This window comes from Eleutherodactylus coqui, chromosome 8 (genome assembly GCF_035609145.1).
Source record: "Eleutherodactylus coqui strain aEleCoq1 chromosome 8, aEleCoq1.hap1, whole genome shotgun sequence".
NCBI classification, from domain to species: domain Eukaryota; kingdom Metazoa; phylum Chordata; class Amphibia; order Anura; family Eleutherodactylidae; genus Eleutherodactylus; species Eleutherodactylus coqui.
This window is the reverse complement of record NC_089844.1, coordinates 172,170,752-172,242,840: the sequence shown is the minus strand read 5'-3', so window position 1 is coordinate 172,242,840 and position 72,089 is coordinate 172,170,752. Positions and strand designations below refer to the sequence as shown.

At 44.7% G+C, this 72,089-nt stretch overlaps 2 protein-coding genes and 1 pseudogene across 4 annotated transcripts in view; all 3 read right to left on the bottom strand.

Annotated features, from left to right (window-relative positions):
• Positions 1-5,545: 5,545 nt before the first annotated feature.
• LOC136578018 (up-regulator of cell proliferation-like) lies at positions 5,546-16,445 on the bottom strand (annotated as a pseudogene).
• Positions 16,446-20,894: 4,449 nt separating this feature from the next.
• On the bottom strand, positions 20,895-53,746 carry LOC136577189 (interferon-induced very large GTPase 1-like). The gene is made up of 2 exons (XM_066576985.1): positions 53,513-53,746; positions 20,895-25,899 (listed from the first exon to the last, which is right to left on the bottom strand). The coding sequence occupies exons 1-2, from the start codon at positions 53,703-53,705 to the stop codon at positions 21,197-21,199; spliced, it is 4,896 nt and encodes a 1,631-aa protein (XP_066433082.1). The 5' UTR covers positions 53,706-53,746; the 3' UTR covers positions 20,895-21,196.
• Positions 53,747-68,111: 14,365 nt separating this feature from the next.
• Positions 68,112-72,089, bottom strand: part of LOC136577190 (up-regulator of cell proliferation-like) — a 15,967-nt gene continuing 11,989 nt past the window's right edge. For all 3 annotated transcript variants that reach the window (XM_066576987.1, XM_066576986.1, XM_066576988.1), the window contains exon 2: positions 68,112-72,089. This exon is cut by the window's right edge. In XM_066576987.1, coding sequence (XP_066433084.1) covers positions 69,342-72,089 — 2,748 coding nt within the window. In that variant the 3' untranslated portion in view covers positions 68,112-69,341.

Genomic DNA, 72,089 nt, shown 5'->3' with positions numbered 1-72,089 from the left:
ACAAGAAGCGGAACTGAAGGCCCTCACTGAGGCGTGTAGAGTGACAGAAGGTAACCATTTACACTGACTCCTGGTATGTATTCGGCATAGATCATGGTTACGGCCCAATATGGAAGGCCAGACATTTTTAAACTTCTGTAGGACAACCCATTGAGAATGGTGTAGCAGTACAGAACCTTATGAAAGCCCTACTCCTACCAGACAAAGTAGCAATCCTGAAGGTGAAAGCTCATACTAAAGCCAACAGTGCAGAAGCAAAAGGCAACGCCCTAGCAGACTTCAACGCAGACAGCGGCCCTCAAGCCGTGGAAGAAAGAAGAAAAGAAGATACTGACCGCACAAGTCAGAGACTATGATTTGGACTTTGATAAAAATTTGAACATTGATGTACTAAAGACATTACAGTCACAAGCCAGCAAAGAAGAAAAAGATAAATGGACTAATATGGGAGCAGTAGAACAGGGTGGCGTATGGCAAACAGTCAGTAACTTGCCTACCACGATCCCTGTACCCCATGATGGCCCAGCTGATCCATGGAAAGACTCACCTATCGAAGGCAGCTATGTTACCTACGCTTGAGAGAGAAAGGGTTGCCCCCTGGGTTCTTTGTAGCTGCTACATCATTTGTCCAGTTTTGCATGAGCTATGCCGTAAGCAACAGGGTAGAAGTAAATTGACCACAAAGGCACTTGCCAGGACCACTCTACCCATTTCAGGGATTGCAAATTGACGACATTCAGCTCCCACGTGTTGGGAAGTATGAATATGTGCTTGTTGTTGATGTTTTTCAGGTTGGAGGCGTACCCTGTTACAAAAGTAAATGAGCAGGTAACCGAAAAGAAGCTCATGAATAAGGTAATCTGCAGATACGGGGTACCAGAGGTAATCGAGTCAGATAGAGGTACACATTTCACAGGTGAAATAATGCAACATTTCATGTCTGCCCTGGGTAACTCCCAGGCATTTGACACCCCTTATCATCCACAAAGAGCCAGAAAACCATATTGCATTATAATATTTCTCTTCAGGCAATGAAACCCTGCACCAGAGGAAAACGAAAATGGTATGATACCCTATTAGGGGGAATTGGTACAGGTGTAGGGGTTCTGAACTCTATAGATTTAGAGGTGATGAAGAATAAAATGGCTGGGGTAGGACAGGATGTTTCTAGATTGATAAATGTTCAGGCACAATGCATGCCTTCCTTGTTCCTCCCCCGATGTCTTGCATTAGGATATGATAAGGATGTATTAACGCTTTTTAATCTGGTTTTGCGGTTTAAAAGGATTTGTTTGTAAATATGAGTAAATTCATGAACTATACACAATGTAGCCTGCAATATGTATATATGATTCACGAGAGGGACAAAGCGGTCAGATGTGATGACAAAGAATGAAAAATTGTGGAGAAATATTCTCAATAATGTAATTCCAGTAGCATCTTGGATACGGCCCGGGGCTGATAGTATAGAATGCTCTGATGAGTATAGCACTGGGGAAATGATTTTATGATGTAAAGGACACAAGCCTGATGTGTAAGTCTGTAGTACTACCTGTGGTGTTCGGACCGCCTCTATATGCTTCACAATATTGGTTGCCCAAGTTCACAGGTATGATGATTTATAGTGAAAATAAAACCCATGGTATAGAGAACTGTGAAGAAACACTGGATGGCCTAGCATGCGGACGGAGTACAGCCGCATATGAGCCATGTTTCCAGCAGCCTTCAGTCAGCATATGTGATTGGACGGTGTTACCTGCTTCATCTATATGCTGATAGAAGTTGGCCCCCAATATATATTCTTTGTTGCCAACCGAACTGGAACCACCAGTATGTATAATCTCATCACTCCATTGTCTGGATGTATACAGAACATATCGGTGATACATTGGTTTACAGAAACTTACACATTTTTGCCAGATGCTGAAGCAACATTAAGGTACTACTGGTACCCAGATGCTATCCCTATGTCAACTCTGACAGTATCCTTGGGTAGAATTGTAAGACTAATGATAGATACTGAACACCTTTAAAAGCATTTGGATGTTACTAACCTCTCCCTTATGGAATTAGAAAAATGTATGGGTAGGAGATAAGCTAGTCAGCCTAGGTATTGAGATCCAGGTAGACACAGAGTATAACTGGTATGATATTTTTACTGAATGGTCACCTACAGCAGGAAAGATGATGGATTTTATGTTTCACCCATTATTAATACTGTTTCTTTTGTTCATTCTTTTGAGTGTTTGCAATTTATGGACATTCTGTGGGATACGGAGACAAGCAAATTATCTGGAATCGCCCCCTCTACGATATCGTTAAAACAGTCATACGTAAAAGAGCAACAACAGTGGGGATCCGGCGAAGAGGATAGAAAGACCGGCAGGGGTGGCTTAGCACCCTTGATAGTACCACTACAAAGGCTCTTTTCAAGATGGACTGTTTCAAAATGGGGGACTGTGAGGGTTATGAACATGAAAACTTATATATGTATACATTTCATCCATCTGTAATATACGTTTCCGGAGGCTGTAGGCCTAAATTGTATACTCTATTCTGTGTCCTATGAAAAGCTCTGCTAAATGAAGTGGAGGTGTAATCTTAAATGTCCATCATGTCTCCAAGATCTTGTTCAGCTTTTGTTTACAAAGGTTGTGAGGAATGCTTTGATCATTGTCTGCTGTCTAGGTAGGGCATGTGATTAATATGTAGAGTGTGATGATAATCAGGATACCAGACACGATGTCTACATACAAACAAATAAAGCATTGTTTATAGAGAAGACACAATCACTTACCAGAAAAACAGGTCGACCTCTGTAAAGCAGTTCAACCTCTGATACGCCTACTATTTTTCTGTATAAGAATAAGTCAATGTACGAAATAAACTCAGATTGCTCTAAGACACGACCGTGATGCCTGTGTCTATTGCTTTCTCAGGGTGGCCGGCATAACCAGCTCTGATTTGGAGCCCCACAGCATATTAACGTAACATGGATTTTATCCCTAACATAAGTCTCTTGCCATTTATCTTGTAACATCATTTGTGTATTTTTCTGTAAATAAGCACTGCTCTTTTCTTTGAGAATTAAACGTTAGGTTAATTAGTGAACCTTGCCCGTGTAACACGAAATCATATTCTCCGAAGATTGTATTCACAAGTCATAAATCGGGTTCCAATTTACCGTAACAAAATTGGTGGTGGCAGCGTTTTGTATGCATATTGTAGAGCTTGGAGTGCGTTAGAACGGATCAGGTGGGTGATTTGAGCTTTCGCTTCGCATGCGTGCCGAAGTGTGGGAAAGCTGGATACGAATCAGCCTGTATTCTAACGACTGCCAGCTTGCAATACTGCAAAGTGTTTGAGGACCAGAGGCGGGATCCATAGGTATCATCCCCTCCCCTCTCTCCTCTTGTCCAGTGAGGGACAAATTGTTGATAAGTGCAGGGCCAGGTGGGTTGCTGTAGAGTTGTGGCTGTGGCTCATGGTCGCTTTTCAGGAGTCTGTAAAGTTGGGTACCAGTCACTCCACAATCTACGAGCCTTTCCTTCCTCGCCCTCACCCTGCTAACCGTGACAGGAACAATTAAAGAAGAGTACCTCCACCCGGCGGTCCCAGACTTCAGGATGCTCGGGTGTGTGAATTAAAGATGAGTACCTCTGCACGTACCCTTGGGAAGAACACACTTATGGTTTGCTCAGGCTCACTCTCTTTAGGGCTCGCTCTTCTCTCCAACTAGACCAGTCAATCCAGGGAACCTTTTCTCCTCTTCCATTCTTCACTGCATGAGGGTTGAAGATACCCCCATGCAGCCGGCACTCTTGAGCAGGAACCCACAAGAATCACGACCTTGAAGAATGGACCTTTTCTCGCTCTCAAACACTCACATTTAAAGCCTCACTCATACCATGTGACAGGACATAAATTGATACAGTCACATGCAATCTCCAGGCTTTTGCAAACACTTATCCCCTCAAACGCTGCAGCTGTGCAATACATATAACAGAATGACTACACAGATTCGCACAGCGCACCAACATAAGACATGACATGTATGACATTATGGAGGGGGCCAGGAAAGCATGTACTGAGCCACTACAGTTGGTAACATCGAGGGCAGGATGGAAATAAGATTTTACACATGCTTTGGAGTCGGTCAGGGGTCAGATATGCTCGGTGTAGAATATATAACTGAATTAGCTTGTTGTTAGAAACTGGTATAACTAAGGTGTGTTACTTCAAGATCTCAGATTACAGTTATTTGGGTCTGCCACCTTCAGCGTGCAGACAAAGAGAACGAGGACATGCCAACATTGAGGAGGGTAAGATGCGGGTTATCACATGGCATCACACAATACTGTCAAACCAGTTCAGTTCTCTTGGTATTGCAAGAAAGTAAATAGTCCAGGAGAAAAGTTCACGTATTCTTTGAGTACAGGGACAGGATGTAAGGGCTGTGGATGTGGAACCACTGTGTCAACCTACCGGGTAGGTGAAGATCTGATCCAGCATGGCTGACAGCCAACCCCAGCATTGGAGGTAATATGCCAGATGAACAGCCCCGAATATGGATGGAAACTAGGGAAGGTATTAACCCTAGGAGTGCTGGAAGAGAGTGAATATAAGCTCAGGGAACAGAGAGAATGGGCCAACGCCCATACTTGCCAGACACAGAAGCAGAAGATTGTGTCTGATCAGTGCACCTAATACAGGATTGGTAGCTCCATCCTGGAGTGCAGAGCACTGATAACAGCAGGGATGTAGGATCTTCTTGCATCTTGATCGTACCATACTTACATATACTTTTCAAGTCAATCAGTCATTGATTATTACATAGGGACTGCTATATGTGGCATTTTGATAAAATATCAGTAAATGGGAATAAAGTGACTATGAAGATATACTTTCAATTAAGTGGATATAGCCAGCTTTGTAGTGCAAAAAAGTCTTGCTCCTTTATTAGAAGTTTTTCATAAAAGCTTGAGACAGTGCATTAAAATCTTAGAGTAGCATTTACATCACGGCAACGACGTGTTTCCACCAACTAGCGGTCTTTTTCAACTTTGACTCAACAGCCTCAAGTGAGTGCCGAGTCAGTGGTCAGGTGATTTGGAAATGGCATCACCTGACCACTGTGACAAGATGCAATGTATTGGAAAGTAAGGGGGAGCGTTATAGCTGCTGAAATCAGCTGCAGACTTTGACAGTTTTTTTTTTATACAGAAATTCTGTGGAATTTGCAGTGGAATTTTCCGCTGCATAAATTACACAGCATTTCTGCTATGTGTGAATGGACCCCAACTGCTGCCAGGACTAGTAGAATGAGCCTGCGAGTCCTGCTGACTCTGCCCACATATTGCAGATTGGTACCTCTTCTACAAGTATATATGTGGGCAGTATCAGCAGGACTCATAGGCTCATTCTAAGAGTCCTGACAGCAATCAAACACTTTTACATCATGAGGCATACATGAGAGAAGCTACTTGTATGTATAGATTTGTAGCTCTGGACATTTCATACACCTCTTCTGTTATTGCTGCCGACATTAGGTCACATTGAATACTTTCTTTAAGCTGCTGAGGGCAACATCTTTTGTTATTTTCTGCCAGTCTTCAGGCAGTTCAGCTGGTTCGGCTTTATACTCTTCAGCAAATTTCCAATTAAACTGAGCAAAAATGTATTTCCAGTAATCTAAGGACTCAATGCTGGGGTCGGGTTGGATGGCCCAGTCTGGATAGTAAGTGCAGTATTCTTTGTAAAAACGGGTTTCCCATTTTGTCTCCAGACTTCGAAACATAGCTATACCCACAACACTAGCGGTACAAATGTTTTTGGCTAAAATGCCACTGTGTAAATACCTACATCGTCCCAGACCTTCAGGTCTGTGGACAGATGCAAAGTGCATCTTATGGTCATCCCTTCCAGCCTCACAGGGAACTTTACAGAATGGACACTGATGTCCACATCCAATCACCTTCCTGAACAACTCATCCTGAGGCTTCATGGTCAACTTGGAAAGTAGGGATTCAAAGCTCATGGACCTCAGCTCTAACAGGACCTGCTGTTCTGTTGAAGCAAGAAAACTCTGAATATGAGATGAGAACTGACGAACGTTCACTTCATTATTGAAAGCAATTATCATTATTGCTATTTGGGAAAAAACTAACTTCTCATTTAACTTCTTCTGAACATTTTCTAAGAACTGAAGGATGTTTTCACTGTTGAGAAATGTATCTTCTCTAAGAATGTCTCTCACGTCTTTGCTAATAGATCTGATGAGATCTGCCTGTAATGGTTGGAGAGTTGCCGTCTTCCCATAGATTTCTGATAGCTTATTTATGATCCAGCGCGTTGAAAACATTTCATACCGGTTAATATATTCAACATATTTCTTGAAAGACATTTCATCCAGTAAGTTTTTCAGAAGATTATATTGGAAAAAGCTTCTTCTTTTGAATATCTGGTTATCTGAGCCATTTAAGATGCCATCAACCATCACTCTTCCCAGGTGATCGTAAATGTAATCGGTTATTGCTGGGGTCAGACACTTCTCACAGAACTGCCTTCCTCGGCTTTGGGATTCATCTTTTGCTTTAAAAACATCAAGAAATATTGCCCAATAATCAGGCTTCAGGTTGTCCATGCTGGTTCTGGGATCATTCATCTCAATAAACCGGTCATGGATCTGCTGAAACCTGCTGGATGCTTTTTCAAAAATGCAGAGTTTGAGCTCCAACTCAGACTGTACTGTGAAGTCAAGATTTTTATACAGCTCATCTTCAAGTTTCCTATTTATAATCTGCAGAATTTCCTGGCAGTAAGTGTCGTCATAGTCCTCATTGGTGTTCTCCTTCTCGGTGACATATCTGTCACACATCTCTAACAGTGAGGTAGCAAACATTTTACATGATTTGTTATTTTTTCCAATAACTTTATTATGTCTATTTGAGGCCCAATTCTGACCTTTTTTTTTTTTCCTTTACTAAAATCGGTGGCATATTCTGCTAACTTCTTCACAGCCAATAAGGTTTGATTTATTTCGGGTCCTTTGTTGCTCATGTCTTGTCTAAGTTGCTGGAGAATTGTATCACTCACATTACGCCTCTTCAATTTTTTAATTTGTAAATCTGATATTGTCTTCTCCCACATGGCAGTAAATTCCTCTTCTACTTCTGCATCACTAAGGTCGTTGTTTTTCTCTCTGCAGGTTTTCAAGAGTCCATCTGGTTTTCAAGAGTACATCTGGTATTTTTTCTTAATGCCTCGAATCTTTAGGTTTGCTTTTTGTATAGAAAGTGTTTTTTCATACTTGTCGATAGCATTTCTCCTGAGCGCTTTTCTTAGACTCGTAACACCATTTTTAAACTCTTCATGATACCTTTCTATCAAATGAGTGTTTTCAGATCCACTTTCAAAATATTTCTTGATCAGGTGTAACATTTTCTTCTCTTAATCATGCAGAAGATGATCAAGATCTTTGATTGTCTCATAAGTGCTTTCTTCAAACTTGTGAGTTGGTTGATTCTTAATGTTAGTTTTCTTCCTTACTACCCACTTATTGACCTCTTTGGTAAAGTTCCATTCCCATGAGCAGAACTGCTCCAACAACTTACTATAAGCTTCAGCCACTAGACTGTTTCTGAAACTGAAGATAAATTTCTCATGTTTGACAGCAGTCCACAAACTTCTTACCCATTCACAAAAATCAGATATTGTTGAAGCCCGGCTTTGACCTTTCTCTGTTTCTAGGAATTGTAATAGATATTTTTTAAGCTCAGAAACATGTTCACTGTATCCTGAGTTCACAGGAGCCATCGGTGGGACCCCCTGCCACAGTCCAGGAATGTACCAGTTGTGTTTGTCCAGGTCATAGTCCATGACATGACTGAATTTGTCAATGCCACTTTTCTTTTCCATTTTTGCAGCTACCTTTGTAATTTCATCTAATTGTTCTAGAAGTTTCTTCCTGTCTCTCATATTCTTGTCATGGGCAGACACATCATTCACGTTCTGATGGACAAACTGACAGTTGGTATCTTGCCAACTTCTTTCATCCTTAAAAATGCTTGGACCACAATCTGCAAAATATCTTTCATTTCTGTTGCATTTTCCATGGCCATATTCACTATGGTGATATCACTCAACCCAACCACTAATGTGGCCAATTCATTGTCATGTTCATAACTGTCATCAAGTGAAGACAATTCAGGAGCTTTCAACCCTTCAGTGTCAATAACCAGAATGAATTCACAGCCAAGTTCTTTCTGGAAATTCTTTTCAACAATAATAAGAGTCATGAAGGCTCCTCGTGTGCATCGTCCACTGGCCACCGGGAACTGTAGACCAAACATGGTGTTGAGTAGGGTGGACTTCCCCGTACTCTGCACTCCAAGCACAGTTATCACTCTCATCCTTCACTGTCCTCCAGTCCTCTTATCCAGCTCAGTCAGGACATCAGTTATCCACTGTAAAGGAATGTTGGAGAAATCTCCATCAATCAGCTCCAATGGGAACCCATCATGCAGGAGGTCAGCAGCAATTTTTGGCAATCCAGAAAACCGTATGCTGTTTGCAGGAAGTCGTTTTTGCTTTATTCAGCCCCATAGAACTGTCCCAGCTCGCGGAAAAAATGTTCAATTCCTAATCAACTCTCTGAAATGCTCTTATCAAGCTGCTTAAGTTCTTGGGGGTTGACTGATGCATCAGGTTTGTCACACTTCTCTTTATATTCAGTCTGTAATTTAGATAAATTCTTCCTTGCAATGGAATCGAGATCAAATTTCATCCACTAAAGAAAATGTTGTTTCTCATCTTTAGATAAATGAGTAAGTGCACTGATGAATAACGCCATGGCTTCTGGGAGAACATGCTCATTTTGTTTTTCATGAAGTAAGTTACGTTTCTTTATTAACTTCAACAGATACATTTGTTGATCTTCTCTGCCTTGTTTTGTCAATCTGCATAATTCCTTTTCCAATTGAGATAATTGTTTCCACAGATCTCCTTGTAAAGTCAAGCTTTGACTTTTAAACATTTCCACATTTTGAATCATTGAGCTGATCTTGAGTGCATAGTCACTTGCTTTCTTCAACTCAGGAGAAGCCTCATCTATGTTGACCTTAAGATTAGAAACATGTTTAGTGATATCCTTTAGTGCTATCAGTTTACAATTATGTTTTAATTGCCAATCTATGATTTTTTTAACCTTGTTCACAAAGTCTGCATCATTCATGGTGGCTGATTTTAGGTGTGTCATTAGCTCTTGCATGTATTTCCTTGTCTCCGAGTCAACGGCCTTGTCTTTACCTGGTGTGACAATGAAATAAAGCTTGGTTTCATTGGGATTGAAGGATGATAATAAATGGAGTTGTCTTTCACACATACTATCTATAAATATAAAGGTGGCCGATGAAAGTCTAGTAAGAAATGTAAATTGTTCCCAATTGGACTCCAGTTCTCCGCGTAGATTGGCCACAGCAATGGGCTCTGAGAAAACATCAGATTTCCCACAAGGAAAGTACCGGGACATTTCCACCAGCCCATCAGATATCTTCCGCTCAATATTCCCTCCTTCCATATTGTCATGTATGAAGAAGTCATGATGTTTTTGAGCTGGGATCAAAACTTGGTTTAGTAGTTTAGATTTAGATAACTTGCTTGGCCCAACCCTGACGAAAGAGAAGATCGGCATTTCAATATTCACCACATTGTCTTCCATGAACCCTTTACTGTCAGCTAGTGACTGAGGTCTCCATTTCTTCGCAATGTCTCTCATTGCCCAAAGCATGAAGGTACAATCTGAACCAGCAGGAAGCAAGAAAGGAACTGGAAACTGACACAGAGACATTTTTGATACAATCTCTTGCTGAAGACATTTATCGGAACAATTCAGGACGGCACACAGAACATCCAAAGGGTGAATGGATTTTAGCCTAGGATTTTCTGTTTTCGTGTTGAAGAAATCAAATGGATCATCATCTACACTCAATGCTGGGTCTGACAGATCATCCTCAAGTTCAGTTTTTCTTGCATTTCTATCCAAGGCTATAATATTCCTTAAGAAGTGTTTTGGAAGATCTGCTAGGGTATTTGGCTTAAAATGATTTAGATTCTCTTGACCAATGCTCAAAACATTCCTCAATGTCAGCTTAGAGTTTCTATACTTCTCCATTCCCAGTTCAACCAAGAAGTCTTCAAGGGTTTTACCTATAAAAATTTAAAAAATTCTATTAGAAAAATCAAATAGGGTATGAATACATTTAATTTAGTATGCAAAATATATTTTAGACTGCTTTTAAAGGGGCATCAAAAGACGTCTAGGGGCACATGATGAGAACATCGTTCTTCTCTTTACAAGTCACTGGTCAGACCACACGTGTGAATGGCTTTAAGAACGCCAATTATGATCCGAAGTTGTGCGTGTCAAATATTCAGTCATGCAAATATACGTTCCGTACGGGCAAACAAATTTACGCATACACTTGTCAGAATAAGCCCTAAGGGTGTGTTTACACAAGCATGCGCAATATCGGTCTGAGAAAATTGAATGGCTGCACGCGTGATTTTATCGTGCACAGAGAAAATCGCATGTTTTTCCTTATAGTGGGAAAAAATCAAATCGTACTCGCATGCATATTGAGTGGCATGTGATACGATTTTTTTTCATGCACCCATACATAAATAATAGCTGCAATTTTTCTATCCCGCACTATCACCGCAAGAGAAGAATTGCGAGTGTATATTACCTCACTCCCATGTGGGATTTCTGTATATCCCGCAGTGCATAGAAAGCGTATAAATACCGCCTCCGGGTGTTCGCATGTTGGATTTTACTCATGGAGAAAAAATTGATTGTGTAATTGCAGTAGGATCTGCGGCTGACCCTTTAGCAGTGTGCTGTGCTACAGATCTGCATGCGGATTATCCACATTCAATGGGGCGGCTCCACATGTGGCCCTGATGTGGTTTACACACAGAAACTGCATTAACAAGTGATGTTTAACAAAAATATATGTCTATGGAAGCGCAGGTGTCCGAGGACTCTGAAAAGAGTCAGATTTTCGTCCGGTGTACAGACTTCAGTGGTGGGCACCATGGGAACCGGGAAGCAGCCGAGTACAAAAAAAAAGACAGCACCCGGCTCCCCGTCACCTAACAGCACTATAAGTTAGTTTATGGCAGGTGACCGGTTCTCTTTGACCACTAAGGCACTCTAGACCCCCCGGGATAGTACAAGAAAACTAACACTAATCATTACTCCATCCTATTTAATAACGTGTGATGTGGAGAGTCAGAAGACTGACTATGGAGGAAGAGAATGTCCGTCGTAAACACTCGGAAACCCCCTGTTTAACCTATCCATTTTCTCCTGGTTCCCAACATCCGGACCCATGTACAGTGCACCCCAAGAGCCCTTCTTCAGTCTTCAGCAATCTTCTACAACAAGAGTCCCAGCTCTGATTGGTTAGAAGGCCTGTCCATCACAGGAGTTGCACCAATTAGCACTTGCATTTCTCTTATTCTATCACAAGGTGTCAAACTCATTTTCGTGGAAAGCCACATCAGCATTATGGTTGCCTTCAAAGGGCCAATTTCAAGACTGCATTTTAAGGGCTTAGTCAGACAAGCATTTTTTTGCACGCATGTTAGGTGCGTTTGCGATTCGCATCTATTAGAACCAATGCTTTCCAATGAAAGTGGTCACATGTCTGTTTTTTACATGTGAATAAAATTTGTACCTGCAAAAGATAGGACATGAAAGTGCATAGACACCCAGTCATGCAATTTTTTTCTACACATGTTGTGCAAATTTTTTCACGTGCCTAAATGCATAAAAAATTCGCTCGTCAGACTGAGCCCTAAAGGATAAATTTAAAAGGGGAGGTGGACAGACCAGAGCAGGTTTCTAGTCTTGGAAAATTTGGGCACAAGTTCCCTAACACAGACACCTGACTCTAAAATGACGGGTAGTCAGGAAAAAGGAAAAATTATGAGAGTTATTGTTGCAGCCGTTCTGAGGCCTGCACCCTGCTTGCAAGCTAGACCAGGTTTTGGGTGTGCCCTTGCTCCTCCCAGAGCTGAGGGGTGTGGTAGTGGCAAGAGTGATGTCATTCAGCACCTGGTGCTGACTAGCTCAGCTGCTATTTAAACTGTGCTAGCATTGACCCCTGTGCTGGTCAATCACTTCAGTCCTATGTTGGACAGCGTCAGAGCAACACAGTGTGGTGGAAGCTCTCGATTATAAGCTAAGTTCTTTGCTGTTTGGTTTGGTTTTGTTTCTCCCGTTGTTTTGTGCTAGGGCTCCCAGATAGGGACTGGTCAGGGGCCCAGGCACGAGTGCAGGCTCGCACTTATCAGCGCTGTCGGTCTGCCGAGCAGGCAGGGCCCCCTCCCAGGCTAGGGGAGTATAGGGAGAGAATTCCCCCATTTATTTTGTGTTTTCTTTGCATGGTTGTGCCTTTCATTTATGTTATTGAGGTTGCATGTTCATTGGACGCAACAGATTGACCAGCCCTTACCTACTCAGGGAGATTCTGTGCTGTTAACATGAATCCCCTTGAGGTTTTGTCACACCAGCTCGGCACGCTGGCTGCGGAGGTCGACAGCGACAACTTGCACTGCAGGTTCCCAGCAAGGAACCAAAAATTGAGCTACCGGACCGCTTTTCTGGTGATAGGCAGAAATTCGGATCCTTTCGAGAGCCCTGTAAGCTCTATTTCAGACTGCGTCCTAGCTCTTCGGGGGACAACGCCCAGAGGGTGGGCATTGTAATGTCCAGACTGCAGGGGGCGCCACAGGCATGGGCGTTTTCATTACCCCCGACGTCTGAGGCCCTGACCTCAGTGGATAACTTTTTTGCTGCTTTAGGTCTTATTTATGATGACCCCGATAAGATAGCGGTGGCTGAGGGAAATATCAGATGTTTACGACAGAGAGAGTCCACGGTTGAAGATTATTGCACTAATTTTCGACGTTGGGCAGCAGAAACTCAGTGGAATGACCCTGCTTTAAAGAGCCAGTTCCATTGTGGTCTGTCCAATAAGATCAAGGACGTACTGGTAGGACATCCAGTACCTCGCAGTCTAGATGAGGCCATGTCTCTGGCTATTAAAGTTGGGAGACGGATCAGGGAGAGGCATCAGGAACCGTCCACGGATCCCGACCTCCTACCGACAGGTATGGAAGAGCCCATGCAGCTGGGGTCTCTGGCTGGCAGGGTTAGGAGGAGAAGGACGGTACAGTTTAATGGCCGATGCTTTGTCTGTAATCATACAGGTCATATGGCTCAGTTTTGCCCACGTCGTAATGCTCAGTGGAAAAAATTAGATGGCCTGGAGGTTAGAGGGAAGGTTCCTCTAGGTCATCAGATTGCTTGGGTATCCTCTTCCAGGCTGGTACTTCCCGCTGAAATTTGTTGTAGCAGTGTTAACAGCCCCATACGAGTCTTTTTGGATTGGGGAGCTAGTATTAATTTAATACATCAGGAGACTGTCAAACGTTTAGGCTTAGAGATGAGTGTTTTGGATTCTCCTATCCCTGTGTCCGCCATTGATGCTTCTCCACTATCTCAGAGAAATCTGAGTTTTTGTGTACCTAATGTCCATTTAAGGATTGGGCTGTTCCACACGGAATGTATAACACTATATGTCATGGAATCCCTCCCTACACAAGTAGTTCTGGGGTTGCCCTGGCTGCGCCTACACAACCCAGTAGTAGACTGGGAAAAGGGAGACATTGTCAAATGGAGCCCTGGTTGTCTGTCCGGTTGCATTTCTGCTGATATAGCCTCCATTCAGGCAGAGGAGTTGCCTGAATTTATCGCTGACTTCTCTGATGTGTTTTCCCAAGAGGGGGCAGACAAATTACCACCGCACAGACAGGGGGATTGTGCCATTGAACTTCTCCCTGACTGCAAGTACCCCAAGACTCGCATGTTCAACATATCTGCCCCTGAGAGACACGCGCTCAAAGATTATATCCAGGACAGCTTGAGAAGGAATCATATACAACCATCTAATTCCCCACTAGCAGCTGGTTTCTTTTTTGTAAAGAAAAAAGATGGCGGGTTACGTCCCTGTGTTGACTTTAGGGAATTGAACAAAATCACAAAACGCAATCCATATTCTCTCCCCCTTATTCCGGATCTGTTTTCGCAGTTGAATGGCTCCCACTGGTTTTCCAAACTAGACTTGCGCGGGGCATATAATTTGATCCAGATTAGGGAGGGGGACGAGTGGAAGACTGCGTTTAATACCCCAGAGGGGCATTTTGAGAGTCTGGTGATGCCTTTTGGTCTTACTAATGCCCCTGCTGTATTCCAGTCCTTGATCAATGAGGTTCTCTCTCAATTTGTGGGCAGATTTGTATTAGTATACTTGGATGATATTTTGATCTTTTCTCCGGATTTCGAGTCCCATGTTTCTCATGTTTGTCAGGTCCTCAAAGCTGTGCGTGAGAATTGTTTGTTCGCCAAAAGAGAAAAGTGTGTGTTTGCTGTACAAGAGATCACATTTTTGAGGCATATAATTACCCATGAAGGGTTCATGATGGATCCTGAGAAGGTCCGAGCGGTACAGGATTGGGTCCTACCAGAAAATGTGAAAGCCTTACAAAGGTTCTTGGGGTTCGCCAACTATTACCGTAGATTCATTAGGAATTTTTCGGTGATAGTTAAACCTCTTACTGATATGACTAAAAAAGGGTGCTTTCCTACTAAATGGTCGACGGAAGCTATGCAGTCATTTCAGAGATTGAAGAGGTGTTTTACGACTGCTCCGGTGCTGGTGCAGCCAGATTCTTCCAGGCCCTTTATTGTTGAGGTCGATGCTTCAGAGGTGGGGGTTGGAGCAGTTCTATCTCAGGGAACAGAGACATTGCAAGATCTCCACCCGTGTGCATTCTTCTCCCGTAAATTTTCGTCTTCGGAGCGAAATTATGACATTGGGGACAGGGAATTGCTGGCAATTAAATGGGCGTTCGAGGAGTGGCGTCATTTTCTAGAGGGGGCGCGACACAAAGTAACGGTTTTCACGGATCACAAAAACCTCATATATCTGGAATCTGCCAAGAGACTTAATTCCAGACAGGCACGCTGGTCGCTTTTCTTTTCCCGTTTTAATTTTTTAGTTACATATCATCCAGGCAAGAATGTGAAGGCCGATGCTCTTTCCAGAAGTTTTCTTCCAGTAGTTTCTTAGAAACCTCCTGCCCCTATCCTGTCTGAAGGGGTGGTGGTGTCGGCAGTGTCATTAGAGTTAGAGGAGCAAGTCCGTAAAGCACAAAATTCGGCCCCGTCAAAGCTTCCGGCTGGGAAGCTTTTTATTCCCGTTCATCTACGGTTACAGGTGCTGGCCGAGATTCACAGTTCGGTGTTGGCCGGGCATCCGGGGATTATTAATACCCATAAGTTACTCTCTAGAACATATTGGTGGCCGTCATTACGACGGGATACGTTCAGTTTTGTTTCGTCATGTGAGGTGTGTGCCAGAACCAAGTCATCCCGCAGTCGGCCAGCCGGTGTGTTATTGCCGCTGCCTATTCCTAAGAGACCATGGATGCATTTGTCCATGGACTTCATCACGGATTTACCACCTTCCAATGGCAACACTGTTGTGTGGGTGGTAGTGGACTGGTTTAGTAAAATGTGCCATTTTGTGGCACTCCCCGGTTTACCTAATGCCAAGACGTTGGCGAGTTTGTTCATTTGCCACATCATTAGACTACATGGTTTGCCAGAAAATATAGTCTCCGATCGCGGCGTACAATTTGTTTCTAGCTTTTGGCGAGTAGCCTGCTCTCGTTTGGGTGTCCAGCTTTCGTTTTCTTCGGCATACCATCCTGAGACCAATGGGCAAACAGAGGTGTAATCAGAACCAGGAGCAGTATTTACGTTGTTATGCCTCGGAAAATCAGGAGGACTGGTCGAAGTTCTTACCACTAGCAGAGTTTGCTCTAAACGATAGACCACTGGAGGCTACGGGGACTTCACCGTTCTTCTGTAACTACGGATTTCACCCATGTTTTGGCCCCCTTTCCAAGAGGGTTTCGGAGGTACCAGGAGCTAATGAGTTTTGTTCCGATATTGAGGCCGGGTGGGCGGAGGTCCAGAAAAATTTACAGAGATCCGTTCAGCGCAGCAAGCGAGTTGCAGACAGTCACCGCTCTGAGGGGGCGGGATTCGGTGTTGGAGACTTGGTGTGGTTGTCTACCAGAAATATAAAACTCAAACAACCATCCGCTAAACTGGACCCGCGATTTATCGGTCCGTTTAAAATAATTGAGAAGATTAACGCGGTGGCCTTCCGGTTAGAAATTCCCAGCACGATGAAGATTAACAATGTGTTCCATAAATCTCTGCTCAAAAGATTCATCGATTCGGGGAATGACTCACCACCCCCGGCTCCTGTGCTAGTGGATGGGGAGGAGCAGTTTGTAATAAGGCGCATTCTGGACTCCTGTCGAGTCAGGAATTCCCTGTAGTACCTGGTGCACTGGCGTGGTTATGGCCCAGAAGAGAGGCCTTGGGTTCCTGCAGCAGATGTTCATGCAGATCAGCTGCTAAAGAATTTTCACAGGTCAAACCCTGGTCGCCCTGGTCCTAAGGGTCCTGGGTCCCCTTCTAGAAGGGGGGGGTACTGTTGCAGCCATTCTGAGGCCTGCACCCTGCTTGCAAGCCAGACCAGGTTTTGGGTGTGCCCTTGCTCCTCCCGGAGCTGAGGGGTGTGGTAGTGGCAAGAGTGATGTCATTCAGCACCTGGTGCTGACTAGCTCAGCTGCTATTTAAACTGTCCTATCATTGACCCCTGTGCTGGTCAATCACTTCAGTCCTATGTTGGACAGCGTCGGAGCAACACAGTGTGGTGGAAGCTCTCCATTATAAGCTAAGTTCTTTGCTGTTTGGTTTGGTTTTGCTTCTCCTGTTGTTTTGTGCTAGGGCTCCCAGATAGGGACTGGTCAGTGGCCCAGGCACGAGTGCAGGCTCGCACTTATCAGCGCGGTTGGTCTGTCGGGCAGGCAGGGCCCCCTCCCGGGCTAGGGGAGTATAGGGAGAGAATTCCCCCATTTATTTTGTGTTTTTCTTTGCACGATTGTGTCTTTCATTTATGATATTGAGGTTGCACGTTCATTGGACGCAACAGTTATCAGAATCTATTGAAAGATGCCCAAAAAAATCCTTATGGCAGAACCCCTCCCCACTGGGTTAAGCAGCAGTTCTTTCCGATCCATGCAGCAGGCTCACAGAGTATGGACAGGTGGGTTGGAACAGACTATCCTCTGCAGCGTGGTAGCGAGGACCAAGCGGTATGTACAAGCTGCCTCACGGTCTGAGCCCGGGCAAGCAGCGCCGTACAGCAGGATAGGCTCAGCGGGAGAAGCAAACAGGTAAGTGCACACCAAGGACTCCATGGGCTGCAGTAAAAGCCTCAGCGCTCAGTCCACATGCACCCAAAGTTGCAGTGTAGGACCAAGATGGTGGCCTCAATCCTAATACCCAGTCACAGGCTGAAAACAAGTCCACAGTGTGCCATAGGGTGTTCCTAACAGTATATAGATCATCGGACTGGTGGTTCAGTCTAAAGGATTCCATAGAGAAGGTGGCTATGGAGTGATGTATAAATATAAAGGGATGTAAACGGTGGGACTCACCTAGTGTGAAACACCAGTTTGATGACAGGTGTCCACACTGTCAGTCCGGGAAGGCTTTCTAGATATATCCAAAGGATCAGGATCCCTAATCCATAGGGAGAGCATCTGGGGAGAAACCCGCAGGTAGAGATGACCTCGGTTGTAAACACAATAGGATAAGATAGAAAAAAAACCTATGCTCCTTAGCGGTTTGGATAACCAAGAAAATATATATCTATTGATGGTAATAATGAGAATTACTCCATACAAGAGCCATATAAGGAAACATTTAAAGGACAATAGTACCAGATTTGTGCTTGACAAAGAAGCAAGTCTAGCTCTGAAATGCGTTGCACTCTATTGACTCAGCCTTGACCCCTGTCTGTGTCTTCATACGTTTGTTTGATAATAAACAAGTTGAAACTGAAAACCTTCAGGACTTTTTCTGTCTCACTAAAGATGAACCTGGATTTAGGAGTCCTATTTCCTTATAAGAAAGCTTCCAAAGCTAGAAGTGCTAATAGTTTATTTTGTCAATTAACAAAATGTAAAGCAAATGAACAAAAGAAAAATGTAAATCACATCAATATTCGTTGTGACCGCCTCTTCTATATTTATTTTAATAAACAGAAAAGAAAAACCTGAAAAACAACATATATGCAACGATCAAACATATTCATTCATATCCACATGCAGTGAATGAAAAGGCCCACTACATACACAGGGCTGCGATAACACAATGTCTATAATGAATAGCTTCAGATTGCTATGTAAAAGAAACAGTCATCAAAGAGTCTGGATCAAGTGTCACACACCAGAGTGCGAGGGGGCAACCTAAGAGTGTGGGGTCAAAGGCGATGAGCACCAGCCACACATGTCAGCAGATTTGTCAGGCCAGTTTCAATTTTTATATACAGCTTTTTTCAAACCAAATGGCCTGGTTCAGTATAGAAATCCAAAAAGTCACCATTGGAGGTTGAGGGTCAATCACATAGCAATAGATTTTCTAGCAAAAAAATGTGTTTTCGCTAATAAAGATGTGATGGTAATGTTACCGTTGCTCATTATCCAATATTCGAAACAGACAAACTAAAGGCTGGAAAGGGAGAGGAATCCCTAGATTAGAAAAGATAAGATCAATTACCCAACTTCAGAAGATACCTTAGGGGGCCCAGATAGACGTAGTTGGAGAAACCTATAAAATCCAGTTTTTAGGATCAGGTAGCTGCTCTCAAGATCACAGATGAAAAGAGCACATAACACCATCTTGGTAGAGGTCCGTTAAGGTAGTAATGCCCTGTGATAACCAGAAAGACGGATCCTCAAGAGAAGGGAGATGGGGAGGACATTGATTATACCATAAGGGCATGTCTGCTATAAAATCAGTGAAGGACAATATTTCTTTAGCAGCCATCCAAACCTTGTGGGCCAGTCTAAGCACAGGGACATACAACTGTACATTACTAATGTTTGCTGAGGTGTTGGGTATTGTATATTTCCACCCGCCTCGTCTTCTATGGACATATTCCAGAAAACACTGGAGGAAAAACAATTCTACAAAAATATATACTGTAGTTGTCTGTGTTAAAGAAATGTGAAACCAGGTAGATCAAGATGGCTTCTGCAGCACCTTTAATTAAAGAAAACCGGCAACACTTTTCTGTTTTCAATAAGAGTCTGAGCTGCGTCATCCTCTTTCCATGTATTATATACCAAAAATCATTTACATATCAGATACATCACAAACAAAGAGATAAATGAAGGATTTGATGAGACTTTGGCATAAATGTAATGTTCTCATGTATAGTTCTGGAGAAATAATAAACTTGGCTTATTATATCATTACTAAATGTTATACATTGTTAGCATTTCAACTCGAACATGTCCCTACTCCTGCTGTTTCCTGTATGCTTAGGAGATGATAAGCAAAAGGCATAATCCTCCAAATTCCAATGAGATCTCCCAGCTTTATGGCCCATTTACGGGACGATTATCATTCAGAGTTGAATAAATTCCTGCACTCTCGCGGGAATTTGAATGATAGTCGTACCATGTAAATCTATGCAGAAACCTAAATGACCAGCCATCTAGTGTAAACAGCAGTCATTTAGTTCTGAACAACTGCCTGCTTACAGTGAATGGAGGCGGGGGGGGGGGGGAGGGGGAGCGCTCCCCAGACTACTTCGCCTCCATGCTGGCCACGCTCTGAGAGATACTCGCTCCTGTGTAACAGTACTGGAGTGAGCTTCACTGAGACATGAAACTAGAGGAAAGATCACCATGACCTGAGTTCATGGCATCTTAAAGTCCTCAGTATTATTAAAGACTACCTAATTTCTCTGCCATCAGGTTCAATAGTGGCTGGAATTGTCATTGTTCCCACCACCTTTATATCTGTGGCTTTTACTAAAATCCTACTGCAAGTAGTAGAATCCACAGAGAAACATGACGAGCATAAGACCAAGAACTGGAAAAATCAGCAATCAAGTCCCGGCTTTTCTGTTGGTTGGACATCGATAGATGGAACTTAATTGGTTTTACTGGAGAATTTCTAAGCTTTTCCTTTTGATCAATATTAAGAAGACAAAACATACTTAGCAATAACAACCTCAGGACCTCTCATTTATGGGTCACACATTACTGCCAAACAAGCTCAGTTCTCTTGGTAATCCAAGAAACTACATAAACAGTCCAGGAGAAAAGTTCACGTACTCTTTGAGTCCAGGACAGGATTGGTGGCTCCAACCTGGAGTGCAGAGCACTGATAACGGCTGGGATGTAGGATCTTCTTGCATCTTGATCACAACGTACTTACATTTAAACCTATGGAACGTGAATGATCCAGACTTTTAAAGTCAACCAGTCTTTGATTACTACATAGGGACTGCTATATGTGGCATTTTGATCCATATCAGTAAATGGGAAACAAGTGACCGTTGCTGGACTTGGGGATACTTAGCCACTGATCTCTTGATTCATGTAAAAAACTGTTTAAGGGTAAGTTCACACACAGCGTAAATACTGTGGAAATTCTGCAACACAGAATTTTGTAGCAAATCCTGCAGCATTTCTGCACAAAAAAAATGCATATCTGCAGCTAGTGTTTGCAGCTACAGCGCTCCACGTTACCTGGCATATATCGCGCCCCGTCACCCGGCTGCCTCAAGTGAGTGTTGAGCCATTGGTCAGGTGATTTGGAAATGGCATCACCTGACCTGCGGCTTGGAGCTCACTAGGGGCTGCTGGGTGGGAGCGCCATAGTTGCTAAATTTAGATGCAGAATTTTTCGCTACGTAATTATACAGCATTTCTGCTATGTGTATGCGTGCCCTAACTGCTGCGGGGACTAGTAGAATGAGCCTGTGAGTCCTGCTGACTCTACCCACATATTGCTGATTGGTAGCTCTTCTACGAGTATACATGTGGGCAGTGTTAGCAGGACTCATAGACTCATTCTAAGAGTCCTGACAGCAAACACTTTTGAATGAAGCATACATGAGAGAAGCTACTTGTATGTATAGATTTGTAGCTCTGGACATTTTGTACAGCTCCTCTGTTACTGCTGCCGACATTAGGTCACATTGAATGTTTTCTTTAAGCTGCTGAGGGCAACGTCTTTTTTTATTTCCTGCCAGTCATCAGGCAGTTCAGCTGGTTTGGCTTCGTATTCCTCAGCAAATTTCCCATTAAATTGGGCAAAAATGTATTTCCAGTAATCTGAGGACTCAATGCTGGGGTCGGGTTGGATGGCCCAGTCTGGATAGTAAGTGCGGTACTCTTTGAACGGGTGGGGTTTCCAATCTGTCTTCTGATTTCGAAAAGTAGCTGTACCCACAACATTAGCGGTACAAATGTCTTTGGTTAAAATGTGACTGTATGAATATCTGTATCGTCCCAGACCATCAGATCTGTGGACAGATGCAAAGTGCTCCTTATGGTCACCACCCCCGGCCTCACAGGGGACTTTACAGAATGGACACTGATGTCCACATCCAATCACCTGCCTGAACAACTCATCCTGAGGCTTCAAGGTCAACTTGGAAAGTAGGGATTCAAAACTCATAGACTTCAGCTCTGACAGGACCTGCTGTTCTACTGAAGCAAGAAGACTCTGAATATGAGATGAGAACTGACGAACGTCTACTTCATTATTGAAAGCAATTATTTTTATTGCTGTTTGGGAAATAACTAACTTTTCATTTAACTTCTTCTGAACATTTTCTAAGAACTGAGGGATGTTTTCACTGTTGAGAATTGTGTCTTCTCTAAGAATGTCTCTCACGTCTTTGCTAATAGATCTGATGAGATCTGCCTGTAATGGTTGGAGAGTTGCCGGATTCCCATAGATCTCTGATAGCTTATTTAAGATCCAGCGCTTTGAAAACATTTCATACCGATTAATATATTCAACATATTTCTTGAAAGACATTTCATCCAGTAAGTTTTTCAGAAGATTATATTGGAAAAAGCTTCTAATTTTGAATATCTGGTTATCTGAGCCATTTAAGATGTCATCAACCATCACTCTTCCCAGGTGATCGTAAACGTAATCGGTTATTGCTGGGGTCAGACACTTCTCACAGAACTGCCTGCCTCGGCTTTGAGATTCATCTTTTGCTTTAAAAACATCCAGAAATATAGCCCAATAATCAGGCTTCAGGTTGTCCATGCTGGTTCTGCGATCATTCGTCTCAATAAACCTGTCATGGATCTGCTGAAACCTGCTGGATGCTTTCCCAAAAATGAAGAGTTTGAGGTTCAACTCAGACTGTACTGTGAAGTCAAGATTTTTAGAATGCTCATCTTCAAGTTTCCTATTGATCATCTGCAGAATTTCCTGGCAGTAAGTGTCGTCATAGTCCTCATTGGTGTTCTCCTTCTCGGTGACATATCTGTCACACATCTCTATCAGTGAGGTAGCAAACAATTCACATGATTTCTTACTTTTTCCAAAAAATGCATTAACTTTAATTAAGATCCTATCCAGACCTTTTTTTTTATTTTCTTTACTAAAATCGATGCCATATTCTGCTAACTTCTTCACAGCCAATAAGGTTTGATTTATTTCAGGTCCTTTGTTGCTCATGTCTTGTCTAAGTTGCTGCAGAATTGCATTATTCACATTTCGCCTCTCCAATTTCTCAATTTGTAAATCTGATATTGTCTTCTCCCACATGGCAGTAAATTCCTCTTCCACTTCTGCATCACTAAGCTCGTTGTTTTTCTCTCTGCAGGTTTTCAAGAGTCCATCAATTTTCTCTTCAATTAACATCTGGTATTTTTTCTTAATGCCTCGAATCTTTAGGTTTGCTTTTTGTATAGAAAGTGTTTTTTCATACTTGTCGATAGCATTTCTCCCGAGCGCTTTTCTTAGACTCGTAACACCATTTTTAAACTCTTCATGATACCTTTCTATCAAATGAGTGTCTTCTGATCCACTTTCAAAATATTTCTCAATCAGGTCTAACATTTTCTTCTCTTCATCATGCAGAAGCTGATCAAGATTCTTGATTGTCTCACATCTGTTTTCTTCAAAATTGTGAGTTGGTTGATTCTTAATGTTAGTTTTCTTCCTTACTACCCACTTATTGACCTCTTTGGTAAAGTTCCATTCCCATGAGGAGAACTGCTCCGACAACTTACTATAAGCTTCAGCCACCAGACTGTTTCTGAAACTGAAGATAAATTTCTCATGTTTGACAGCAGTCCACAAACTTCTTACCCATTCACAAAAAGCAGGTATTGTTAAAGCCCGGCTTTGACCTTTCTGTGTTTGTAGGAATTGTAATAGATATTTTTTAACCTCAGAAACATGTTCACTGTATCCTGAGTTCACAGGAGCCATTGGTGGGACCCCCTGCCACAATCCAGGAATGTACCAGTTGTGTTTGTCCAGGTCATAGTCCATGACATGACTGAATTTGTCAATGCCACGTTTCTTTTCCATTTTTGCGGCAACTTTTGTCATTTCATCTAGTTGTTCTAGAAGTTTCTTCCTGTCTCTCATATTCTTGTCATGGGCAGACACATCACTCACGTTCTGATGGACAAATTGACAGTTGGGTTTCTTGCCAACTTCTTTCATCCTTAAAAATGCATGGACCACAATCTGCAAAATATCTTTCATTTCTGTGGCATTTTCCATGGCCATATTCACTATGGTGATATCACTCAACCCAACCACTACTGTAGCCAATTCATTGTCATGTTCATAACTGTCATCAAGGGAAGACAATTCAGGAGCTTTCAACCCTTCAGTGTCGATCACCAGAATGAATTCACAGCCAAGTTCTTTCTGGAAATTCTTTTCAACAATAATAAGAGTCATGAAGGCTCCTCGTGTGCATCGTCCACTGGCCACCGGGAACTGTAGACCAAACATGGTGTTGAGTAGGGTGGACTTCCCCGTACTCTGCACTCCCAGCACAGTTATAACTCTCATCCTACATTGTCCTCCCATCTTCTTATCCAGCTCAGTCAGGACATCAGTTATCCACTGTAAGGGGATGTTGGAGGCATCTCCATCAATAAGCTCCAATGGGAACCCATCGAGAAGCAGGTCAGCAGCAATTTTTGGCAATCCAGAAAAACGTATTCTGTTTGTAGGAAGTAGTCTTTGTTTTATCATGGAGCATTCAGCCTCATAGAGCTGTCCCAACTCACGGAGTAAATGTTCAATTCCTAGTGAACTCTCAGAAATGCTCTTATCAAGCTGCTTAAGTTCTTGGGGGTTGACTGATGCATCAGGTTTGTTACACTTCTCTTTATATTCAGTCTGTAATTTGGATAAATTCTTTCTTGCAATGGAATCAAGAACAAATTTCATCCACTTAAGAAAATGTTGTTTTTCATCTTTAGATAAATGAGTAAGTGCACTGATGAATAACGCCATGGCTTCTGGGAGAACATGCTCATTTTGTTGTTTATGAAGTAAATTACGTGTTTTTTTTAACTTTGACAGATACATTTGTTGATCTTCTTCGCCTTGTTTTGTCAATCTGCATAATTCCTTTTCCAGTTTAGATAATTGTATCCACGGATCTCCTTGTAAAGTCAAACTTTGACTCTTAAACATTTCCACATTTTGAATCATTGAGCTGATCTTAAGTGCATAGTCTCTTGTGTTCTTCAACTCAGGAGAAGCCTCATCTATGTTGATCTTAAGATTAGAAACGTGTTTAGTAATATCATTTAGTGCTACTAGTTTAGAATTATGTTTTAATTGCCAATCTATGATTTTTTTTACCTTGCTCACAAAGTCTGCATCATTCATGGTGGCTGATTTTAGTACCAGATTTGTTTTCTCAATCTGTAGGAGTGTCATTAGCTTTTGCATGCATTTCCTTGTCTCTGGGTCAACGGCCTTGTCTTTGCCTGGAGCAACAATGAAATAAAGCTTGGTCTCATTAGGATTGCAGGATGATAATAATTGGAGTTGTCTTTCACACATACTATTTATAAATATAAAGGTGGCCGATGAAATTTTAGTCAAAAATGCGAACTGTTCCCAGTTGGACTCCAGGTCTCCGCGTAAATTGGCCACAGCAATAGGCTCTGAGAATACATCAGATTTTCCACATGGAAAGTACCAGGACATTTCCACTAGTCCGTCAGATATCTTCCTCTCAATGTTGCCTCCTTCCATGTTATGATGCAGGAAGAAGTCATGATGTTTTTGAGCTGGGATCAAAACTTGGTTTAGTAGTTTAGATTTAGATAACTTACTTGGCCCAACCCTGATGAAAGAGAAGATCGGCATTTCAATATTTACCACATTGTCTTCCATGAAACCTTTACTGTCAGCTAGAGACTGAGGTCTCCATTTCTTCACAATGTCTCTCATTGCCCAAAGCATCAAGGTACAATCTGAACCAGCAGGAAGCAAGAGAGGAACCGGAAACTGACACAGAGACATTTTTGATATAATCACTTGTTGAAGACATTTATCTGAGCAATTCAGGACTGCACACAGAACATCCAAAGGGTGGATGGATTTTAACCTAGGATTCTCTGTTTTCGTGTTGAAGAAATCAAATTGATCATCATCTACACTCAATGCTGGGTCTGACAGACCATCCTCAAGTTCAGTTTTTCTTGCATTTCTATCCAAGGCTATAATATTCATCAAAAAGTGTTTTGGAAGATCTGCTAGGGTATTTGGCTTAAAATGATTTAGATTCTCTTGACCAATGCTCAAAATGTTCCTTAAAGTCAGCTTAGAGTTTCTATTATTCTCCATTCCCAGTTCAACCAAGAAGTCCCCAAAGGTTTTACCTATAAAATCAAAAAAATACAATTACAAATAATCATCAGGGTATGAATAAATGTAATTAAGTATGCAAATGATATTTTAAACTGCTTTTAACTTTTTTTAACCACAGTCACAATACATATCAACCAAGCAGGCAGTTCTGACAACCTGTAATTGTGGATAGACAGGTTTTGTGTGCGAAAAAGAAAAATAGGCCCCTTTTTGAATGCAATATTGTCCTCCTAGTGTCATCTTAGTTTCCTCAACTCTGTAATGCTGCCCCCTAGTCCCTCCAGTGAGTTACAGTGCCCTCATACTGGGTAAGCGTACCGCCAACCCAGTATCTATACCCCTACTCAGCACTGATGCCCCACTTAGTGCTCTTACTTAGTAATAGTGACACCACACCCCTAATATATATGTCTCCTTAAAGGGGTTGTCCCGCAAAAGCAAGTGAAGTTAAACACTTCTGTATGGCCATATAAATCCACTTTGTAATATACATCGTGCATTAACTATTGGCCATACAGAAGTTATATACTTACCACCCTGGAGTTGGTGTCCCCGTCTCCATGGCGCTGACCGAAGCCTTCTTCTGCCTCGATTAGACACGCTTGCACAGTCTGCCTCTTCTGTCCAGTTGAAGGGGCCGCTCCGGCGTGCTTGCGCCACACAGGTCTTCTGCTCATGCGCAGAAGACCTGTGCGGCGCGAGCACGCCGGAGCGGCCCCTTCAACTGGACAGAAGAGGCAAACTGCGCAAGCGCGTCTAATTGAGGCAGAAGAAGGCTTCGGTTCAGCGCCATGGAGACAGGGATGCCAACACCGGGGGGGGTAAGTATATAACTTCTGTATGGCCAATATTTAATGCACGATGTATATTACAAAGTGGATTTATATGGCCATACAGAAGTGTTAAACTTCACTTGCTTTTGCGGGACAACCACTTTAAGGATAGTAATATAGTATGTAAAGCTGAAAAAAAACAGGTGTCCATCCCGTTCAGCCTATTACCCACCAATTTGGGTAATAGGCTAAAACAGAGGAAGGCAGAAAAGACCCCATGACTCAATGAGGTAGAAGGAAATTTTCCCCATTTAAGGGAAAAAAATTCCACCCTGACTCCAATATAGCAATTGGAATAATCCCAGGATCATCGACCCTTCTGAAGTTATTAATTATTAAAACTGTTAAGACTGAAGCTCTGTAAATCTCCATTTTGTCTTGTCTCATACAACACTAACTATGAACTTTAGCCCAAACTGTTTTTCACCTTAGATGAGAATTTATCTGAATGTATAGCCATTCCTTTGTTCTTTCAGAATCTCTCCTGAAATACAGCTTACTCAGTTATCACCAGCATTCCACAGTAGAAAATGTTACAAGTTTTTGTAGATATGTACTGTCTGTTCGTTTCACATGAATTTGTCTACGTGAGTTAATTGTTTCACACAAGACCTTATGTGAAGCTTTGGCATAAAGCCATGTATACCCCCTTTCCTTTTTTTTTCTCCGTTCACTTCTTGATAAAAACACTTGTCTATAGTAATAAACATAGAATTCTTTGGTATACAGCAAACTGACTGTATCTTATTGATTCCTTCCGGACGGATATACAATAATAATTTGGAACTCGGCAACATATCATTTGGGGTCCCTGGAATATCCCTAACAAACTGGCTGCCCAACGGTGGGGCTTGAGGCGACAGCAGGACGATCATTGTACCCCGACTCTCAGAACACGAGTGGGAAGGAGCAACCTGGAACCACAGACTGAAAAACAGTGCTGTACGGTAGGACATTATCTTGCCAACCTGATCTGTGTTTTCCTGGTTGATCTTTCTCCAGATCTGAGGGTAGGTGTGCATTCTTCCTTGTAAGCAAGACTTCAAGTCCATAAGAACCCAGATGGGCTTATATGTTGCTTGAGTGGGAAGGTATTTGCTTGGCTGTTGGTATTTGTTTATATGTGCTACTCCTAGTCTGGGTATTGTGGAAGGTAGCGCAGAGATACAGGCAATTATAAGCCGTGGAGGCCCCTTACTGACCTCTGAATAGGTACAACCTTTGGGTTGCGAGAAGCCTAGGCAGAACAGGACTAACTTTCAATAGTAGCTCCTGGGGAAATCTTCTTTTGTAAAAGAAGGGAAAAATAGAGGCAGGAGAAATAAGGGAGGACAGAAGTATAAGCGCAGCAACAACAGACAATATGGGAAATGTACATGGCAAGAGTATGCCTCTATGGAAAACAACCAAAGAAATAGTGGAGGAGAGGGAAGGTAAACAAGCTGTGGGAAAAGAATGTAGTAAGTTGTTGAGAAAAGCAGGTGTTTAGAATTTTGGGAGAATGGAGTCTTAGACCAGCAAGTTTGGGAAAGATTCAGAGATAGTCATGAAGGTTGGATAAAAGTATGTTAGACAGATGGATCAAGACAAGAATAGACACAGCAGGACTGGACTATCAGAAGAAGGATTTCAAGGGACATATGTATTATGCACCCCCTGACAATCCACACCGGACAACACCTCCCTACCCCAATCCCTCTGCCTCAAACAGACCTGAGGGTTGGACTTGTGGGGTGTGTGGTCAACAGAATTCAGATAACCAGGATTCTTGTATGACTTGTAGTGCTCCTCGCTCAGGAGTCATGCGAGGAATTTACCCTGTAGTAACACGCAGTCAAACTATAGCACAACGAGCGGCAGCCGCAGCATAGGGAGGGGCGCACAGTTCTGATCTCCATAATGCTTCCTCCTCTTCAGGGAACGGAGGGACGGCACCTGAGGGAGTCATGCAGGTGTCCATGGCGGAGCACAGACCCTGGACTCCCCAGGAGCTCATGTCACTGATCCAACAATTGCCGGACCCTATTGCCAGACCGATGATATACTACAGACAAATGGTTTAAATACAGAGCACCTACAATGCCACATGGCAGGACCTGATACCCCTAACTGCTCTCAAAGCTGGAGAAGCAGTTGGAGCAATAAGATAAAGGGGTAATGCTTGATCTGTGTAAAGCTCTGTTCCCCCTTGTCATGACCCCCCCCCCCCTCCCTTCAGAGTTTAGGGAGATTGAAGCAAATCCTTGACTTTGCAGAGAAGGAATGTGTGCTGCAAGGCACAGCCCCTCCTTATAGATAAGATAACCAGCAGAAAGGTCAGTGTGTGAGACTGACTGTAAATCTTGCATCTGATTGCATAATTTGAATAGAAACCTGTAATGAATTCAGTGAATTATACGGTCTTAAAAATAGGAAAAATAGGAATTTTAAGGTATATTTTTGCTGTTCTTTGTGTAAATGCCAGTTCTGCGATTGGTTGGACGTGTGTATAACTGCTAAATGCTGTTAGTATTGTACTATGTCTCTGAGAATGTTCTGTAGGAGAAATGTCTCTAGTTAGCTTTGCTGCGGAGGCTTAATATCAATATGAGAGAGACAGACTTGACCACATGGATGAATGAGAGTTAATGACCAGTGTTCAGGCTGTAATGAATGTAAAATGTGTGATGCAGATATTGACTGGGGATAAAAGTTTCTTCCCCTTCCCTCTGCATAAGACTTTACTTGTTTGTGATTGGAATTTTAAGATTGCGAACTTTAAATGAAAGCATGAAGAAACATGCAAACGGCCACAATCAAGGAGGGGGAGCTAGATGATGTAAAAGTACGTAATGGGTCATCCCTCTCTTGTCCACAAGGAGGGGGTAAGAATCTTGGGCAGTCAGGAAATTTTTTTTATTTTTTTTCCTCAAATTTGATGAGACATTGCTAGCAGGATCAGATTAATAATGAATTTGCTTAAAGTATATAACTTTTCCAATGTGGATAGATGTTTGTAGATTATTCTGCCTTGTTGTAATTCATGTCTCTGTTATTGGCACTGACATCTTACAAGCCTTATCATAAAATTCTCACTGGCTTGATCGGTACGGGTTGAGACCTCAGGTGCCCGTTCAGAAGAGTTTTTGTAAACTAACTGCTCTCTTGGTGGATCCGGCTCATGTGTTTGTCCTGACAGCTGCTGCAGAAACTCAGCTTTCCGCAGGGCCTGACAAATGGTGGGCCACCTCCAAGACAGACATAGGGAAATTGAATGTACTCCCTGTAATGGTAAATCGGTAACCAGGGTAGACACCCCTGGGTCAAACAGTATCCCCTTAGTTTTCCCACAAGAAAATGCAATTGGGGAACAAGTGGGAGACTTGGTTTCAATGGGAGCTTTGCGCGAGATACGTTCTCCAGCAAACACCCCTCTTTTTCCAGTCAAGAAAAGACGCTGAAGGGTCAGCTAGACACCTACCGCATGTAGGTGCTGTGTGCTGATTTTTTGGAAGCCTGCCAACAGGTCACAATTTCACTGTTAATTTTTTCTTGCAGAAAACGGTTACAAAGCCTCAAAGGAAAAATTTCAGTTCTGCCAAAACAAAGGTTGTTCTCCTGGATCATTGCTTAGTTCAAGAAAATAGACATCTGACAGAGGGACGAAAGGCTGTTGTCCAGGCCATATCCGTACCTACATCTGTTGCCAAATTGCGCACCTTTCTGGGCCTTGTTTCATATTGCCGCCCATGGATGCACTTTGTTTCCTCTCTTAGGCAACCACTCTATGACAGTCTTTCAATCATTCCTTTCTCCCTCACCCCTGAAGCTCCATTCTCAGCTCTCCAGCCTTGGGTATGCCCAACTACACTTTGCCCTTTACTCTTTTCTGTACTGAACTTTCTGGCCGTGTGATGACAGTATTGACACAAAAGTACGGAGGACAACCACAGCCACTTGGATACTACTGCATGAGGCTGGATCTAGTGGCTCGAGGAGCTCCCTAATGTGTTTGTGGGGTGGCAGCAGTTCAGGCAATGGTTGACAAACCTTCTGAGTTGGTATTGGACTACCCCCTAGTGGTCCTCACCCCTCATGACATCCAGAGCATACTCACGCAAGTGCAACCCAAGCACTTATCTCTGGCCTGTCAGATCCAGCTACAATGTGCTCTTTTCATACCCCCCCTAATATTTCTTTTCAATGTTGTACTACCTTGAACCCAGCTACTCTTCTCTCAATCGAGTATCCTGGTTCAAATGGGGGAGGGGGAGGCATAGGTGATCTAGGTATTACAGATCAGCTATTGTTTAAAATTTCTGTGAGAGCCCAAGACAGATCCAGGGGGAGACCTGGACTGGGAGCGAGAGGTCTGGAGAGAGACCTGGACACTGGAGAGACTGTGTGTGTGCCTCAGGAAGATTGGAGTGAAACTATCCTGAGGGAAAGCAGAGTGAGTCCTGAAGACAACTGTGTGAAGCTGCCCTGGAGAGTGGGTGAGATGGACTGTATATTGAACTATATGAAACAAAAGGACATCTAAGTTTATTTGCTGAAGAGCTGTGCTGAAACAAGCTGATATTGCTGAGAATTCTTAAAATAAATCAGAATTTGGAGTTCAACCCATTGGTGTCTACTAGAGATGAGCGAACGTGTTCTTCCGAGCTTGATATTCGTGCGAATATTAGGGTGTTCGGGATGTTCGTTATTCGTAACGAACACCATGCGGTGTTCTGGTTACTTTCACTTCCTTCCCTGAGACGTTAGCGCGCTTTTTTTGGCCAATTGAAAGACAGGGAAGGCATTGCAACTTCCCCCTGTGACGTTCAAGCCCTATACCACCCCCCTGCTGTGAGTGGCTGGGAAGATCAGGTGTCACCCGAACATAAAAGTCGGCCCCTCCCGCGGTTCGGCTCAGATGCCGTGTGAGTTAGATGAGGGACAGTGCTGTTTGTACCGGAGCTGCTGTAGGGAAAGAATTGGTAGTTAGTGTAGGCTTCAAGACCCCCCAAAGGTCCTTATTAGGGCCACTGATAGCTGTGTGTTGGCTGCTGTTAGCAGTGCCATTTTTTTTTTTCTCAAAATCGGCTCTGCAGAGCGTTGCACCCGGCATTAGGGACAGAAGTGCTGCATAGGCAGGGAGAGTGTTAGGAGTGAGTGTAGCCTTCAAGAACCTCAACGGTCCTTTCTAGGGCCATATTTATCCGTGTGCAGTACTGTCCAGGCTGCTGTTAGCTGTGCTGCATTTTTTTTGCTTCTCAAAATCGCCTCTGCAGAGCATTCCACCCTCCATTGATACTGCAGGGAAAGAATTGTATAGGCAGGGCCACAACACAGTTATTATTCATTGAATATACGCAGTGCTGCCTTTTGCTTGTAAAACAAGTGAAAATAATTCTATTTGTCCTGCCTCTGTCCGTCCTAACGCCGGTGGACACGTGTCGGCTGCGTGTGCAACCTGTAAAAATCATACGCACCCAGCTACGTTTTACTCCTGGCTTCGCCATTTGCTTTCCTTAATTGGGAAAAAAAATACCTGCTCTGCCACAGTTAATAACTCTGCTACCCTCACGTTCTGTGACACATTAGCAGGAAAACAGCACAGTTATTAAACTTCTCATGTTCATAGAATATACGCAGTGCTGCCTTTTGGTGCAAAAAAACGGAAAATAATTCTATTTGTCCTGCCTCTGTCGGTACTAACGCCGGTGGACACGTGTCGGCTGCGTGTGCAACCTGTAAAAATCATACGCACCCAGCTACGTTTTACTCCTGGCTTCGCCATTTGCTTTCCTTAATTGGGAAAAAAAATACCTGCTCTGCCACAGTTAATAACTCTGCTACCCTCACGTTCTGTGACACATTAGCAGGAAAACAGCACAGTTATTAAACTTAGATTATTCATTCACTAGAGGCAGTGGGGCCTTTCGTTTTCAAAAAAGGGAAAAAATTATATTTGGCCTGCAGTCTTGCGCCAATTTATTAGCTGCCTGTGAAATCAAATCACTGGTAATACAGCATGCTGAGGGGTAGGGGTAGGCCTAGAGGACGTGGACGCGGCCGAGGACGCGGAGGGCCAAGTCAGGGTGTGGGCACAGGCCAAGCTCCTGATCCAGGTGTGTCGCAGCCGACTGCTGCGCGATTAGGAGAGAGGCACGTTTCTGGTGTCCCCACATTCATCGCCCAATTAATGGGTCCACGCGGGAGACGGTTATTAGAAAATGAGCAGTGTGAGCAGGTCCTGTCCTGGATGGCAGAAAGTGCTTCGAGCAACCTATCGTCTACCCGCAGTTCTGCGCCGTCCACTGCTGCCAATCCGAATCCTCTGTCTGCTGCTCCTCCTTCCTCCCAGCCTCCTCACTCCACTACAATAACACCTGCTCAGGAGCGGGAACACTCCCAGGAACTGTTCTCGGGCCCCTGCTTAGATTGGGCAGCAGCGGTTCCTCTCCCACCAGAGGAGTTTATCGTCACTGATGCCCAACCATTCGAAAGTTCCCGGGGTCCGGGAGAAGAGGCTGGGGACTTCCGCCAACTGTCTCAACAACTTTCTGTGGGTGAGGAGGACGATGACGATCAGACACAGTTGTCTTGCAGTGAGGTAGTAGTAAGGGCAGTAAGTCCGAGGGAGCAGCACACAGAGGATTCGGAGGAAGAGCAGCAGGACGATGAGGTGACTGACCCCACCTGGTGTGCAACGCTTACTCAGGAGGACAGGTCTTCAGAGGGGGAGTCAAGGGCATCAGCAGGGCAGGTTGCAAGAGGCAGTGCGGTGGCCAGGGGTAGAGGCAGGGCCAGACCGAATAATCCACCAAGTGTTTCCCAAAGCGCGCCCTCGCGCCATGCCACCCTGCAGAGGCCGAGGTGCTCTAAGGTCTGGCAGTTTTTCACAGAGACGCCTGACGACCGACGAACAGTGGTGTGCAACAGTAGTAATACGTAGATATAACTCGTCAAACTGAAAAGTGACAGGTACCACGCCCCCTGTCACTTTCCGCCCCTTATGTTGCTGTGTCAGCTGTGCTCCTTCTGGTGTATAACAGTGTATAACTCGTCAAAATCAGCCTAAGTTATTATGCCGTCCCTTTCGTTCAGTGAAACTTAGATTTCTGTCCCTTATCTTAATGCGGTATCTGCTTCCCTTCTGGAAGCTGGGAGCTGAACTTTCGTTCAGTGAAACTTAGCATGGGGTAGCAGAATTGTCAGGTACCTGTCACTTTCCGCCCCTTATGTTGCTGTGTCAGCTGTGCTCCTTCTGGTTCAGTCTAAGTTGTTATACCGTCCCTTTCGTTCAGTGAAACTTAGATTTCTGTCCCTTATCTTAATGCGGTATCTGCTTCCCTTCTGGAAGCTGGGAGCTGAACTTTCGTTCAGTGAAACTTAGCATGGGATAGCAGAATTGTCAGGTACTTGTTACTTTCCGCCCCGTATGTTGCTGTGTCAGCTGTGCTCCTTCTGGTGTATAACAGTGTATAACTCGTCAAAATCAGCCTAAGTTATTATACCGTCCCTTTCGTTCAGTGAAACTTAGATTTCTGCCCCTTATCTTAATGCGGTATCAGCTTCCCTTCTGGAAGCTGGGAGCTGAACTTTCGTTCAGTGAAACTTAGCATGGGATAGCAGAATTGTCAGTCCTATGACGTGTCAATCATGATATACTCTGCGGAGCAGAGTATATTCTGAATATGTCCGGATTTATCTACATCCGAAGCCTATTACGATTATGTCCGGCTTTACCTACAGCTGATATTGAGTATATTATGAGACTTTATCTACAGTCTCTTATTTCATGAAGTTATCTATCTCCATACATCCCCAGCCTTTTAGCCCCCCCCCCCCCCCACCTTTTTTTGTTTTCACAACAAGAGAGAGAGAACGCAGGAGACTGATGCAAAGTTTTAAAAAGCTTTATTGAGTACACGTGCGAATACATAAAATATTATAACTGCAATGTACAGAGTCCTCAGCCAGCAAGGCTCCTTTTTCATCAAATAATGCATGTATGAAGTAAAAGTATCTTTTTTCTTACAATTTCAGAGCGGCCAAAGCAGTGATCAAATAATCCATTTTTAATTCATCCAGGTCCTCTCGTAGTCGGGGGTCAACAATGACCGTAGAAGGCATATTAATCTCAGCCAAAGCATGCATGAAGGTGGTCCACCCCAGAGGGTGACTTTTCTTGGTAGTACTGTGGTTTTGCGTAGCATGACGGATCAAACTCTGGATACTGGACCCTCTGATAGCGTTTTCTTTGTAGACGAACTCCCCTTTAGTGTTCCACGCTATAACTTTCCTGTTCAGCGTGAGTCTGTGTAGCAAAAGCACAGCGCCATGCTTGAATCCTGGGGTCAAATCACTTCGCTGTAAAATAACAGCCACATCAGCATCGTGGCGCTCTTTATCCGCCTTTCGCGGTGCGGTGTCCATAGCTTCATACATCATGGCTTAGTAGTTGTGAGCTCGTCAGAGTTGCGAAGCAGGCTGACATATTCTTACTGCGCTGGAAGCCAGCGAAAAGCGACGCCCACAGGGCGTGATTAGCCGCTTTCTGAAAAATAACCACTCAAGGACCTAAGGGGCAACAGCCCTGGCTATATGTACAATTCAATCTACAGCCGTAGTTTATGCGTGGTATATTATACTTTACAAACGCTGCCACAAATACATCATTTGATTTAAATTTGTCACTGAAACAATCCAATACTTTTTTATAAGAAACTCCCCTAGCAATTTGGTAAAGTACAAACACGCAGTAATGGCCACAATAAGCGCTAAGCGTATCTTGTAACTGATTATCTTGATATATGTATGTGCGACAATTCCGGTTTAAAAAGTTTATAAACGCCTTTGGAAATAGCTCACTTGTTGGTGGTAAACCGTAACTATCAAAAAATAGGGCTTTCTCATCATCACACAAGATAATTAGTACCCAGTGACGACCTGGATGGCTGGAATCGTCTGTGTTTACAACATAGGCGGCCGGTTTTTGAGATACAACATCACGGGGTAAGAAGTCACAGGGATATACACCCGCAAATAGCTGATCGGTATAAGGATCTGCCTTGAGAAGATTTGTAATCTGTAGAGTGTTCATGATTAGTTGTGATCATACAGGACTTCTCTTCTGTGGTTTATCTCCAGAATAGCTGGGTTGAGGGCGTACACTATCATGTTTATAGTGTGCGGCGTAGGGATGGCAAATCTGATTTCTGCCCGCAGGTTCCCCGTTTTAATGAGGGAGTAGTGTAATCCTGGTTCCTGATCCGGAGAAAGATCAAAAGAAAAAAATGTATAACCGCGAATGTATTCTTCTCGGTCAATAGCGATCGCGCTGTCTGATTTGTCCTTTCCGGAAATATGCACAAGAGCCATGTACTCTCTAATGGCTAATTCGGCATCGAAATTAGGCTGAAAAGGCCTGGCGGGTATCTGTTGTCCGTCCAGATACAGAGAAGCAAAATTGATGTCGTAATGATTAAAGCAGATAGGATTCTTCTGATACGATCCGCTAAAGGCCTCATTATCGACAAATCCTAATATCACTGTTTTAGGAATCTGCCCGAGGAACAGATTTTCATGGTTCGTAATTCGGGCCCCTGCAGGCACGCTATAGACTTTTAGGCAGGCTCTTTCTAGTCCATATTTAGCCGTGGATGAAAGAAGTGCTTGGCTGTGACCTATTCTGACAGCCGGTGACACTTGCACGCGTTTTATGAACAGGGACGCTCGCGTGATTTGAACTTTATACGGCTCGGGATCGGAAGACATCAGGCAGAAAGAGTCTTTATTTCTAGTCATTTTAACCTTAAGATCCAATCCATTTAATATGAGCTTTGGCTGGTTAAATATATCCCCATAAATAGGCCCCAAAAGTTCCACAGATTTAGAACGGCGTGAGGCCTGGGCTCTTTTGATGAAGCCTAAGTTGGGGCCATCAAGAGTCCTATCATGATGATGACCAGACGTGTCTTTGTAGAACAGTCCAGCCGTAAGCTGTGATGCCAGCGCTTGAGAACCATAATTCAAAATAGTTTCAATATACGCTCTATAGCTATAAAGATTATCTGATTGCGAGATAATACGATCCCCCAGCGTGATGTCCACTTGGTTGAAAAGCGTCGCTATAGGATAATTAATAAATGCAACGCGAGCGCCGTCTGGGATGTCCGAGTTATCTTGTTTAACTATACGGCAGGTTAGATGTAGGAGGGTATTATTTAAGTCATAATAATATTCACCGCTGCCCGATATGAAGAATTCCAATGGTGCGTTCTCGGTGAGTGCCGCTATAGGCTGTACTTCAACAAATAGCGATTTTTCAATACTCGTTTGTGTGGGCGGTATGGCGAAAATATCCAATTCAGATTTGGTGCATTCTATGGACCCGTCGTGTATGAAAGCCATGTTGGAGAGTTAGAAGATGTCGTCCGCTGAGCGTCTAACCTGTTTCTGACGTCGTCGTCTTTTACGCAAAGCGCTCTTATCCATGAGCATCGGGGGCATTGCGAGACGCCTTTTTCTTTTACGAGTATTTTTGGTGACATAAACAAGGCCTGAACCGCTTTGAGCTTGCTGGGGCTGATTGATCCGATCCATAACAGCTGTGGAGATAGTTGTGACTGCGTCTTTAGCGATGTTTTTGACAGCCGTCTTTACATGCGGTTTTACTAATTCTAGGCCTTTTCTGAAAAGAGGAACGGCTCTTCTAAAAAGCCCACGGAACAATCCAGCAAGCCCCGCCCCATACATATACTCATCACCCCGGAAGCTTTCCAGGCCACGACCCGACTGAGCCACGTAATAATTCACGTACACTTGGGGGTCGCCATACAACCTCTGAGACAGCATTTTAACGTGACGATTCGTTGCGCGGCCTAAAGTGTAATCGTACTAAGCTTTTTCCGTACTTGAATTTAACAGGACTGCCCTGATCGGATAAAATTGTAATTGTGATAGAGTCAAAATGATGTTTGCACAAGGGTATGTAATCCGGGCGGACGTAGTGCAACGTGACAATATCGGCATTTTTACCGCTGATTTCAACGTTTTTTAATAATTGGACATAGCTATCTCCCACAATCTGATGCTGAACAATATCTGAGTAAATAAATAATGTATAAAATCCTGCGTTTATATCGGCGTATTGTTTTCGTCTTTCAGGTATAGTACCGGCAGATGCTTCGCTATATTCTGGCAGGCCTAACAGAACCGACAACTTATGTCCCGGGGCAAACTGTATGGTTGGCGAATCGGAAACTGTGACAATTCTTCTCACAGCGTCATAACGCAGTTTAAATACGTCGTTTGTTATCTTCAAGACTTCAATTCGTTCATTGATGGCTCTTACCAAATCCGCAATGTTAGAATAAAATCCAGGCTTCATATAATACTCGTTAAAGATACCCCCCCTGTTTAGCGATGAAAAAGTTGCCTTCGTACGGATCAAGCGTGTCCCACGTATGGGGGTACTGTATCTCCGTTAATGCCACTTCATAAGGTCCCGAGAGATGAACAGGCTTAGCCAATTTCGTAGTATAAGTAGAAATTGTGTTTTCAGGGTAAATTTTAGAGGACGCGTTACTAGGGAGAGTTATATAAAACGAGCCAGACTCCATGATCTATGCGGTCGTCAACTGATTTTCAGTGATCCAGCTGTTAAATTTTGAAGGGTATCCGAGCCACTTTACAAAATAATGCGTAGTACCGCGTCGCCGTCTTTTCTTCAGTATTTTTTCAATTCTGTAAATACGGTTAGCGTCAGCCGGTACGCGCTGTATCTCCTCTTTATAAAATGTTCCCTCTATAGGATCACCGCTCAGGTCGGCTAGTTTATAGAGTGGTTTTTGAAACCGCGTATTAATAGATTTGACTACAAAAATTTCATCCGTGAATGATTGCTCATAACCTTTCGCAAATGTTCCTTTATATTGAGAAATTCGTACATGATCTCCAATATTTAATGAAGGGTTGTCATGCCTCGAGTTCAGAATATCGCTGTAGACATTTCGCCATATTCTTAAAGAGTTATTTTTCGTTACATCCACTGGACGGCACTGAATAGTACGATGATAAGTTCGGTTATAACTGAATACAAGATCAGTTAATATGTCGATATAACGAAAAGTGTTACGCTGTGTGAGGTATCGCCACATTCGTGTTTTTAAAGTCCGGTTAAAACGTTCAATCAATGCGGCCTTTACGGAGTTAGTCGTATAGAAATGATGTATACTGTAGGAACTACAAAGCTGTTTCATGGGGCGGTTCACAAATTCCCTTCCGAGGTCTGTATGAAGTTTTTGGGGGACACGGCCATCATTTTCAAATATCAGCTCGAAGGCTTTCGCGACACTGCTTCCTGATTTGTCTGATAAACCTACGCACCACGCATATTTTGATAGCGCATCTATAACTGTTAAAATATATTTTAAGCCATTGTTTTCTTTAGAATATTGTATTAAGCTTACGAGGTCAGCCTGCCACTGATAGTCGATATCTGATACAATTATTTTATTTCTTACAAATTTCTTTCTGGCCGCTCTATGAAGACTGTAAGTATTTTGCGCTGTTAGCCACTGGGCAACACGTCGGCGTTTCACACCATTAATATGCTTGCATAGCTTATCAATTCCACCGAATGAGCCAGGCTTTGTGGGATTAAAATATCTTCTGCGTAAAATGTCTTCAGAGCTTCTAGAATCCATACTGGTTTAGGGTAATAAATCTAAAGAAAGTCCAGCTTTTCAAAAGTCCAATTAAGATAAGGGACAGAAATCTAAGTTTCACTGAACGAAAGGGACGGTATAACAACTTAGACTGAACCAGAAGGAGCACAGCTGACACAGCAACATAAGGGGCGGAAAGTGACAGGTACCTGACAATTCTGCTACCCCATGCTAAGTTTCACTGAACGAAAGTTCAGCTCCCAGCTTCCAGAAGGGAAGCAGATACCGCATTAAGATAAGGGACAGAAATCTAAGTTTCACTGAACGAAAGGGACGGCATAATAACTTAGGCTGATTTTGACGAGTTATACACTGTTATACACCAGAAGGAGCACAGCTGACACAGCAACATAAGGGGCGGAAAGTGACAGGGGGCGTGGTACCTGTCACTTTTCAGTTTGACGAGTTATATCTACGTATTACTACTGGCGTACTTGCGCTTGCGCTCCAACAGTTGCGCAAGCGACGGCTGGACAGTGCGCTGAACTACACTGCTGGATGGGGCCGAGGACAGCGGAGATGAGGGTGTGGGTGCAGGCCATGAGGCGGTAGTGCCTGTGTCCTGAGAGGGGGGTTGCATCTCAGTGGCAGGTTGGGGCACAGGGGGAGAGGCAGGGGTGCAAACCGGAGGCGCTGAACGGCCTTCGTCCCACCTTGTGGGGTGCTTGGCCATCATATGTCTGCGCATGGTGGTGGTGGTGAGGCTGTTGGTGTTGGCTCCCCGGCTGAGCTTTGCGCGACAAAGGTTGCAAGTAGTAATACGTAGATATAACTCGTCAAACTGAAAAGTGACAGGTACCACGCCCCCTGTCACTTTCCGCCCCTTATGTTGCTGTGTCAGCTGTGCTCCTTCTGGTGTATAACAGTGTATAACTCGTCAAAATCAGCCTAAGTTATTATGCCGTCCCTTTCGTTCAGTGAAACTTAGATTTCTGTCCCTTATCTTAATGCGGTATCTGCTTCCCTTCTGGAAGCTGGGAGCTGAACTTTCGTTCAGTGAAACTTAGCATGGGGTAGCAGAATTGTCAGGTACCTGTCACTTTCCGCCCCTTATGTTGCTGTGTCAGCTGTGCTCCTTCTGGTTCAGTCTAAGTTGTTATACCGTCCCTTTCGTTCAGTGAAACTTAGATTTCTGTCCCTTATCTTAATGCGGTATCTGCTTCCCTTCTGGAAGCTGGGAGCTGAACTTTCGTTCAGTGAAACTTAGCATGGGATAGCAGAATTGTCAGGTACTTGTTACTTTCCGCCCCGTATGTTGCTGTGTCAGCTGTGCTCCTTCTGGTGTATAACAGTGTATAACTCGTCAAAATCAGCCTAAGTTATTATACCGTCCCTTTCGTTCAGTGAAACTTAGATTTCTGCCCCTTATCTTAATGCGGTATCAGCTTCCCTTCTGGAAGCTGGGAGCTGAACTTTCGTTCAGTGAAACTTAGCATGGGATAGCAGAATTGTCAGTCCTATGACGTGTCAATCATGATATACTCTGCGGAGCAGAGTATATTCTGAATATGTCCGGATTTATCTACATCCGAAGCCTATTACGATTATGTCCGGCTTTACCTACAGCTGATATTGAGTATATTATGAGACTTTATCTACAGTCTCTTATTTCATGAAGTTATCTATCTCCATACATCCCCAGCCTTTTAGCCCCCCCCCCCCCCCCCCCCACCTTTTTTTGTTTTCACAACAAGAGAGAGAGAACGCAGGAGACTGATGCAAAGTTTTAAAAAGCTTTATTGAGTACACGTGCGAATACATAAAATATTATAACTGCAATGTACAGAGTCCTCAGCCAGCAAGGCTCCTTTTTCATCAAATAATGCATGTATGAAGTAAAAGTATCTTTTTTCTTACAATTTCAGAGCGGCCAAAGCAGTGATCAAATAATCCATTTTTAATTCATCCAGGTCCTCTCGTAGTCGGGGGTCAACAATGACCGTAGAAGGCATATTAATCTCAGCCAAAGCATGCATGAAGGTGGTCCACCCCAGAGGGTGACAACCCCTACCTGGTGTTAAATATTATGGGGTAGAATACATGATGTCTGATGAGAAAAAGGAGTTTATGGAATGGTATGAGTCGCAAAAAGATGTTGTTTTTGATTTTAAAGCAGAGCTAAAGAATTATTGCAAAAAAGATGTTGCTGTTTTGAGACAAGCATGCGAACTTTTCAGAGATCGAGTCATGGAAATGACTAAAAAGACTGTTTTAAAATACTGTACGGAGCGGCGCAAAAAGGTTCCGACGACGATATGTGTTGATCCTTTTCAGCTCATCACTCTGGCATCTGTGTGTATGGCTATGTACATGTTTAAATTCCTTCCAAAAGACACTATAGCCATTGTACCTGCTGATAATTATCACAAAACAAAAAAACGTTACTCGACACCCGCTATTCAGTGGCTCATATACGTGTCTCACACAGAAAACATTGACATTCAACACGCTCTGAGAGGAGGTGAAAAACAGGTGGGCCGCTATTTTTTGGACGGCTATGCGTTTGTTAACGGTCAGCACGTCGCTTTTGAATTTGAGGGGTGTCATTTTCACGGATGCCCCTCTTGTTACAATGAAAAGGATGTAAACAAACTCACTAAGACCACATACAGCCAGCTGTATCACACTTTTCTAGCCAAGAAACGTTTCTTACAACAATGCGGTTTTACAGTGCGCGTCTTGTGGGAGCATGAGTGGAAGGAAATGGTTGAAAAGGAACCACAGCTTCAATCATTTCTTCTCAAAATGCAGTTCCCAGTTCCGCTAGAACCGCCTGATGCACTCTATGGCGGGAGAACTAACGCCATAAAGCTCTATCACAAGCAGGCTGCTGGGGAGATGATAAATTACTACGATTTCACCAGTCTGTACCCCTTTGTCAACAAAACAAAAACATATCCTGTAGGACACCCTGAGATCATTTATAAAGATTTTGGTTACATCAAAAATTACTTTGGCCTTGCAAAAGTTAAAGTATATCCGCCCAGAGATTTATTTTTCCCGGTATTGCCTGTGAAAATGAACAAGAAGTTGATGTTCCCCCTCTGTTACAGATGCGCTCTAAACACACAGGTAGAACCCTGCACACACAGTGAGGAGGACCGCGCTATTGTCGGTACTTGGTGTACGATAGAGCTAGAGATGGCCGTAGAGAAAGGGTACAGGATAGTACACATCTACGAAATCTGGCATTTTCCTAGAACCTCGGATGATCTGTTTGCACCCTACATTAAGTTACATCTTAGGGACAAACAGGAGGCCTCTGGTTACCCAAGCTGGTGTACGGATGATGTCAAGAAAAGCGAATACATCGCCGCCTTTCTTGAAAAAGAAGGTGTGCAATTACAGCCTGACAATGTGGTTGTGAATTCCGCTAAAAGGCAAATCTCCAAACTTTTCCTTAACTCCTTGTGGGGTAAATTTGCCCAGAAACCTGACCTTCCGTGTACCAGCATCGTGACTAATCCCAACGAGCTTTTTGAGTACGTGTTTCTCCCCTACTATGAGATTTCAGGTTTGAATTTTATTGATGACGAGACAGCCAACATCACCTGGAAATACACAAAAGAACATCACAAAATCAACAAAAACACAAACATCTTTATAGCTTGTTTCACAACCGCTTACGCCAGACTAGAATTGTACTCTATTCTGGACCGACTGCAGGAGAGGTGTCTTTATCACGACACAGACTCGGTCATTTTTGTGCATCGAGAAGGCGAGTGGAATCCGCCGTTAGGCGATTACCTGGGTGAGCTAACCAGCGAGATACCCGATGACACATACATCACAGAGTTTGTGTCTGCGGGGCCTAAAACCTACGGCTACAAGCTGAACACGGGTAAAACCGTCTTAAAAGTTAAAGGCATAACTCTAAACGTTGCTAACACGCAACATGTAAATTTTGACAGCCTAAAAGATCTAGTTTTGGATTATCAGCACAATTCCTCCCCTGAAACGCAGAAATCTATTCACATAGAACAGCCTGGGATTGTGAGAAATAAGAAATACTGGGATATTGAAACAAGGCCGTTGCGCAAAACACAAAGATGCGTTTACACAAAGAGATACTTGTTAGATGATTTTACGACATTGCCTTTCGGCTATTAGCTCATATGTCAGACGGACGTCTGACACATTCTATTCAGTTCCTGTAATATCGTTTGAATTTATGTATGTTGGCTGAATCTGTATCATGACTCGTCTGCTTCTTTTCCTGACCAGGCTTTGTAAGAAATAAGAAGCATCGGGTCTCTGGCGCAGGTGCGCTACACAAAGTGCAAAACCGAGTGAGGAGGCGATTATTAGACGAATTTACAATATAACATCTCGGTTATTAGCGCTGAAATAATGGATACACGTTTGCAACACCCCTTCTCGTGTATTTTAGCCGGACCCTCTAACTCTGGGAAAAGTTACTTTGTAAAGCAGTTGTTACATAATGCCGAAACACATATATCACACAAGCCCCAAAACATTGTGTGGTATTACTCCTGCTGGCAAAAACTGTATGATGAACTGTCTGCTTCTTTCCCTATCATCAGATTTATCGAGGGCCTTCCGAAGACATTTATAGATGATGACTTATTTCCGCCCGACAAGGTAAATTTGACCGTTGTTGATGATCTTATGGAGATCGCTAGTGAAAACAGCGAAATAGAAAAAGCATTTACCAAGTATGTACATCACAGAAATCTCAGCATTTTATATCTTGTGCAGAATGTGTTCTGTCAAGGTAAGAAAAGCCGAACGATAAATTTAAATGCAAAGTATTTGATTCTCTTCAGATCCCCTCGTGATGTATTGCAAATTGTCACACTAGCGAGACAGATGTACCCCGGAAAGACGCGCTTCTTCTTAGAAGCCTTTGAGGATGCGACACGCGAGCCTTATGGGTATTTGCTGGTAGATTTAAGGGGTAATACGCCGGAGGAGCTGCGCTTGAGAACGGGCTTGTTTCCACCAGCCTTACCAGCTGTGTATATTCACAAAAAAATCACCTCTAAAAAGTGAGTACACCGTCTTGCACCCTATTTTATCCCCCGTGCATTCTGGTGAGAAGATGTCTGAGAGAATCCGTCGTAATTGGAGTCTCTTAAAAAGGCTGGTGAAAGCTAAACCCAACGTCAGAAAATCTATTTAACGCAACGCTAGCAATGATTTAGTTACAGCCATAGCGGAGATCGCTTTAAACATTTTAAAAGGTCGTATACCCCTAAAAGAACGCCAAAGAAGCGCGTTAAAAAAATGGCGCAGCGCTATAAGACGTTTGGGTGATAAAACCCTGACCGTAAAGAAAAAGAGGCGTATAGTCAATCAGGCCGGCGGTTTTATAGGTTCACTCTTGGGTTTTGCAATACCGATAATTACGAGTCTACTTGCCAACCGATAATGGAGCATGCGGAGAAAATGTATTTGGTTCCTAAACACGAACTGAACAAAATAAGGCAAAGTGTTCCTACAACCCCTGACATACGACAGGCTGCTATTCATCGCCTTGATGACGAGATTAACTCAGTTTTACAGCGTAGCGACCTACCGGATGATGTGAAAATTAAAAAATACACCGCTGTTTTACAAAGATACTTGGTTCATGCTAAACAGGCTGCAAAAGAGCTAACAACGTTAAACATTGTAACTCCGAGTGATACTGGTCATCAGCAATTGTCAAATGCCGAACCTGTTAATAGAAATGCTGTTCATGAAATTGTAAATCATGTCAATCCCCGTTTCAGAAAAAATGCAGAACTTTTGCTAAACAGGTTATCGCAGAATGGCGATATTACAGCGTGGAATGCTAAAGAGGAGTTCGTATACAAAGGGCAACCCGTTCAAGGGTCCAACATATTGGACCTGATCCGTCATGCTACGCAGAGCCATAGCGCTACCAAGAAAAATCACCCTCTGGGTTGGGACGCTTTTATGCGATCGATGGCCGAGATTAATATGCCTTCTACGGTCATTGGCAGCCACGGCACTAGAGAAATTCTCCAGGCGCTGAAAATGGACCTGAACGTCGATTCCCCACACGCTACCCTGCAGAGGAAAAGCCTCCCTTATCCTTCCACACCGCCAAGTGGGACACAGGCCACCTTGCTGCCTAAAAAGAGGACTCTACCAATGCTTCAAACTGCTTGGTTAAATTTGTAAATCACTGTAAAAAATGCGACTATATCCGTGTTAAAGTTCATTGTGTAATAATTATATATATTATTTCTATAACTTTTTTTTCATTTATGTATTCGCACGTGTACTCAATAAAGCTTTTTAAAACTTTGCATCAGTCTCCTGCGTTCTCTCTCTCTTGTTGTGAAAACAAAAAAAGGTGGGGGAGGCTAAAAGGCTGGGGATGTATGGAGATAGATAACTTCATGAAATAAGAGACTGTAGATAAAGTCTCATAATATACTCAATATCAGCTGTAGGTAAAGCCGGACATAATCGTAATAGGCTTCGGATGTAGATAAATCCGGACATATTCAGAATATACTCTGCTCCGCAGAGTATATCATGATTGACACGTCATAGGACTGACAATTCTGCTATCCCATGCTAAGTTTCACTGAACGAAAGTTCAGCTCCCAGCTTCCAGAAGGGAAGCTGATACCGCATTAAGATAAGGGGCAGAAATCTAAGTTTCACTGAACGAAAGGGACGGTATAATAACTTAGGCTGATTTTGACGAGTTATACACTGTTATACACCAGAAGGAGCACAGCTGACACAGCAACATACGGGGCGGAAAGTAACAAGTACCTGACAATTCTGCTATCCCATGCTAAGTTTCACTGAACGAAAGTTCAGCTCCCAGCTTCCAGAAGGGAAGCAGATACCGCATTAAGATAAGGGACAGAAATCTAAGTTTCACTGAACGAAAGGGACGGTATAACAACTTAGACTGAACCAGAAGGAGCACAGCTGACACAGCAACATAAGGGGCGGAAAGTGACAGGTACCTGACAATTCTGCTACCCCATGCTAAGTTTCACTGAACGAAAGTTCATCTCCCAGCTTCCAGAAGGGAAGCAGATACCGCATTAAGATAAGGGACAGAAATCTAAGTTTCACTGAACGAAAGGGACGGCATAATAACTTAGGCTGATTTTGACGAGTTATACACTGTTATACACCAGAAGGAGCACAGCTGACACAGCAACATACGGGGCGGAAAGTAACAAGTACCTGACAATTCTGCTATCCCATGCTAAGTTTCACTGAACGAAAGTTCAGCTCCCAGCTTCCAGAAGGGAAGCAGATACCGCATTAAGATAAGGGACAGAAATCTAAGTTTCACTGAACGAAAGGGATCTCCCTTATCCTTCCACACCGCCAAGTGGGACACAGGCCACCTTGCTGCCTAAAAAGAGGACTCTACCAATGCTTCAAACTGCTTGGTTAAATTTGTAAATCACTGTAAAAAATGCGACTATATCCGTGTTAAAGTTCATTGTGTAATAATTATATATATTATTTCTATAACTTTTTTTTCATTTATGTATTCGCACGTGTACTCAATAAAGCTTTTTAAAACTTTGCATCAGTCTCCTGCGTTCTCTCTCTCTTGTTGTGAAAACAAAAAAAGGTGGGGGAGGCTAAAAGGCTGGGGATGTATGGAGATAGATAACTTCATGAAATAAGAGACTGTAGATAAAGTCTCATAATATACTCAATATCAGCTGTAGGTAAAGCCGGACATAATCGTAATAGGCTTCGGATGTAGATAAATCCGGACATATTCAGAATATACTCTGCTCCGCAGAGTATATCATGATTGACACGTCATAGGACTGACAATTCTGCTATCCCATGCTAAGTTTCACTGAACGAAAGTTCAGCTCCCAGCTTCCAGAAGGGAAGCTGATACCGCATTAAGATAAGGGGCAGAAATCTAAGTTTCACTGAACGAAAGGGACGGTATAATAACTTAGGCTGATTTTGACGAGTTATACACTGTTATACACCAGAAGGAGCACAGCTGACACAGCAACATACGGGGCGGAAAGTAACAAGTACCTGACAATTCTGCTATCCCATGCTAAGTTTCACTGAACGAAAGTTCAGCTCCCAGCTTCCAGAAGGGAAGCAGATACCGCATTAAGATAAGGGACAGAAATCTAAGTTTCACTGAACGAAAGGGACGGTATAACAACTTAGACTGAACCAGAAGGAGCACAGCTGACACAGCAACATAAGGGGCGGAAAGTGACAGGTACCTGACAATTCTGCTACCCCATGCTAAGTTTCACTGAACGAAAGTTCAGCTCCCAGCTTCCAGAAGGGAAGCAGATACCGCATTAAGATAAGGGACAGAAATCTAAGTTTCACTGAACGAAAGGGACGGCATAATAACTTAGGCTGATTTTGACGAGTTATACACTGTTATACACCAGAAGGAGCACAGCTGACACAGCAACATAAGGGGCGGAAAGTGACAGGGGGCGTGGTACCTGTCACTTTTCAGTTTGACGAGTTATATCTACGTATTACTACTTACGCCGCCACGCACCCGCACGCTCAAACGTTAACCGTCCGCATAGCAAAATTCATCAGCCTTGAGATGCTGCCGTATAGGGTTGTGGAAACGGAGTCCTTCAAAAGTATCATGGAGGCGGCGGCCCCGCGCTACTCAGTTCCCAGTCGCCACTACTTTTCCCGATGTGCCGTCCCAGCCCTGCACGACCACGTCTCCCGCAACATTGTACGCGCCCTCACCAACGCGGTTACTGCCACGGTCCACTTAACTACGGACACGTGGACAAGCACAGGCGGGCAGGGCCACTACATCTCCCTGACGGCACATTGGGTGAATTTAGTGGAGGCTGGGACAGAGTCAGAGCCTGGGACCGCTCACGTCCTACCCACCCCCAGAATTGCGGGCCCCAGCTCGGTGGTGGTATCTGCGGAGGTGTATGCTTCCTCCACTAAAGCACCCTCCTCCTCCTCCTCCTCTGTCTCGCAATCAAGATGTGTTAGCAGCAGCATGTCGCCAGTAGTCGGTGTCGCGCGGTGTGGCAGCACAGCGGTGGGCAAGCGTCAGCAGGCCGTGCTGAAACTACTCAGCTTAGGCGATAAGAGGCACACGGCCCACGAACTGCTGCAGGGTCTGACACAGCAGACCGACCGCTGGCTTGCGCCGCTGAGCCTCCAACCGGGCATGGTCGTGTGTGACAACGGCCGTAACCTGGTGGCGGCTCTGCAGCTCGGCAGCCTCACGCATGTGCCATGCCTGGCCCACGTCTTTAATTTGGTGGTTCAGCGCTTTCTGAAAAGCTACCCACGCTTGTCAGACCTGCTCGTAAAGGCGCGCCGGCTCTGCGCACATTTTCGCAAGTCCCACACGGACGCTGCCACTCTGCGCACCCTGCAACATCACTTTAAGCTGCCAGTGCACCGACTGCTGTGCGACGTGCCCACACGGTGGAACTCTACGCTCCACATGTTGGCCAGGCTCTATGAACAACGTAGAGCTATAGTCGAATACCAACTCCAACATGGGCGGCGCAGTGGGACCAGCCTCCTCAATTCCTTTCAGAAGAGTGGGCCTGGTTGGCAGACATCTGCCATGTCCTTGGTAATTTTGAGGAGTCTACCCAGGTGGTGAGCGGCGATGCTACAATCATTAGCGTCACCATTCCTCTGCTATGCATCTTGAGAAATTCCCTGCAAACCATAAAGGCAGCTGCTTTGCGCTCGGAAACGGGGGCGGGGGAAGACAGTATGCCGCTGGATAGTCAGGGCACCCTCCTGTCTATTTCTCAGCGCGTACAGGAGGAGGAGGAGGAGCATGAGGAGGATGAGGAGGAGGGGGAAGAGACAGCTTGGGCCGCTGCTGACGGTACACCGGCTGATTGCCTGTCATCCTTTCAGCGTGTATGGCCTGAGGAGGAGGAGGAGGAGGAGGAGGATCCTGAAAGTGATCTTCCTAGTGAAGACAGCCATGTGTTGCGTACAGGTACCCTGGCACACATGGCTGACTTCATGTTAGGATGCCTTTCTCGTGACCCTCGCGTTGCACGCATTCTGGCCACGACGGATTACTGGGTGTACACACTGCTCGATCCACGGTATAAGGAGAACCTGCCCACTCTGATTCCCGAAGAGGAAAGGGGTTCGAGAGTGTTGCTATACCACAGGACCCTTGCGGACAAGCTGATGGTAAAATTCCCAGCCGACAGCGCTAGTGGCAGAAGGCGCAGTACCGAGGGCAAGGTAGCAGGGGATGTGCGTAGATCGAGCAGCATGTACATCCCAGGCAGTGCAACAGTCTTTAAGGGCCTGGCCAGCTTTATGGCTCCCCACCAAGACTGTGTCACCGCTCCCCAGTCACGGCTGAGTCGGCGGGAGCACTGTAAAAGGATGGTGAGGGAGTACGTAGCGGATCGCACGACCATCCTTGGTGACGCCTCTGCCCCCTACAACTACTGGGTGTCGAAGCTGGACACGTGGCCTGAACTAGCGCTGTATGCCCTGGAGGTGCTTGCTTGTCCTGCGGCTAGCGTCTTGTCGGAGAGGGTGTTTAGTGCGGCTGGGGGAATCATCACAGATAAGCGTAGCCGCTTGTCAACCGACAGTGCCGACAGGCTAACACTCATCAAGATGAACAAAGGCTGGATTTCCCCAGACTTCTGTTCTCCACCAGCGGACAGCAGCGATACGTAAGCAATACGTAGGCTGCACCCGCGGATGGAAGCATCGTTCTGTATACCCATCAAAAACAGGGACATTTTCGCTTCATCAATCTGTGTATAATATTCCTCCTCCTCCTCCTGCTCCTCCTCCTGAAACCTCACGTAATCACGCTGAACGGGCAATTTTTCTTAGGGCCACAAGGCTCACTCAAATAATTTTTCTGAACAATTTTTATAAGTTTCAATGCGCTTAAAAGCGTTGGAACTGTAACTTGAACCAATTTTTCGTTACACTGGGCTGCCTCCAGGCCTAGTTACCACTTAAGCCACATTAACCAAAGCGATTAATGGGTTTCACCTGCCCTCTTGGCTGGCCATGGCCAATTTTTGGGATGTACATTAGTACTGTTCATACAGCAATTTTTGTGGGCCCTCGCCTACAGTGTAATCAAATTAATTTTTAGCCCACCTGCATTCCAGCTGACATTACCTCAGCTGTGTTGGGCAATGCAATGGGATATTTTTGTGTACCGCCGGTGGGTTCCAGGGAGCCACCCATGCTGTAGGTGCACACGGAGTTTTTAACACATCTGTACACTTGTAAAGAACCCCAGTCTGACTGGGGCATGCAGTGTGGGCCGAAGCCCACCTGCATTATGCACGACATTACTACCTCAGCTGTGTTGGGCAATGCAATGGGATATTTTTGTGTACCGCCGGTGGGTTCCAGGGAGCCACCCATGCTGTAGGTGCACACGGAGTTTTTAACACATCTGTACACTTGTAAAGAACCCCAGTCAGACTGGGGCATGCAGTGTGGGCCGAAGCCCACCTGTATTACGCACGACATTACTACCTCAGCTGTGTTGGGCAATGCAATGGGATATTTCTATGTACCGCCGGTGGCTTCCTGGCACCCACCCAGGCAGTGGGTCCACAGGGAGTTTAACCTACATGTGTCCACTTCTAAAGAACCCCAGTCTGACTGGGGCATGCAGTGTGGGCCGAAGCCCACCTGTATTACGCACGACATTACTACCTCAGCTGTGTTGGGCAATGCAATGGGATATTTCTATGTACCGCCGGTGGCTTCCTGGCACCCACCCATGCTGTCGGTCCACAGGGACTTCACAATAGGGAGTTGTACCTGCCTGTGTCTATGAATTAAAAAGCCCGGTCTAACTGGGGCATGCAGACACCTTGACAGAATGAATAGTGTGTGGCACATAGGTTCCCCATTGCTATGCCTACGTGTGCAGCTCCTGATGGCGGTGGCACAGGATTCTATTTCTCATTGCTTCTGTACAGCATTGTGGGCTATCGACCCGCCACTTTTAAAGAGGGTCGCTGCCTAGCCGTGCCAACCCTCTGCAGTGTGTGCCTGCGGTTCCTCCTCATGGCAGACGCACTTCTAAATAGACATGAGGGTGGTGTGGCATGAGGGCAGCTGAAGGCTGCGCAGGGACACTTTGGTGTGCGCTGTGGGGGGGAGGGGGGGCGGTTGGTCAGCATGTAACCCAGGAGAAGTGGCAGCGGAGTGTCATCCAGGCAGTGATTGTGCTTTGTTGTAGCTAGTGTGGTGCTTAGCAAAGGTATGCCATGCTAATGAGGGCTTTTCAGAAGTAAAAGTTGTTGGGAGGGGGGGGGGCCCACTCTTGCCGGTATTGTGGCTTAATAGTGGGACCTGTGAACTTGAGATGCAGCCCAACATGTAGCCCCTCGCCTGCCCTATCCGTTTCTGTGTCATTCCCATCACTTTCTTGAATTGCCCAGATTTTCACACATGAAAACCTTAGCGAGCATCGGCGAAATACAAAAATGCTCTGGTCGCCCATTGACTTCAATGGGGTTCGTTGTTCGAAACGAACCCTCGAACATCGCGGGAAGTTCGTTCCGAATAACGAGCACCCGAACATTTTGGTGTTCGCTCATCTCTAGTGTCTACCTGTGATGTGAGTGAATGATCCCCGGGTTGCCCCAATATATATATTACATACATATATACTTGGTACTGACATAATTGAACTGATCTATGGCATTAATTTATCATATCATAACATGGTACTTAACTTTTTTCATTTCATCATATTATTTATACTGCAGGTATACGATGTTAAAAAGTAAAATAAAAAACATGCCAGAATTGCAGATTTTGTTAATCTTGCAATGGAATTCAGGCAACCCCCCACAGTGATTTTCGGAGAAGGGCTTGAAATATAAGGCCTTCCCTGAAAATCATTCGTAGCTGCTGTAAAAAATTTTATTTTTTTTTAAATCACAGGCAGCGCTCAGCTGTCATTCAATAAATGGCTGAGCACTGCCTGTGATTGGCTCAGCGCTCAGCTAATCAGGCTCAGCACTGTCTGGAGGTGGGGATTTCAAAATTCCCGTCCAGGAGAAAGTACTTCAGAAGAGTGCAGAGGAACCAGTGAGAAGATGTGCCGAACCCCGCGGAGAGGTGATGTATGTATTTTTTTAAATTTTTTTACTGAAGCTAGGGATGATTTTCAAGGACGGGCTTATATTTCAAGCCCTTCCCAAAAATCACTGCAGGGGTTGCCGGCATCCCATTGATTTCAATGGGGCAGCTGCAGTGCTGGCCTCATTGAAAGCGATGGGAGAACATTGTGATCCTCTACCATAGCTGTGGCAGGGGATTCTTTCGTCCCCAAGGGAAGTCCCATCATCACTGAACACTGTGACAGTATTCAGTGATGAGGGGACTGCCCGAAGGGATTCTTTATGCGCAGCATGTACCTTCCTGGCGCACGGATAGCCTATCTTTTGCAGGTGCGAGTATTTTGTGCCTGTAAAAGATGGACATGTGAACACATCATAGGGAACCAATGGTTCTAGCAGATGCGCTTTTTTGTGTACATAGGCACAGGCAAAAACACAGGCAAAAACACTCATCTGACTTTGCCCTAAAAAGAAAAATGTGTTCAAAAATAGCAAAACATAAAAAACTGTATAAACTTGGTGTCACCAGCATCGTGCCGAGCAGAGAAGAATGTTATGGCTCCAAGTATATGACAATGAAAGACACTGGAAAACTAGTTAGTCATTAAGTTGCAAACAGGCTTCATCACTAATGGGTTAAGCAAATCATAATCCTCCCCCCCATCCCCAACAAAAAGAAAAATATGTAGACACACACAAAAAGAAAAACCTACATCTTCTCTACCTTCTCACCTTTCCCTCAACCTCTCTAAATCCCATTAACTTTTCTATGATACCTAAATGCAAGCAGCACTCCATGGGAATTACCCATTATACACATCAGACCATCTTCACCAAATTTTCTCAAACTAATTCAAACAGACTCTTTTTGTTGATATATCAAAAAAGGGGTGTATGCTTTTTAACTAGTAACCAATAAGTGGTTGTAATATTGTGGCTGATCGGTGCCATATATTTATATGTCTCACATTATATCTGTTTTCACACTAAGAGGCTACTCACATTTCTTGAAGAACTGGGACAAAGTAGACAATGCTGGAAATCTAAGAACCATGTTCTCCATGTGATTGAGGAACTTTTCACAGGCCGATTCTCCACTTTGAATCAGAAGGTCCACTAACTTTTCAGTCCGGGCTCTCGGGTCTTCATCCTTCTGGATATTAGGGTGTAGAGAGATAGGGTGTAGAGAGTCCATTTCATCCAACAACCCGTCTACATCTTCTTCCAAAGCTTCTATTAATTCCGACCTCAGCTGTTTAACAGTCCACAATGCTCCTGTGCCAGACGCCATGGTGCCGGAATGTCACAATCTGAATGGAAACACATACAACTCCTCAATGTACCGAGAGGAGAGAATTACAACCACCACAACAGGTCATACGTACAAGAGTTAGGACTGACTCACCCTATGCAGCAGTGCGGCCACCCAACAGAGCTTCACCCAACAGAACTTTGCAGAGGATCCCCTACTCCGGCTTTTTGTCTCCTGACTGTGAAGGAATCAACAATGCCAATGTAAATATGCATGCTTTTCTTTCACTTTCTAGATGAGTTGTTGCTTGTGAGGTTTTTAAAATATATTCTTACTAGCAAACGTCCCCGGCTTCACCGGTCTATTTCCTGTAACTGTTTGTTGCTTCTGTGTGCAGTTTAAAATTTGGTTTTCTACTGATATGAAGATAACATAATAAAGTACAGCTGGTTTATGGTGAGTAAAGAAAAATGGCTCGGTTGTTATGCACAGAAATTTGAAGTCTTATAGGGGTTGCCTGGTTACTGGAGACCCCCGCTTCAGTGAGATCCCTGTATTAAATTAATAAAGTGAACCATACTTACCCCTCCCTTGTGACAGATGATGTCAAAGGAAATGAGATGACTGATGTAGCCAATGAGAAGCTGCAGCATCACGGCTCGTTCTCCTGGCATCAGCACTTACATCCTCAGTGCAATGATGCCTTGCGTCAGGAACATGACGCTGCAGCTTCTCATTGGCTGCAGTTGTCACCTGATTTCTTGTGACATCATGTGTCACAACAATCACTGGGACCACAGCAGGGCTGCAGTGCTGGATCACTGTGAAGGGGTAACTATAGTTTCCTTTTAATTTTAATATGGGGGGTTCTATTGAACAAGGGTTTTTAGTAACCAGGCAACTCCTTTAACTCTTTCCATTCGAATTTCTCTGCCAACCGTACACTCCACTCAAAAATCGTGGTACTCGGGCGAAAAAGGGGTGTGGTCGAGTAGGCTCGCTCATCTCTATTCCTGACCATAATCATAGCTTTATATGTGTGTCTGCTGTACTTCTCTCCAGTGTCCTGTTAGGGATAGTCAGGCCCGAGAGGAAGACGGTGGGGCCATTCTTCCATGCCAAGAATAAATCAATATGTTTCGACCTACGAGGTCTTTGTCAAGCTTGACAAAGACCTTATAGGCCGAAACATAGCGATTTATTCTTGACATGGGGGAATAAAAGTCATTTTACTATTTTGCACCTACTTATGCTGCCACTGACTTGTTTACTGTGGATCTGATCTTGGAATAGTGGTTCAAGTTCCAAGGTGGCTGTTGCATAATTCCAGTCATACCTGTGTTGGTTTGAAATGCGGGCTGCTGGTAAGCTCATTTTTTTTCTACTCTGAGTGGGTCTATTCTTATGAGGATGTCATGTATAGGCAGGGGTACCCCCATCTTTCTTACTAGCGAAGGGCTAGATTTTCCATCTGACCACCATGGGTCAACTGGCAGCCACACCAGTAGTAGTCCAAAGCCAAACTGGTTGGTTTCTCTAGTGGGTCCAGACTCGCTATCCCTAACAGTATATTGAGGTCATGGATCCCACTGATCTCTTTGGTGAGGCAGTTTCAAATGTGCATCAGCAATTGGTTCAACAGCGTGATCGCCAAGAACAGACCTTGTCATAAACATTTAACCTGAACGCTCGCCTGATCTCCATTCCTACCAATGCAGTGGTACCGCAGTCTTCCTTAGCAGACGCAACTCCGGCTCCGTTCTCAAAGTCAGCCTCTGTGGCTGGTTCCGGTCCGCGATTATATGCCCCCCCATGTTACATGAGAGATCCTGAACTATGCTGTGGGTTTATTAAATCAGTGCTTGCTATACTTTGAGCTGTTGTCTCATCCGTTTCCTACTGACCACGCTAAAGTGGCTTTTATTACGTCCCACCTATCTGGCCAGGCATTGGCCTGGGTGAACCCGCTCTTGGAATGACATGATCCTGTGGTTAATGACCTAAATATATTTGTGGAGACGTTCCTAAGGGTGTTTTATGAGCCTGGTTGTACTACTTCAGCTGCCTCCTCCCTGTTGCGTCTACCTCAGGGTAGCCTCACCCTAGAGAAATACACCATCCAATTCCGAACCTTGGCCTCGGAGTTGGGATGGAACAATGAGACCCTGGGTAGCGGCGTTTTGGGAGGGTCTGGCAGGACGTATCAAGAACAAGTTGGCAAGGCACAAAATTCTATCTTCCCTGGAAGCTATGATCTCTCTGGAGGCAAGAATAGGCCTTCATTTTCTGGGGAGAAGCAAAGAGGCAGTCCTCAAAAAGAGACCTATTCAAATGGCACCCAAATTTCAAAGGCCGCTTTCTCCTCCTTCGACTATCCTCTCAGGTATTGCTCCAGAGCCTATGCAGGTTAATAGGCTCAGGTCATCAGAAGACGAGCGCATGCTCAGACATTCCAATAATTTATGTATATACTGTGGGTCCCAGGGGCATTAAGTCTGTACCTGTCCTTCTAAATTAGAAAAACTCTTAAGCCTAGGGTCAGCAGGAGTGGCTACCCTAGGTATAAATCAGTCCTCGCCAAGATTGAATTTACCGGTGACTTTGTCTCCGGTAAGCAATTCCCTGTGTTAGCCTCTCTGGATTTTGGTTCAGCAGGAAATTTCTTGCATCAGGCCTTAGTGGATTGCTACCAGATTCCTACTGAGCGTCTGGAAAGACCTCTAATAGTGACTACCGTGAGTGGAGGTACTCTTCCTGAGACCATTCTGTTTGTCACCAAGCCACTGGATCTAAGAGCAGGCACTCTCCACTCAGAAAAAATTTCCTTGCTGGTTCTCCTAAGGCCCACCAGTTCCCTCTTGCTAGGCCTGCCTTGGCTTCATCTGCATCATCCCATCCATGTTTGGAGGGTATCATGTTGAGGGTTATCCTATTACTCTAATTGCCTGCACCCAGTATAATCCATCAGTCTTCCCTCAGTACCTGAGAACCTCCAAGACCTACCAGAGTTTAATCACGGTACTACTGTCTCCTCTCAGCTCGACTAAAAGGAAGCTACATCTTGATCATGTCGCTACTTCCTAGCAACCAAGTACTGTTTTCTGTCTGTCTACAACAGATGACCAGAACAGAGCCATGGACTGTTCTGCTTTAGCCCTAGTATTAATAGTAACCTCAGTAGTAACAGTGTCCCCTATATCGGCCTCAGTAGTAATAGTGACCCCCACAGTGGCCACAGTAGGAATAGTGCCCCCCCTCCCCCCACAGTGGCCTCAATAGTAATAGGGACCCCCACAATAACCTCAATAGTAATGCTATTACTACTGGGGCTGATATAGGGGACACTATTACTGTCTTCATTCAGCCTAACATACTATGTAATAGTGTACCCTCTATCAGCCCCAGTAGTAATTGTGCCACCCCTGAAACTCATACTTACTTATTCCTTGTTGTAGAAGCACTGCTGCCTCTCTTCTTGGCACTGCTGCGGACTGCAGTGTGTGTGCCTGGACTCCTACCTTCTCCTCCTGTGGAACCAAGAAGCAAAGGTCAGGGGAGGATGATCTGGGGTGCACACATTGATGTCAGAGTGTGCACCCAGGATCAGGGCCGCTAACAGCGCTACTGAGTGATTACCAGCCATGGATCCGCAGCACCCTGGCCGGTAATCACTATCATGGTGAGCAGACGTCAGCAGGCATGCCAACAGAGAGGGGTCTGTGTGCTGCCTCCAGAATGTGTGCAATAGGTTCGCCACCACAGCCCTAAACAGTCCAGGTATTTGATTTGTTTTATCTCTAGCACAACTGATGCAACTAATGAAGGCCTTGATTAGCTGCATCAGGTATAATTGAGAACACCTAATTTGCAAATGTGTGCTCCTATGAGGGATTCTCTTCAGGAAGTTGAATGATTCTGAGACTGCACTAGTCAGTAAAAGTGGCATTTTGCCCAGTAGTAATAGAGTCCCCTATATTGGCCCTAGTAGTAATAGCATCCCCTATACAGGCCTCATTAGTAGTAGTGCCCCCCCACCCCCCAGTAGCTTCAGTAATAATCCTCTATACTGGCCCAGTAGTAATAGTGTCCCCTATATTGGTGGCCCCAGTAGTAATACGGTAGTGTCCCCTACAGTGGCCTCAATAGCAATTTGTCCCCTATATCAGCCTCAGCAGTAATACTGTCCTCCTCAGTGGCCTTTGTAGTAAGTGTCCACCACAGTGGCCTCAGTAATAATAGCATCCGCTATATTGGTCCCAGTAGTAAGTGTCCCCCACAGTGACCTTAAATGTAAGCATCCCCTACAGTGGCCTCAGTAGTAATAGTGTGCCCTATAAAATCGGTCTCCGTAATAATAGTATCCCCCACATTGGCCTCAGTAGTAATAGCGTCCTCTATATTGACCCTAGTAGTAATAGTGACCCCTATTGCCGCCCCAATAGTAATAGGGTTCCCCTATTGCCACTATGCTTTTCAGATGCGGGGAGAGGTTTAGCAGTGCAGATTACAATAGGGGCGGTTGATACGGCTGTCGCCCCCTTGGAGTCTCGGGGCGGTCTTCTCAATCACCCCTACTATACTCCACCATTGGAGAAAATAAGAGTGCAGGACCTGTGGTCAGCATAGCAATGCAGATCACAGGACCCTAGCCAGTCATTTTCTCATTACAGGCTGTCTGGACACCACTACAACAGTTAGTAGAGCGGGGACCTAGACCCTCTGTCAGAGTCCCAAAGGAGAACACTTTGGGAAACCCTGCCTTAGACATATGCTATATGGAAAGATATAAGATAAGGAGGACCCCATTTAACTACAACTCCCAGCAGGAATGGACAGGCACTTGGTCTTAAAGACACCCTGTAACCATGTTTTTGAAGCCCTCATTGAGATCATACAGTAGTGTGTCACACAGATTGTAATGATTTGTCTGCTGTATGTATCTGTGCAGTAGTTTTGTAGAAACTTACCTTTTATTAGTAGCAGCCAAACATGGAACTAGTCCTGCATATTCATGAGCTGCAGGCTACCCATACCCACCCTGCCCTCCAGCCAATGATTGGCAGTTCTCTCTCTATGCACAGTAATAGGCAGACAGCAGTCAGTCATTGGCTGGAGGGTGGGATTAGTCTGTAGCTCATAAATATCCAGGACTACTTTAATTAGTCCTCTATGCATTTGCTACTTTAAAATGCAAGTTTCTCCAAACTACTGTACCGATTCCCACAGCAGACATATTAGTGTGACTGCCATTACCTTATGCAAGGTTCATGTAGGTTCATTTTATAGATCTAAATAGCCATCTACAATAATGGGGTTGTCTGGTCAATGGACAACCCCTTTTCAATAGGAATCCCTGTATGACAATAATAAACAGAGATATAATTACACTTCTGCAGCCTGCTGTGGCCTTGGTGATTGTTGTGACAGATTATGTCACAGGAAGTCAGGTGACTGTTGCAGCTAGTGAGAGGCTGCAGCATCACGTTCCTGAACTCCTGGCGTCATGGCACTCAGGAGCTTGACCAAATGCTGTGAAACAGAATAATCACAAGGAAGGAGGGATCAGGGCCAGGTTTATATAGCAAGCCTAATCAGAGACAGGCGGAGTCAGGACCAGAGGGGAAGAACTGGATAATCTGGGTCATGGAACAAGGCTGAAAGTCATGAAGAGGAACTGCCCAAAAGCTGGATAGCTCAACAGGGAGAGCCGCCAGCTAGAATACAGGAGGTCTCAGGTTTGATTCCTGACAGTATCTCTCTCTGGGTCCTATTGAAAAAGGGTTGTCCAGGAACTGGATAACCACTTTAATGTGCACACATTAAACACAATGCCCCAGGCACAGTAGGTGAAGAGTGCAGATAAAACACCAGCAGCACTCACAAAGAACCCACCCTGGGTAGGACTATGGAGATGCATCAGCCACGTAAGGTATCCAAACCGTAGTTCTTGTAGGTAATCCAGACACAAAGACAACTTGGCAGCATGGATAGGTGCAAACAAAGTGGATTTGTTTTATCCTTCCATAATGCACAGATACACTACGTAGCTATAACTGTGCGTTATGACAGGAACGTCAAAACAAATCCACTTTGTTTGCACCTATCCATGCTGCCAAGTTGTCTTTGTAAGTAGATCAAAAGTTGTTATTAGGACAATAGAGTGGCACTCTTTGGGCTGATAAAAAGTTTTTGTTTTTTTCTTACTCGTTTTATTGAAGTATAACATATCCCACGTATACAAACAAATGCAGTTACAATGTAACGGGTCAAGTATACTTAAAATTATATCCATTATTGAAATTTTTTGTTCAATATATTTTTATTGGTTTCACAAAATAAGCAAGACAGAGAAAAAAATGTTTATGATATCTCAGTTTGCTGTTAGATCCATTTAACAATAGGACTTAATAAATCTTAACTGGAAAAGTGTACTACTTGTATGTGAAATTTTGTACGATAAACAAACAGGGGAGGGGGTAAGTTGGGAGTGGGTAGAGGGGGGTTGGTGAGGAAGGGGGGGGGGGTCGGTTGGGGACTCCAGGATGGTTGTTTCTGGCTATAGATATAGTTTGGTCGGGCTACACACACACCCCTGACTGTAGCCAACCAGCGTGTTCCCGATGTCTATCCATGCTGCCCATGTATGGTAGAATTTATCGTGACCCGACGGGTCGTCCGAGAGCCTCAGTCTCTCCATGCGTTCTATTTCGTCTATCGCCCCCACCCAGGCGCTTCTAGGTATTTCTATTCCTTGCTTCCAAAATCTGGAAATCGATTGTCTTGTGGCCATAATGAAGAACTTCAATAGACCTTTTTTGAGGGAAGGGGCGCCTTCCGGCGTGATGGACAATAGTGCCAACTCGGGTGTCAGGGACAGAGATTCCCTGCTCACCTTCTCGTATAGGCGCTTCACATCCTGCCATATGGGAGTGACCATGGGACATCCCCACCATATGTGGAGCATTGAGCCCACATCCGCCCTGCAGCGCCAACAGGTGTTCGGGGTCGCTGGAAAGAGGGTGTGTAGTCTCTCCGGGGTCATATACCACCGTGAAAGAATTTTAAAGTTTAGTTCCTGTAGTTTGCTGGCTATGGACATCTTATGTGTGAATTGGAACGCCTTGTTCCAGAGCTCCCCGGGAAATGACCTACCCAAGGCTTCCTCCCACGCGCCCAGCCACCTGGGGAGATGGTTGTCAAGCTTTTCCTTTAGTAGTTGGTCGTATAGCAGTGAGACCGTATGTCTGGGTATTTCCGAGGCACAGCATAGTCTCTCGAAGGGGGTAAGGCTCTCGCTCCAGCCCCCCTCTGGTTTTATTTTTTCCAGGTAGCTGCGTACCTGAAGGTATTGCATCCATGAGCCCGGGGAGAGCTCCCGTGTCCCCCCCCAGATCCACCAGCCCTCGTATACCCCCAGAGTCCACCATGTTCCCCGCCCTGGGCTCCGTCCCCGGTGGCAGAAACCCCAAGTTATGGGAAGATATTGTTGCTATGAGCTGTGGGTTACCCACCAGTGAAGTCAGGGGTCCCGGGACCGACATCTTGCACCACCCCCCCGCCACGCCCCCATGAGTGTGTTCATCAGGGCTGATGTCTCTATGTTCCCCCGGCTGACCTTACCCGGAATCCAAAACACTCCCCTCGTCTCAAAGGTGTTGTTTTCGTTTTCAATTTGTACCCAACATTTGTCTGATCTATGATGAAATAGGTCTAGTATGAGGGTTCCAATTGCAGCTTTGTGGTATAGGCGAAAGTCTGGAAGTCCCCCACCCCCCTTCTCCTTTCGTTTAGTTAGGCTCTTATAGCTGAGTCTCTTGGATCCTCCTTTCCATATAAACTGAAGTATTTGACTGCGTACTTTATCGAAGAAGTCTTTTGGGGGGTTGCATGGTGCAGTTTGGAAAACATACAGTAACCTGGGGAGGATGTCCATCTTAATCGCACCCATTCTGCCGAACCATGATAATGGTGCTCCTACCCAGCTTTCTAGGTCCCTTTTAAGGGTCAACAAGAGTGGTTTGTAGTTTAATTCGTATAGTCTGGATGGATCAGCTGGGATCAGGATCCCCAAGTATTTAAAGGAGTCCTGTTTCCAGGAAAATGGGAAGGCTGAGGTCAGGTCCTCCACGTCTCGTTGCGGAATAGAGACGTTAAGAATGACAGACTTTTGGGCATTGACCTTGTAGTTGCTAAGTTTACCGAATGTCGTAAATTCTTGTATAATGTTGGGGAGGCCAATGCGAGGGTCAGTAATGTAGACCAGAAGGTCATCCGCGAATAGTGAGATCTTGTGTTCTTCCCTTCCCACCTGCACGCCCCATATGGAGGGGTTGTTTCTTATAGCGTTGGCTAAGGTTTCCATCACTAGGATGTACAAGGTGGGGGACAGGGGGCACCCCTGCCGCGTACCATTTTTAATCACGAAAGGGGGGGGGACAGCCCACCATTGACCCTGACTTGTGCCGAAGGATTATGATATAGGGCCATGATCCAGGAGAGCGCCCTAGGCCCCACTCCCAACTTTGCGAGGGTCGCCTCCATGAATCTCCAACTTATCCTGTCGAACGCTTTTTCAGCGTCGACCGATAATAGACAGAGTGGGTGTCTTTTCCTCCTTGCCCGATCAATTAGAGACAGGGTCTTGGTGGAGTTGTCCCTTGCCTCCCTCCCCGGGACGAAGCCCACCTGGTCCCCGTGTATAAGTCGGGGTACCGAGGGGTTCAGTCTGTTCGCTATGATTTTGGCAAAGATTTTTAGGTCACAGTTGATAAGGGAGATCGGACGGTAGCTAAAGCATGACAGGGGGTCCTTATCTGGCTTAGGTATTAAAATGATGTGTGCCCGAAGGGCCTGGGGGGGGGAACGGGCACCCCCCGGCTACCGCGTTGAAGGCCTGACGTAGTATGTCTGAGAACAGGGCTCCGCAGGTTTTAAAAAACCTTGGGGAGAACCCGTCAGGGCCTGGGCTCTTCCCATTCTTGATTCCCTTTAGGACCTGTGTAAGTTCCTCTGTCTTAAAGTCTCTTTCTAGGTCTGTGGACTCTTCCGAGGAGAGGAATTCGGTCGAGGTATTCCGTAAGTGCGGTTGCGTGTTGGGACTCTGATGTGTCCCTAGCTACGGGGATGTTGTAAATTTTAGAGTAGTATAGGCGGAATTCCTCTGTTATTTCCCTAGGGGAATGTACTCGCCTACCCTCGGAAGAGTTGACAGCATGGATATGAGGGTGGGACGCCCTGGGGTGCAGTGCTCTGGCTAGCCATCGCCCACTTTTATCTCCATATTCATAATAGCCTGCTCTGAGTTTATCTCTCCTACACAGGGCTTTTTGATCTAAGATGTCCAGGATTTTGTGCCTGAGGTCCGATATCTCGGTTTGGAGAATGGCTGTCGGTTGGGCCTTGTTTGAGGTTTCTTTTGTGTTGAGCTCCTTTATTAGTTCGGTGAGACGGGCTGCTTGTTCCTTTTTAATTCTTGCACCGTGCGATATGAATACGCCTCTTACGACGCATTTCAACGCTTCCCATTTTATTGGCGTGGCCGTGGGGTCTGAGTTGTGATCTTGTTTAAAGTTTTCTATTGTTCTTTTAATGTCGTTCATACATGCAGTATCTTTAAGTAAATTGTCATTGAGACGCCATGTGGGGGCCCCCCTCCTCTCTTCCCCCGGGCCCAGGGACGCAAAAATTGGGGAGTGGTCAGACCATAGGAATACGTCTAGGGAGCATTGGGGTGCCCCGTCTAGTAACCCATGTGAGATGAAGATATAGTCTATCCTGCTATACGAGTTGTGTACCATGGAATGAAAGCTGTAATCTCGCTTACCCGGGTGGAGGATGCGCCACAGGTCAATCAGGTTCAAACTCACGAGCAAGCGCTGGACTCTACGGATGACCGCCCTCGTGAGAGCCGAACGTCCCGATGAGGAGTCCAGACGGGGGTCCATACACATATTAAAGTCTCCGCCTACGACGATCGGGGTCCCACCCGCGAAGTCCGAGAGTTCCCGGAGAGCTCTGGAAGCAAACCCCACCTGGCCTTGGTTAGGAAAGTACATGTTAGCCAATGTGAGTATCTTATTAGAGATGGATATTTTTTAAAAGATGTATCTCCCATCCTCATCTACTTCTTGCGCCAGGATCACCGGGGCCAGTGATTTATGGAAGGCTATAGAGACTCCACAGGATTTACTCTCCGGGTGAGTGGAATGATACCAAACGTGGTAGAATTTGTTTTTGCCGCAGTCCGGGGGACTGTTGCGGGGAAAATGCGTCTCTTGGAACATTGCTACCATGACCTTTTTCCTGTGGAGCCTGTACAGCACCTGGTTGCGCTTGTTAGGGCCGTTAAGCCCTTTAGCGTTAAAGGAGCAAAATGTCAGACGGGCCATCGGGTCACGTGGTAAGGAGGTAGTGACAGCCAGCAAGTCTCCTGGGGTGATCCCGTTCTCTGGGGGGTGTTCTGGGTCGGGAGGACACACAAGAGGGTAAACGGGGGAGGGGAAATGGGGATAACATGTATTTGCATATACATCTTAAACTATTCAACGACTAATCAATGACTAACGTCTCTGCGGCAGTAACCTGCTGCGGTCCCTAGTGGGGAGGCGGCCGAGTCGGGTCGAGTCCTCTAGGCGCAGCTCCTCCTCCCCACGGCGACCAAAATTGGTAAACAACTGTATGGTGGGCATCCAAACCTTGGCACTGTATTCAGTAAGAGGAAAAGGAAGGCAGAAGGGGGCGGGAGCAGATGGGGAGAGGACAACAAGGAGGGAGAGAAGAGGAAAGGGAAGGAAAGAGAGAGAAAGAGAGAGAAAGAGAGAGAAAGAGAGAGAGAGAGAAGAAAAAAAAAAAAAAGAAGAAGGGGGGGGAGGCCGGAGACGCAAGGGTTATAGATGGGCGCGTCAGCAGCAAGTGGTGCTATGGGTAGGAGGGATCTGATGTCCCTATTGGGTACACCGGGAGGCTCAGCAGTTTAAAGTCCCGCTATGAGGAGAGGGTCCGATATCTCGGGTTCAGAGTAAAGTGTTCTCTTGGATAGAGTTCCGTTCTTGTAGTTGTGGCGTGCCGGCTCCCAGGGGTTTGGCGTTCTGGTAGGGGGTCTTAGGGTCGGGGTCTCCATGGGTGTTTCCTGTTTGTCTTACGTGAGGGGTGGCAACGAATTGTGTTTTCTTTTGTGGTTTAAGTGGTTTCCAGGATAGGAAGAGACTCACTCATATCCGTCAGTCCTTCCGATTTTCAGGGGGCGGAGTCTCGTGGTGGTGGAGCTCTGCCGTTGTTACTTTGTCTCCTCCGTCCCGCTTGCACTGTTTGCCATTGGCTTCTGGGTGGGTTCAGTGTCTGGGCACTTGTTTTCTGCCATTCCGGAAGCGAGACCATTGGAAGTCTAAGAGCTGTGAGAAAATTGGGGAGGTCTCCTAGGGATCTGAAGATGGCTGTCCCGTTGCCCGCCCCGGCCACAAGTTGGAACGGATAGCCCCAGCGATACGGGATTCCCTTTTCCTTCAAGGCTGCTAAGAGGGGCCGGAGTGCACGGCGTTGTTGTAGTGTTCTCCTCGAAAGGTCGGGCAGGACCAGCAGGTCTTTGTCTCTGACTCTTATCGGGCCTTTGGTTCTTATCTGGCGCAGGATCTCCTCCTTCTCCTTGTAGAAGTGAATCCTGCAAACCACATCTCGCGGCCTTTCCGGGTCTGTTTGTCTGGGACCCAGGGCTCTGTGTATTCTGTCTATCTCGATTGGGGTGCCTGGGGGTCTGTTTAGTAGGTCTCCAAAGCACTTTTGTGCCCAGGTCTCGAGGTGTCTATTGTCTATCTCTTCGCTTAAGCCTCTAATCCTCAGATTGTTACGTCTGTGGCGATTCTCGATGTCGTCCAGGTGGGTTGCGAGCTCTGAGATCTGGCTAGCATGTTCGCTCAAGATATCATGGTGTTCATTCACGTGTTGAAGTAGCTGTTCTTGTGTTTCCTCTGTTTCTCTGACTCGGTTTTCCATCTGTTGGATTTCTCTTTGTATTGACTTGAGCGCCGATTTTTGTGACGAAGCAAATTGGGTGAAGAGACGATCAAGGTCTCCCTTGGTTGGGATCGATCTAAGGTGTTCCTTCCAGTCCCAGTTATCAGAGGAAGGTTCTGTAAGATGTATCAGAGACTCGCTTTCTGGCTGCCCGCTGGTCATTATGTTAGATCTCCTGTCTGCCTTGTGCGCACCCTTCAAGGGGTTTGTTATGTCGGCATATGTTGGGTGCTTTCCTCTGTGGTCCCCGTTATGAGGTGTCCTTTCTTGTAGCGCTTCCCTGCGCTGTGGGGGTGTTCTGGAGGGCAGGGGGGTGAGGTGGGCAATATGGGCAGTGTGTGGCTGTTCCCTTCTGTTGCTGGGACGGGTGCCTGTGCTTGTTACACTGCTGTTGCCTCCCCAGGTTACAGGTGAAGGCCTGGGGGAAGCTGCCCATTCTTCGTCTCCCTCTGCGGGGAGTTCATGAGCTGTATATTGGGCCTGTGACTGTTTCTGTCTCTCCCCCCCTCCCCCTGGGTGCAACTCCGGGGTCCCGGGGCCTGGGCTGGTCTCCCTGGGAGAGGAAGGGTACTTCCGGCCTCCCCCCTTGCGCCTGGTGACTCACCGGGTGTTTCCTGGCTGCCGGTGTCACTCGCTGCAGCTCTCTGCAGCGTCACGCCCCCTTTGCCCTCCACTTCCGGTCCGGTGTGTTCACAAGATGGCGGCCGGGCTCGCACTTCCGGCAAGATTCTCCGGCGTCGCGGCACTGGCGATGGCGTCCTGCTGGACCCTGTGGGTGGTGAGTCAGGTGTCTGCAGTGACGGAGAGCCGGTGTGTCTCGTTGCGCTGTCGGGAGGGTCCTCGGCTGCTGCGGATGTCTGTGGTCGCGGCGCCGCTCCGTCCGGCGCCCTCTTGTCGCTGCTGGGATCTTCCGTTCTGCCAGGCTGGGGCTTTACGGGCGTGGGGAGCTTCGGTCCACTGGCTCTGTCTGGGGGTCCGTCCTCGCGATCCGGTTCTGCGTCTTCTGCTCGGCGTTGGCTCTCACCCCTCTCTACCGTCCGCTCTGCAGGGGGCCGTTTCCCGCCTTCACCTTCCCGCTCGCGGCGGTCACCGCTGGCGGACATGTACCGGTCCAGGGGCCGGAATCCTCTTCTCTGCTTCTCCCGAGGCTCGCACCTCTCCTTCTCCTCACCATGGTGTGCTTCTGGGTGCGTTTGAGGTGGGTTGGATGCCTTTTTTGGTGTATTTTCGGCCGTGGGGGAGACGGAGCTAAGGTACAGCATGACTTAACTCTCCATCGGCTAGGCCACGCCCCCATTATTGCAATTTTAACGTATTGATTTTTTTTTTTTATTGTGTATACCGATATGTTGATTTAGTAAAATATATTTAGGATAGTTTGTGTTATTTCATAGTCTTATGAGATTGTTAATTGGTCTAATAAGAACTCATGATCATTTTGAGTGAAAACAGTGTTTAAGGAACTACACCATAACCAAATTTTTAATGAGATGATTATATTTACCATATTTTGCCATTGAGCACAGATGGCGATTGCCTGTCCATCCATTTCATCAATATTGTCTTACGGGCAATAAAAAGTGTTTCATGAAGTAATTTTGATAATATGGCAATGTTATGAGAAGTGATAATAATTGTGCCCATACAATGTGGGATTTTTCCAGAAGAATGGTTGGTATGAATAAACATTCCCTTTTCCCTGCACTGGTTATTAAAGGCGTAGTCTGGGGAGAAAAAATGAAACTGAAATGTGTTCAGTGCAGAATAAACACATTGAAAGCAGCAATACTCCCCTCAGGAGCTAGGACTTTATTCTTCTGTCACCATAGCGGTATGCGGACTTGTTTTCTGCAGGACGAGTTGTATTTTTAGTAGTACTATTTAATGTATCATATAATGTACTGAAAAACTTCTAATGGTTTTAGGTGGAATGAAATAGAAAAAAAATCCATAATTGAACCACTGTTTTTGGGGTTTTGCTTTTAGGGTGTTCACTTTGGTTACACAATAATGGTGTCTTAGGCCCAATGCACATGGGCGTATTTGCATTGCGGAATCTGGAGTGGGCATCTGCCTCCAGATTCTGCAGCAACTACTGCTCATAAACATGCTATAGAAAAAAAAACAAACCGCTTTCCCATGTCGATTTTCAGCTCGCAGAAGGAAAAATCGCAGCATGTTCTATTTCAGCGTGGATTCCATGCAGACGATTCACAGCCCGCCCACAGTTAACACTGCGAATGGCCATAATCATGGCATAATCTGTACTGCGCATGTGTTCTGGCCAGCACATCCGCAGCACAGATAAGACGACAGCAGACAGGTACGCGCGGGGGGGGGGGGGGGGGGGGCACCGGCCGGGCACAGGGTCGGATTTCATTGCGGGATCTGACCCAGTCGTGTGCATTTGGCCTTAATGAAAGATTTTTCTAGACTTGACAGTCTCAAAATTCTGGACCTGATTATGGTGGACGATATCCAAGATATACATACAAATTTTTATATTTTATATATAATGATCTAAGCCTTGTTGTTTTTTTATGACACTGTATGTTGTTCCTTGAAGAGCCAGTATTTGCGGATGGAATGAGTTGGACTGACTCATGTTTTTGGACTACTTAATTGTAAATGTGTTATATGATTTACTGTTTGACTATTTGAGGACTTTGTTCCCTGTTCTTCTGATATCACTGATTATAAAAAAAACTCTATCCATAAGTTTGCCAATTGATCCTTTTGGAAACACTGTACTTTTAGTTCCCAATTTGACCCTTACCTCCCTTTATACAATCAGGGTCTCCCTTTTCTGGGTGGGTGCCCAACACTGTTAGTTATAGACTTAAGGCTTATGGCCTGAAGGGCTTCTATCCCACCACCCTCTTTTTGTTGAATTGCATATTTTATATACAATAAAGGTTATGTTTTAATTTCTTATAAATAAAATGGGCTTTTTGTCTTTGAATTAATATGTTCACAATGAAGAAAAAATGATATGCTAACTTGATTGTGCAGGTCAGTACAAATACTTTAAAAAAATAAATAAAAGAACCCTCAGCTCCCGAGCCCCCACTCCATACACCACCCTCAATCGGCCACTGTATATTTACATCAGGTGGTTCTTATGGAGTTAAAGGGGTTGTACTACAACAGCAAGCTATGCCCTATATGCGGTGAGGAGACTGAATAGAGAGCTGGTCATGCAAGCACACTAGTGCTTCATTTACTTTGAATAGGACTGCAGAGATACCCACACAGCACCCCCCCTCTAGGGTATTTCTGTCAGCCCCATTGAAATTAATTGAGCACTAATTGATGTCACTGTGGGGGGGGGGGGGAGAAGTGACACAGGAGTCCCATTCTCAAGATCAGCAGGGGTCTCAGCAGTGAGAACCCAACCAATCAGCAAGTTATTCCCTATCTTGTGTATAGGGAATAAATTGTAATTGTGGTACAACCCCTTTAAGGCCCACTGACTCCTCATTGAATCTTATGAGGAAATGCACAATGTATGGCCATTAAGATATAGAAGTCTTTAAGCATCCTTCTGATTTTAGATCATAAGATCTGAACTTATTTTACACGGAATGATTCCTTCAGGCTTTCAAGAGCTTGATCCTTGCTTATGTCATACCAGTCTTTGGGTAGACTTGCAGGCTTTGCATTGTATTCTTTTGCAAACTGGACATTAAACTCTTTAAAGATAAATTTCCAATAGTCGGAGGCATTGATGCTGGGATCAGGTTGGATCATCCAGTCTGGGTAAAAGTCCCGATAACCCTTATAGGGATGAAACTTCCAATCAGTATCTGAGTTTCTAAATGACTTCTCGGTAACAACATCTGTAGAACATAGTGAGGAACACAGCACATTAGTGTCCACATATCTGTATCTGCCGAGACCCTGAGGACGATGGATGGTAGCAAAGTGCTCAGTGTGCTCCGAACATCCAGCCTCACAAGGAACTTTACAAAATGGACATTGCTTCCCACATCCAATCACTTTCTTAAACAATTCTTCTTCTGGTTTTAAGATCACCATTGCAAGAACAGACTCGATGGTTGAAAGTCTCATTTCTGACAGGATGTCTTCTCCAAGGTCAGAGAGGAAGGACTCAACATCAGCAGCAAACAGAGTGACAGATGCAAAATTCTGAAAAGTTATCACTTTGACATCCTCCTGTGATATAACTAAGTCCTTGTGCAGCACCTTGCAGACATTTCTGAGGAATTCTGAGACATCTACACTCTCTTGTATCTGCACGTTTTGAAGAATGTTTCGTAATTTCTGGAAAATGGATAGGATTATATTTGATTGTAGTGATTGCAAACCTTTGGGGTCTTCATATTGCTCTTTAACAAAGTCTAAGATGCATTCTTTGACAAAACACTCATAGTTATTGATATACTTGACATAGTGTTCAAAGGAATGGTCTTCAAGAAGCTTACATTGCACCCGCATTTGAAAGAAAGAGCGGCTCATGTATTTCATGTTGTCATTTCCTTTCAGTATATCGTTGACCATCTCCTGTCCAAGATGATGGTAGACATACTGCACTATGGCTGGTTTCAGGCACAGTTCACAAAAATGTTTGGCTCTAGTCTTGCTTTCGTCTTTCTCCTGGAATACAGCTTTGAAAACAGAAAAATATTCAGATCTTAAGGCTTCTAGCTGTAAGTATGGGTCATTTACTTTTACAAAATTGTCATGCATTTTTTGAAATTTTGGGGCAGCCTTGCCTAGAAGTAGAAGCTTGACTTCCAGCTCAAAATGGTCTGTGGTGTGCAGGTTCTTTGCGTCTTTCTGTTGTAGCCTATCATTGACCATTTTAAGTAATTCTAAACAAAATGTATGATGGTAATTCTCATTCATCTTCAAGTGTTGGTCGATGTATCTCAAACCATTGTCTATCAAGTCTTCTGCTAGCTGCTTTGATTTAAAACTGTAATCTTCTTTATAGAAATCTTTTACACCTACAGCTTTGTACCAGATTTTGTCTTGACATTGTTTGTACCATTTCAGATCAAAGTGTTCATCTCGCACTTTGTAAGTTGCATCTGTGAATTCATAAAGCGTCTTTATATGTAGTAATTTCTCATTGACAGCACCTGACTTGTGGCTCATCTCCGTCCGAAGCTGCTGAAGGATGATTTGGTCAATGTCTTGCTTTACTATGGATTTGACCTGAAGGCTTGTTATCGTATCATCCCACATGGTGTTAAATTCTACTTCAAGCTCCTGAACATCCATTTTTTGAGTTCTGTCCCTGCATGAGCAGAGAAGCAATGTCACTTTTTCTTCTATTTTTGAGATGTAACCATCCTTCAAACTTTCTATCTGACGTTTTGCTTTTTGGATACGAAGGGCCTCTCTGCACTTGTTGATTACTTCTTCCTTAAGTACTTTCTTAAGTCTCTCTATACTTTTAAAAAAGTCTTCTCGATATTTTTCTACAAGATGTGCATTTTCCAGTTCAGAATCAAAATAGGTTTCCAGTAAATGGTGCATTCTCTTCTCCTCTGTGCTCAGTATTTCTGAGGTTGACATCATTATATCACTTAATCTCTCCATTGTTAGATTTTCTGCTGGCTCATTCCTTATTGATATCAACAACTTGGTCATCCAGTTATAGAGCTCTTTTCGGAAGATCCACTCTAGTTGTGAATATTTTATTGACAGCTGGTCATAGGCATCTGCTATCAGACTGTTTCGAAAACTGAATATAAATTTTTCATGTTTCACAGCATTCCATAAGCTTTTCAACCATTCAAGAAAATCTGGGATGCTTTGTGGCTTCTGTTGTTTCCTTCCCAGAAACTCAAGCAAATATTTTTTAAGTAAAAGAACTCCCTCACTGTAGCCAGTGTTTATCGGAGCCATGGGGGGAATGCCATACCAAAGACCAGAAATGTACCATGTGTGTTCATTGAGATCGTAATTCATGATATCGCTAAAGGTCGTTATTCCTTCCAATTTTTCCATTTTTGCTGCAGCTTTTGTCATCTGATTCAAGTGCTCTAAGAGTTTCTTCCTATCTCTTGTACCCCTAGAATGAGCAGACACATCACTCACATTCTGATGAACAAACTGACAGTTGGGTTTCTTTCCAATTTCGTTCATCCTCAGAAATGCATGGACAACAACCTGTAAGATATCCTTCATTTCAGATGAGTTTTCCATGGATATGTTAATGATGGTGACATCACTCAACCCAACCACAAGTGTGGCCAATTCATGGTCATGTTCATAACTGTCATCAAGAGAAGCCAACTCAGGAGCGTTCAACCCTTCAGTGTCAATCACCAGAAGAAATTCACAGCC

Coding starts and splice junctions, on each gene's coding strand:
- LOC136577189 (XM_066576985.1), bottom strand. CDS start 53,705: ATGGACTCTCTACACCCTATCTCTCTACACCCTAATATCCAGAAGGAT. Junction 25,900..53,512: donor GTCCCAGTTCTTCAAGAAAT/GTGAGTAGCCTC, acceptor TTGATTTTATAG/GTAAAACCTTTGGGGACTTC.